The sequence below is a fragment of the Ctenopharyngodon idella genome, chromosome 9 (genome assembly GCF_019924925.1).
Source record: "Ctenopharyngodon idella isolate HZGC_01 chromosome 9, HZGC01, whole genome shotgun sequence".
Classification (NCBI taxonomy): Eukaryota; Metazoa; Chordata; class Actinopteri; order Cypriniformes; family Xenocyprididae; genus Ctenopharyngodon; species Ctenopharyngodon idella.
Window position 1 is genome coordinate 10,545,641 of NC_067228.1, and position 71,520 is coordinate 10,617,160.

General features: G+C 37.5%; 2 protein-coding genes across 4 annotated transcripts; both read right to left on the reverse strand.

The window, feature by feature from the left end:
* Positions 1–4,800: 4,800 nt before the first annotated feature.
* On the reverse strand, positions 4,801–28,454 carry tbx15 (T-box transcription factor 15). 2 transcript variants are annotated; one of them, XM_051905612.1, is made up of 8 exons: positions 27,936–28,454; positions 23,391–23,598; positions 20,586–20,687; positions 17,021–17,192; positions 12,705–12,872; positions 11,674–11,738; positions 10,428–10,525; positions 4,801–6,595 (listed from the first exon to the last, which is right to left on the reverse strand). In XM_051905612.1, exons 1-8 carry the CDS (start codon positions 28,135–28,137, stop codon positions 5,760–5,762), a joined length of 1,851 nt encoding a protein of 616 aa, XP_051761572.1. In that variant the 5' UTR covers positions 28,138–28,454; the 3' UTR covers positions 4,801–5,759. The 2 variants fall into 2 exon arrangements, with proteins under 2 accessions (XP_051761572.1, XP_051761573.1); XM_051905613.1 differs by lacking the exon at positions 27,936–28,454 and adding an exon at positions 26,903–27,082.
* A 4,156-nt stretch (positions 28,455–32,610) lies between these two features.
* Positions 32,611–50,108, reverse strand: wars2 (tryptophanyl tRNA synthetase 2, mitochondrial). Of its 2 annotated transcripts, XM_051905626.1 has the most exons (6): positions 49,967–50,108; positions 40,518–40,775; positions 35,855–35,935; positions 35,184–35,266; positions 34,972–35,090; positions 32,611–33,269 (listed from the first exon to the last, which is right to left on the reverse strand). In XM_051905626.1, exons 1-6 carry the CDS (start codon positions 50,069–50,071, stop codon positions 32,821–32,823), a joined length of 1,095 nt encoding a protein of 364 aa, XP_051761586.1. In that variant the 5' UTR covers positions 50,072–50,108; the 3' UTR covers positions 32,611–32,820. The 2 variants fall into 2 exon arrangements, with proteins under 2 accessions (XP_051761586.1, XP_051761587.1); XM_051905627.1 differs by lacking the exon at positions 35,855–35,935.
* Between the last annotated feature and the right edge of the window lie 21,412 nt (positions 50,109–71,520).

Genomic DNA, 71,520 nt, shown 5'->3' on the forward strand with positions numbered 1-71,520 from the left:
CTGGACTACGTTGGTACCAACAGAACTTGCGACCAGTTGACTAACGATGCTTTTGGGAAATGCACCCCAGAAAGCAGGTTTCTCAAGTGATGTGTTTTGACAGTTTGAAATTTCAGCCACACTCTTCGTACCTGACATATGGTTTTAGGGATGCTTAATTCAGCATCTGCTTCAGCAGGGTCAGTAGCAGGATCCATGGGACTAGGCCAGGCCGGACTTCTCTCATTAGAGGAGGAAGTGCCTCAGTGGGGTGTTTCTGTACTCCGCAGGTACTGAACCACAGGAAAAAGGGGTCTGGCCCCGGACTCAGCTGTTTCCATCTGGACTTATCGTTTCATCAGAACCACTTGCTTTGAGAGGGTGTTGGTATCTCAAACATCTCTTTTCTTCTCTCAAGAAAAAAAGGTTCAAACACTTCCTTTTGACCTGAACGTCTACATTTTATTTAAATAGAAGAAACCTATTAAAGGCACATTATGTGATTTTCGCCTCTAGAGGTCGCTTATTCAAAACAAAGGTGTAGCTTGATGATGCCGTGAATGAGCGTGGAATCATGGGAGTTGTTGTCTTCACCTCCGCTGATGGAAAGCAATCCGACAGACTCTGGCAGAAATCATGTTCATGGATGAGAAAATGCATAAAATTTTATTATCGTCACGGTGGTATGAAGCAGGGGCGCTGAGAGCCGTGGCCCGTGGGAGCGAATGCTAATGAGAGACACCTGCGATTCACACCGGTCTCGAGAACAGCGGAGCTTTTATTATGCTGCAGCCAGCCGCTTCTGATCTTTCCGTTGCATATGTGGGGCAACGCAGCACTGTTTTACATGGTCAAAACAATCATACTAAATACATTTGATTATGTTGAAAGTTGTGTTAACGTGATGTGCATTCGCTCAGTGGTTGGATGAGACACTCGTTGCACATTGCAGTAATCTAGATCGATATTAGAATATCATATTAATAAAAGATGGATGACTAAATGAGTGTTGCTAAATGACATGCAATTAATTTTTAAATGTATGATGGAGAAAGCTCTCTCTGCCATGTTAGCCACTTGACAAAATAGTGCTGTCTTTGAGGCGTGGTAAAACATTGTACTCGTAGTAAATCAAGAAAACAATTCAAATAATAAGACTGTGTTGAGCTGTATAACCATGATCAGTTTGTTGATAAATGTGTGTGTATATATATATATATATATATATATATATATATACCTTCAGAGGACGCATTTCAAGGTAGGAAGGCATCAAGGCATGTCCGAATCCAATGTTAGCTTCACTTCCTCTCTCCTGAGATACCTTCATCTGATGATTTTTGAAGGCAGCAAAGATGTATCCTATGCTTTCCATACGGTGACAGTTGAGCTAGAAAAAGAAGGATGCCATCTAAGTTGTGATTTCTGGTCAGTTTATGTGTAAATGTGTTTTTGACCAACGTTTTCCAAGCTCGTAATTACAGCTTGTAAGATAGGAGTTTTCTGAGAGCTCCTACTTGTACCACTGTACCACCTGAGCTGCAGATTCATTGAGGTGTTGATAGTGGTGCCATAGAAACGCATAATTCCCACCCTGCCTCTCAGTCAGCTCCCTAGCTCTTGAATCAGTATATCGTGTAAATGAATGTGGCCGACTACTGAACTAGGGAGCTGACTGAGATGCACGCCCAGTCTGAGAATGTGAACAGCTCCGAATACAACGTCACGTGTTGTTATATCGAGACTATGGTAATTGCGACATGGCGTGAACGCAGCATTTCTTCTTTATTGTGATGTATGTCAGAGAGAAACATGCGCATTTATTTGTCTGGTACTTAGAAACAATGCTGTGCCAAAATTTCAAATCTGCCTGTTCTCTGTGAAAATAAATTATTGTCCTCTCACACCCAGAATGGACAGGTACGTTTAGGAAATCTGAATGCAAAAGTGTACCTCTACCCTTTCTTTCTGTGTGAAATGCACTACTGCAATGCAAAGTAAACAGAAATGCACGTGTTTGTGCTGTAACTCCGACATAAAGGTAGGAGCCATTACATCAGATGATACTGGCATGATTTAATTTTGATGTGCCGTTACTGCCGTAGCATTCCGGAAGAAACTTAGAGTTATTTAGTCAAATAACAAGTTTAGTGCTGGTAGAATCATGTGGAAGAGAAACACAAGAGGGCAATAGTTTACCAGAAATCTTATTTTACATGGCCATACTTCAAACCAGCTGTGCGGATTGTCAGAAGGCAGACTTCCGATTTCCCAATTAAACATCTTTGTCTTAATTATTTCAGGACTGAAATACCTGCACTCGTTCTGATTTTGCTCAGGCTGATGAAATGTCATAACATTTGTTAAAGGTCAAAATATCTTGCCAATATGAATTATTAAAGCATAGTTCACTTCTGGATGAGAATTTCCTGATAATTTACTCACTCCCATGTCATCCAAGATGTTCATGTCTTTCTTTTTTCAGTCGAAAAGAAATGAAGGTTTTTGAGGAAAACATTCCTGGATTCTTCTCCATATAGTGGACCTAACTGGGGTTCACCGGGTTGAAGGTCCAAATTGCAGTTTCAGTGCAGCTTCAAAGCGCTCCACACAATCCCAGACAAGGAATAAGGGTCTTATCTAGTGAAACGATCTGTAATTTTCTAAAAACAAACAAAAAAAATTTATATACTTTTTAACCACAAATGCTAGTCTTGCACTGCTCTGCGATGCGCCACGCATTACGTTAAAGGTCACGCGTGACGTAGGCGGAAGTACCGCGGTAGGGCGAAAAATTTAATTTTCTCCAACTTCAAAATTGTCTGATATCGTTGTTTTACCTTTTTTTCTTTTTTCTTTTTTTTTTTTTGTGTAGACGCAGTTTAGCTTAATCTTTGCACGTTCACTTTGTAGACATTGGATCGGTACTTACGCCTACGTCATGCATGACCTTTGTAACGTGATTACAAATGCATTTGTGGTTAAAAAGTATATAAATTTCTATTTTTTTTTTTTTAAGAAAATGACCGATCGTTTCACTAGATAAGACCCTTATTCCTCGTTTGGGATATATGGAGAAGAATCCTGGAATGTTTTCTTCAAAAACCTTAATTTGTTTTCAACTGAAGAAAGAAAGACATAAACATCTTGAATGACATGGGGGTGAGTAAATTATCAGGAAATTTTCATTCAGAAGTGAACTAATCTTTAAATACTAATAGTTCAAATGTGTTAAAAGAAAGAGAATTTAAAGGGATATTTCACCCAAAAATTAAAATTCTGTCATCATTTACTAACCCTCAGGTTGTTCCAAACCTGTATAAATTTCTTTGTTCTGTTGAACACAAAGGAAAATATTTTGAAGAATGTGGGAAACTGATTAATTCTGGGGCACCATTGACTTCCATAGTATTTTTTTTTTCCTACTATGGAAGTCAATGGTGCCCCAAAGCGGCCTGGTTACAAACTTCCTTCAAAATATCTTCCTTTGTGTACAGCAGAGCAAAGAAATGTATACAGGTTTGAAACAACTTGAGGGCAAGTAAATGATGACATAATTTTCATTTTTGGGTGAACTATCCCTTTAAGCAATTCTAATTTATTTTCTGAAAACAACACAGATAGTAAATAGCTTTTTTTTTTTTTTTTTTTGTAAATATAAATGAAATCTCTCTATAGTATCTATATATTTTGCCCCTATTTACTAAATGTACCTGTCCATACTGGGTGTGAGAGACCATAGTTCGTTGTCACAGAGGACAGGCAGATTTGAAATTTTGGCACAGTGTTGTTTCTAAATACCAGACAAATAAATGCATATAATTATTGGAAATAATGTCCAGACAGATGGAGATGTGCCAAATTATGAAATCATGCACTCCTCGATTGCATATCCAGTCATTACTAGAGCTGCACTTGGAAAACAGGTGTTTCTAATACAGAGATGTCTCCACGGTCTTCTACCCCGTTTACTTTCTGATGATGATTCAGATATGATATTTCATGGCTGGAACCAAGCACATGATGGGATGTGATCTGAGAAAGAAGAAAAATAAAGAGGAACAGAGTGAAAGAGAAAAAAAAAATTACTCACTTCTGAAGACATCCATGTAATGGATGCTGATTGTGCTTTTAAATCAATGAAGTCTGTGCCGGGATAATGAGGACCAAAGCCCAGACATGAGAGAAGTGATCATAAATACTGTAAACGTATTAAGAGCAGACATATTAAAACCAGAAATGTAAAAATTACCCACATCTAGCGTCTAACATATTCTTCTCTTCCCACTCCCTCTTGCCCCCATTCGATCTCTTTAAACAGGTGGCATATTTATATGCATCACCACAGTGAAAAGGATGAATTTGAGCCACATGGTCTTCTCTTTCTTCTTTATATCAAAGAGAACAGCAGGATCAATCCTTTGTTTTTGCACATTTATTTTTACACATATTGACCTTCAAATAATCATTTTCAGTTTCTCTTTATCTCAAGCCCATGATTATAATAAAGGGGAAAATAAGAGGGCATGAGATTGATTAGTAAAAACAACTTTTTTGTAGGACTAGTAATGGTTTTCAGATTGTGAAGATGAGAACTTTCTATAGATCCTCCTGCTTTCTGTATGAAATTATGTGCATGGATTAACATTTTTAATTTATTTAAACAAATAGGCTACATAAATATTTACTTGAGTATGGTCCATATTTAGATCTGTTACGATTTCTCATTTAATATCCATCATATACTGCATGATATTATTTCAAAACCACAACCAAAAGCAACAAAATGCTTTTTTTTTTTTTTCAAGAAACATAAAGGGGTCTTATAATATGTTTATTTAATGAGCTTTATGTGCTTGGCACTTGTATTTACAGTCTTAAAAGCCTAAAACAACATTTGTTCATTCCTCCCACACTTGTTTTAATTCAACATACACTGGCCATATAATTGCTTAGCATTTAAATATATTCATTTACAAACACTCCAAAGCATATACCTTAATTACCTTGTCTTCCTATGGTTTTTACCCACACAACAATTTAAAACCTATGTGCTTTACGTGCATTCACTATTGTTTATATGTTTATGTTCCACTCAGGATATGGTTAAGCCATTTCCAAACCAATAGGCAAAGGTTCAGCATTTCAGTAACAGATTGTCAGAAACACACAGACACCCTGTTATTACAGGAGGATTTAACTTTGCCATCCTGAGAGAGTCAGTCAGTTTCCAACATTGTATCGCAACCTCTATGACAAGCATTGTATATTATCAACAACAAAAACATCATACTGACAACATTTATTCGTCACAGTTTTGAGGATATGTTTTGTTCTGGCTGATGTCTCTGTTGATGTGGGCCATTATTGCGGTTATTATTGCACCAAATATGAATCCTCAACAGAATCCATCTTCTAAAAATCGGACCTCATTTGATTTAGTTCAATTTTTGCACATTGTTGAGGACGGCAGGTCAGAAACAACAACAGTCGAGTCATTTTTAGCTTGTATATCCAATGGCTTTGATGGCATATTAAGTAAGAGATGAACACAAGTAACACTTCAACTCCATTTTAGTTTGATGAGTGATAAGGCAATGAGATGACAATAAGTCCACATTGAACAGCTGGTGTCAATGTCACAATGGCGAAATGCTCACATCAATGTATCAGACATTTTGAATAATAAAACTCTGAAAACCCTGTAACGCTGAGCAAAAAACTGCAGCAGCTGTTCGTGTTTTTATCTGTTTTTGGTTTATTTTACTTTTCCAAGCGCTTCAAACCATGTGCATGGACATCTGTGAAGAGGAGCCATACTGGCGGCCGTCACAGCTGCTGGCCCCCTGTTGGCTGCCGGCGGGGTTGCCGATCATGTGCATACTGTCCATGCCGCTGTTGGACAGGTATTGGCGTTCAGCAAATGCTCCAGCAGAGGAGGAAGAGCACAGTAAACCACCCTGAGGCTTCTCTGGGCTGGCAGCCAGGCGCGGTGATGCCGGGAAGTTGTATCCGTACAGGTTGTAGGGATTGTGAAGGGAAAAAGCATTGTATGTGCTCTGCTGCACGTGATGATGGCTCCCAGAGAACATATGGGCGGAGGACGAGGATGAGCCGGATGAAGCTGATGACCCAGAGGCGGAGCTCGCCCCTGCCTGCATGACGTACTGCAGCTGGGATGCGGGAAAAGAGGCCAGCTGACTTCCATACGCATCCATCTTACCCCCGCCGCTGCCACCGCTGCCGTTACCAGCAGCCAATGAGGCATGAGCCCCTCCCTGCATTCCTGCAGCGATGAGAGAGGAAGTCCTCTGAGGCAAGAAGGAATCGGAGGCCTGGGTGGAGGTTACAGTGCCTCCTGTGGTCTGGAGGCGGCCGTAGGAGCCGTCAGCCAGTCCTCCGTAGCCCTGCAGGGCGGCCATGTTGCTTCTAGCACATGCGGGGTACTCGGACAAGCCCAGGTTACATAGCTGGCTCTCCCTGCAGCCCACATTGAAGGTGTTGGGTGCCAGATGGAAAGTAGGAGGGGAACAGGAAGGGGAGAGAAGGTGTGTCGCACCGGAGGGAGATGGAGTGCCAGTGCTGGAGGTAGTGGGAGAGGTGCCAGTGCTCCCTCCTGAAAAACACAGTCAGCAAACATTCAGAAACATCCAAACCCCAAAGACACACTGTGGATACACGTTCCTATGCATGAAGAATAAGTACACACTCAAGAGGAGAACGGCGAGACAGAGCCAGCTCTGAAAACACACACACTGTCCAACAATCACACTGAGAGCATATCTCTTATTTCATCCCATGGACCACGAGCAGTCACTGTGGCTCCTTAGGGTGAGCATTTCATCTGGTTACAAGAGAGGCCTGTTCAAGCCTGGCAACAAGTGCCACAAATTAACCCATAATGGAGCGCTCATCTCCACAGTGCTATTCTACATAACAAAAATCATTCTTTAAAAGTTGCTGAGATTTCTTGAAGGGATAGTTCACCCAAAAATGGAAATTCTGTCATTATTTACTCACCCTCATGTCGTTCCATACCTGTATGACTTCCTTTATTCTGTGGAACACAAAAGAAGATATTTTGAATTTGAAATGTCAGTTGTTTTGTCCAGGTGTTTTGGACTACACTGACTTTCATTGTATGGACAGAAACAGTTCTTTAAAATATCCTCTTTTGTGTTCCACAGAATAAAGAAAGTCATGCAGATTTGGAAAAACATGAGGGTGAGTAAATAATGATGAATTAATTGATGAATTTTCATTTTTAGTTTTAACTATTTTTTATAGTTAAAACTGTAAACCCCAGATCATTCTAAAAACTGAACTAACATAACCCGAGTTAGCTTTCTTCTTTGCAGATTTACGTTGTCAGTATGATTGATTGGATGAACACAGTATGCAGCCTGTTTAAATAACAGCTTGTCTCGCTCTTGCATTTGGGCTCATATATGCCTGATTGTGCCATTCAGTTTGACCTCAATAGGTCTTTCAGACCATGAATATAACAATAAAACACTCCTCTTTACTCCAACAAACACATTTTTCCATCATTTTCCACCTTTTTGATTTTTCCTTCAAACACTGAAACAAAAGACAATGTGTAAAAGTTTATGATTGATTGATTGTTGCTAAACAACTGGCCATTACATTCTAACACATCATACATCTGGCACCGAAATGCACACACTGTGTGAGAAGTTGCTTTAGGGTTAAAAGCGGGGTTTAAAGAGACAATCACCAGAGGGAAGGCGCAGTGTGAAAATCCCATTACATGTCTTGTCAGCTAAAACCATCTCAGGGATACTGTGACAAATGTTGATCTCAAATGTGGCTTGAGTTTGAGAATATGCATGTCTGTTCAACAGCACACTGGCCGTTTTCTCTCAGTATGACATGCAGCATTTGGGCATATGTTCATAGAGGGGGAAAAATTCACTGGCACATATGCACAGTGAATAAGTCAAACACATGGAACTGAATGATAGCAGTGGGATATCTACCACATATTTCTTTATTAATGAGAAATTGGCCAGCACTCAATTTGTTGTTTTGAAAATGGTATATGGCTCAGAACGGGAAAGAAACTAAATAATTCAGAACTCTCTTGGCTGAGGCTTGGGCCAGCTCCATATGCGTTCGATAATACAGCTGAGTCGAGTTCTGGTTCGCTCGACGTGGTTCTGTTCTGTTGGCTGAGGGAAAGGAGACCTCGCGGTGATGTCATGTTTTTCCCCTGTTGTCAGGCTGGGGTGAGAGAGGCTTCAGCGGTGCTTTCGAGAACAACTAATTACTCCAATAGATCTGCATGTACTTCTTGAGGGCAGTCGGTTTGGGCTGAGGGGTGGGGGCGGAGGGAGAGAACACGACGTTTTGTCAGCCGTGCGAGAACTTTAATTAACATTTAATCTGTTTCGAGAAGTTTGTGATGACAAACAGATGTCTACTCAGACAAAATACCATGCTCACATTACTCTGACCTTATGACGAGAGAAAAAAATAGTTACATCAACATTTGATCATCTGGGCCATAACTTGCTATGAGTAAGAGACTGAGCTATAGAGATGATTTTAGCAATCGGACAACTGTAAGAGCAAAATTCACTTTCAAAAAAGACGTTTACTTTTGAGTAATTAAAGGGTTAGTTCACCCAAAAATAAAAATTCTGTCATTAATTACTCACCCTCATGTCGTTCCACACCCGTAAGACCTTCGTTCATCTTCGGAACACAAATTAAGATATTTTTAATAAAAAAAATAAATCAGTGAATCAGTGGTTCGGAGTGTGTATCAAACTGCCAAAGTCATGTGATTTCAGTAAACAAGGCTTCGTTACGTTGTAAGTGTTTTGAAATTTCAATGGTTCACCACTGGGGGGCGTGACTTTGGCAGTTTGATACACACTCCGAACCACTGATTCGAAACAAAAGATTCGTAAAGCTTGAAGCTTCATGAAGCAGTGTTTTGAAATCGCCCATCACTAGATATTGTTGAATAAAGTCGTTATTTTGTTTTTTTGGCGCACAAAAAGTATTCTTGTCGCGTCATAACATTAAGGTTGAACCACTGTAGTCACATGAACTGTTTTAAATATGTCTTTAGTAGCTTTCTGGGCATCTGAAAGTGTTTAATTATCTTGCTGGCAATGGCCTTCCTGAGCCATCGGATTTTATCAAAAATATCTTAATTTGTGTTCAGAAGATGAATGAAGGTCTTACGGGTATGGAACGACATGAGGGTGAGTAATTAATGACAGAATTTTCATTTTTGGGTGAACTAACCCTTTAAACCCGTCAATATTAATTCACCCTTCTGACATTTCAAGCTTCAAAATAAACACAGAAGTACCTTAAAAGTACATTAAAAGTGGTCAAAACACCTTGTGGGCTATATTTCAAGTCTTCTGAAGTCATACAATAGCTATGTGTGAGAAACAGACTGAAATTTGTTGTTATTCACTGAATCAATATAGTCGCTTTTCCACTGTTGGGCCAAACCTTTCTCATTGCTTAACTGCTCCATTCCCTGCTGATCTGGCCCAGCTGGTATAGATATGGTTTCATTTTCCATTGTGTGAGGCTGATAACTGACTTCTTTGGAATGTAATACAAATGAGTCAGTTGTTACATTGGTAACCGTTTACAGACAATATGAGATGTAAAAAGCAACCGCGTTATGTAGGACAATCAGATATTTCTTTTAATATTTCTTTTATTATTAATTTGTGTTTACATCGCTCAAACAGTGAGTCAGCTACAGAGGAACTAGCAGCCAGGCAACAGACAAGTGACCAATCCTGAGTTGTGACGTCACTACACGCATTCTACCATCACTGTTTAGCACAGTTAGCAAACCGTACCAAGAATTCCAGGCAAAAACGGTTTGTAATCATGCTGTGCCATACCAGGCTCAAATGGAAACATAATTGGAACCGTTCCTTACCATTCTTTGAACCGTTCGGCCCAGCGGTGGAAAAGTGGCTAATGAGTTGAACTGGAGAACTAGATCAGTTTGATTAGTGAACAGATTGAAAAAGATCAGATTGATAATTATCTACAAATCGCTAGTTATGAATATTTAAATTTATATAAATATTTTTTAAAATAATGAATGCATTTTGGTCTCTTTTTCATATAAAGCTATAATATGGTTTTAGGGAGAACTGTTCTTTTAAGGGTCTGAGGAAGTGAAATAACATTTGATCTGTTGAACAGGCATATAGACAACCTCTCTCTTGGACACAAAAACCCAAGATTGTCCAACTTGTCCCACCCATTGCAGAGCTCCCTACAAGCTTACAGTCATTCATAAATCCTCTGTGGTATGTGATTATTGTGGCCACACAGTAACTTTAAAAATGATTTATGAAGCAATATTTTGAAATCCAAAGCCTCTGTTATTTAAGTAGGCATGTTATAAACATCTCCAGTCACAGGGACCATGCACATACCTTGCTGTTTCTGCATGTTCGTAAAGTCCTCAAATGTCAGCGTCCTCACTGGAGGTCTCCAGAAAGCATACGTCTCCATTATTGCCTCCAACCCAGTCCTGCACAAGGGATAGTGACAGAGAAAGCCGGAAGAAGAGATGTGAAATGGCAGAGAAAACAGGTGAGACGGTCAGATTATGCACATGAGAAAAAAGGGAGAAAAAGAGAGGGGGAGTTTGAGGAAACTAGAGCCCGTAAAAAGGAGTAGGTTTTTACTGTGCACATAAATCTTGGTGATGTTTCATCTCTGCTCTGTACATGGCTCCCCTTCCTGTGTGATTTACTCTTCTTTGCAGAGCTCCCTGCATCAGCCCTCGCCGTGCCGCTTAACAGGCAGTAATTCTCTACTCCTTTCTGCTCGTTAATGAGACGTTCTAATGACTGGCTGAGACTGAATCCAAATACTGCTCAACAAATGACAGATTTTTCCCATTAATATCACAAATAAGAATTTACATTAAAATATTGATTTATATTTTGGTTAAGCAGAATTGATTCCACCGATCATCAAAAGTTAACATTACAACTTAATCTGCAGAGTGTAAACCAGGATGAGAAAGATTCAGTGCATAAATGGAACTGTGGTTACTTTGTGAAAGAGTTTTGTTATATACAATATATATATATATATATATATATATATATATATATGTATATATATATATAAATCTTACTCCTGGATAATCTTTTCATCTCTATTTTTCTGCAATGAAAATCTAATGCTAGTTCATAAATCAGGCGGTCTATTGTTTGAAAAATGAAAAAAGATGTCTCAAATATCTGTGGCGATAATACTCTCCAGATGGAAGTGTGCTTTCATGTGCTGAGGGTCTGTCTCAGACTTTCTCGCAGTATTCTGACTCGCATCTTATAGAGACGGAGCAGTGAAGTGCATGGAAATACAGCGAGAGGGAAAGAAAGGCGAGTGAAAGGGTGGGCGAGATTGAGGGAAGGGAGTTAAAAAAGCGAGAAAAGGAAAGAGAGGCATTTTTCTTTCCGCTGCCCTCAATCAGATCGCTTTATCACAGATTGACCAGGTTTTCTTGGCAGCTGAACGAGGGAGTGATTTTAATGTAGCAGGACGTGGGATTAGGAGGGATTCTCCTGGGGTTCATATCCATATGAAAGGCCACTGCCGAGATATGTGTGTATTTGCACACACAGCATGGACAATACAGAGCAAGGGTAAGACTTCCTGAAAATCTACCTGTTTCTCCCTGAGTCCCGGAATCCTTTGGCAAATGGGTTGCGGTCGATCTTTAGACGGGTAATCTGTTATAAGAGAAGAAGTCCAAAACAGACTCATTTAATAATATTTTGACATATTCAGACACTTCAAACACATATTCATCAAAGCAATTTAATAATAAACATAACAAAAAGGCTTTTTTCAATGTTTTGTTTTTGAAACTGATGCGTAATATGGTTTTATTTTGGGATGCACAAAATATTGGCACTATATTGGTTCCTGGTCGAAATTAGAGATTTTTTTAATTTATCAGTATGTGAATATTATTGGAATATTTTATATATGTGAACCTGGACCACAAAACCAGTCATAAGTAGCATGGGTATATTTGTAACAATAGCCAACAATACATTGTATGGGTCAAAATTATCGATTTTTCTTTTATGCCAAAATTCATTCGAATATTAAGTAAAGATCATGTTCCATGAAGATATTTTGTAAATTTCCTACCTTAAATATATCAAAAATGTATTTTTGTAAGTAATATGCATTGCTAAGGACTTCGTTTGGACAACTTTAAAGGTGATTTTCTTAATATTTTGATTTTTTTGCACCGTCAGATTCCAGATTTTCAAATAGTTGTATCTCAGCCAAATATTGTCCTATCCTAACAAATTATGGATATGGTTTTGTGGTCCAGGGTCATATATAATATTGTATTTATATTTTTACACTCACTTAAGGTTAATCTTTAAAAACACTAACATTTTAATATTAACATTGTTAAACGTAATCAAAATGAATTTCCATTTTTCATACTAAAAATCATACTAAATTAACTTGTATAATATAAAACAATTGATTTTAGATTTGTCATTTAGACAAAACAGTATAGAATTTTAATATCGAACATAATAATAATTATTGGCAAGAATTTTAATTTTTATTTTAATGCATCTCTAGTTGTCAAGTTGTATTATGCCAATTAAGACCTGAACTATGCATTTCATAGCCACAGTGGTGCTGTACACTGACAGTCAGTAATGGACCTGTTGGTTCTGGTAGGCTGTGACCGTAGTGAACACAGTCTCTGGGAAGCTGAATGTCTTAACTCCTTCCCCAGTAGGAACAGGTTTAGTTGGAGAAAGCTCGCTGCTGAAGTCTTTCCGGATCACGTGGACACGGGGCTGATACTTGTGCATCGAGTGCAGGATGATCTAGAAATAAAGAGAGTTATATCATCAACTACACTGCCACAACCACAAGAGCGCACTTGCACAGCTGTATGGATTAAATGTCTGTGGCATAATGAGGCTGTGAATATCAAAGCTGCCTGGACCAATATGAGAACATGCTGTATCACAGTGTGTACACATGTTGATGAGATATGAATCAGGGCAGCTCGAGGGTGAGTATCTCACACCGATGTGTTGGCGTCAGAGCATGGAGGCTGTAGCCTTCCCTCCGGCCCTTGGTCTGTTTCTAATTACTCCCAGTGTCAGTGTGCGTCTCCTGGGTCCACCGCAACCGAGGAGGTCAGGCAAGAGAAGAGAGGCCTTTGCAAAACAGCTTGATGACAGTAAATTTAATATTCCAGCTCCCCCATTCCTATCCAATCCAAATGCACAGCCCAGGAGAGCCCGATGCTGCCCAAGGCCAGACAACACCAGCTCAATGAAGACCGACTGCATAGAGGAAGTGTTCAAAGCACACTGCTGTAATTCCACAGATCGGAGATATTCAGGATTGAGAATATTGCCTGGGGCCTAAAAAGAATTTACAGGTGATATCTGAGCACAAAAAATTAAACATTATGAGTTAAAGTATGTTTCAAAAGATGTGTATATAAAAAAAAAGAAGCTTATACCAAAATCTAAAATACATTTATTTCATACTAACTACTTCAAATCCATTAACATATTTATTGACATATCACGTAAGACTTCATGATATAAAATTATAAATAAACTATATTTGGAGTATTTCTTTATTGCACAATGCACATTTCTTAATATTACACCTAAAATGTGTTTTGAGGTCACTATTAATAAGGATTGTATGATCTTTGTATAATATCAGTCTTTAAATGCAAGATATTTAAGTGTACCTAAAGTATACTTGCAATACTTCCACTTTAGCACAATCAAATATACTTAAGTATATCTTTAGTTGGACCTCAGCACTACTTCTGCACATTTAAAGTGCATTAATACAAAATTAGCTGTTCCAATTCAGCAGACTTTAAGTATACCAGTTTAGTATACCAAAAGTACAATTGCAGGGTATTTTATTAAGCATTTAAATACATTTTAGTATATTTCTTTTCACTAGGGCATATATTTACATATATATATTTACACACACCATTTAGATAGTGTGTGTGTGTGATTATGTATATATATATATATTCATTCTGAAAGTATAAGTTTCAAAAGTTATGTACATATATATATATATATATATATATATATACACACATATACATACATGCATACATACACAAACACACACACATATATATTATATATATATATATATATATATATATATATAAATTAATTCTGATATTGAAGTAGAGGATGCACCTTATTCTACACCAGTAATATTTAAATCCACTTTGCGATGAAACTGCAATCGAAATGATTTTTGGTCAGGAGGAGGAACGTGAGGTTCATATATTCCATGGCGGCGCGGTCCCACACAGGACGTTCCAGGGTTAACTTCAATTCCGGCCCTCGCTCGCCCTCCAGGCGAACAAAAAATAAAGTCTCTTTTTACGAGTTTGTGGTATAAGAAAAGTCCCCTCTCCTCTTCCTGAAAAAACACCAGCCTGCTGCAGTTGTAACACCCATATGTTATTACATTTGTCAGAATACTCAAGTGATAGCATCAGTGACTCGAGTCAAAACAGCCCCATATGCAGAGGAGATGCCAGTAGAGCGGCGAACTGTGCAGACGTGGCCTAAGGCAACTATTCTACCCACATCAACCCTGCATCTAAAATACTGATACACTGTATCTTTTGGTAAGGAATACGCAGCCTGTCAGGTGCAATTATTCTATACTTCCTTTCCGTGCTCTGACTTTACAACACCATTATACTGCTCATGGGCAGATGCATACGTCGGCTACATAATTGATCACATGAATCAAAACAATGTTATTGATCTGGTTCAAGAAAAATAAATAATAGATATAAATAGATAAAATAATGCGCTTTATTTATTTAAATCAGCACTTTATTTATTCTTCGGGGGAAACGGGGGTTGTTATCCATCAACTAATGTATGTTATGAATACAGTGATGTGGATGAGCAGCTGTATGCAACTCAAAAACATACATTTAATGTGCAGATATTGCATTTGTTGTAGTATGATGAGTTGATGGCTTTAATAATCATATGCATGGGTCAGTAAGATTTTTAAGTAGCCTATATTATGCACATCAAGGCTACATTTATTTGATCAAATGTTGTAAGGAATACGCAGCCTGTCAGGTGCAATTATTCTATACTTCCTTTCCGTGCTCTGACTTTACAACACCATTATACTGCTCATGGGCAGATGCATACGTCGGCTACATAAATGATCACATGAATCAAAACAATGTTATTGATCTGGTTCAAGAAAAATAAATAATAGATATAAATAGATAAAATAATGCGCTTTATTTATTTAAATCAGCACTTTATTTATGTTAACTTTAACAAACTTTCTGTTTGTTTTTTGTTAAAAATTTGCTATTGATTGTATAGAAAGCTATGAGGGCGACATCTCGCACACACAGATTTTTCAAAACAGGATTTTCTAACTAATGCACTCTTACAGATGTGTCCAGCTAACATCACGACACATAACTCAATGGGGCAACCAACACAACAGCACAAATACAAATAACGCAATAAACATTAAATTATTAATTAGTGAGAATTATTTATGCTACAGTGCATGATGGGAACTAGCCATCACATCTGGTTATGACCAACAAAAAGTGAATTAATGTAATCTCAATAAAATTGGATTAAGTAAATTTTCATTTTACACATTTAAACTGTTTGCTCATTCCAAAATTACTAATATTGTTTTAATACACACGCAGGGTTCTCTTGGACCCCAAACACAATCAATCTCAAAACAGGAAACATTCAAACAAAACATGAGGGCTAAGCCTTTAAAACCATACTGAGCAACTTAAGCACATTTTTCTTGTGGGTCTCATTATTCTGGATAGAGTTGGATATATCACCTCATTTCTCAAAGTCACTGTCACTGCAATGATACATAACCAAGACAACCTAAGAAAACATGCTGGGGATGAGTGTCATCTGATGGTCTGATAATAAAATCATTCCTGTGCACTCACTGCCTCAGGACAATGCCACAGACCAGAGCCAGGCACAACACAGTGCGAAACAGTGAGAAAAGACGCACTGGACACAAAAACCAAAAGATCTGGAGGACATACCTGAAAACAATTCATATATGTTGGGGGGAGGGGTGAATACATTTCCAAACAATAGCATGCGCTTACATTTCATTTGTATTCAGCTGTTGTTCAGCAGAGTCGCATGGGGAATATCAGTCAAGTACATTCAAATCATTCTTTTTCCAGTTTTGCCAGTTCTTCAGAGACTACACTGAATAATGGTTTTCTTGCTTGAGAGAATATACAGATGTCTTCGGGGGAAACGGGGGTTGTTATCCATCAACTAATGTATGTTATGAATACAGTGATGTGGATGAGCAGCTGTATGCAACTCAAAAACATACATTTAATGTGCAGATATTGCATTTGTTGTAGTATGATGAGTTGATGGCTTTAATAATCATATGCATGGGTCAGTAAGATTTTTAAGTAGCCTATATTATGCACATCAAGGCTACATTTATTTGATCAAATGTTGTGAAATATTATTACAGTTTTCTATTTGAATATATTTTAAGATGTAATTTATTCCTGTGATGACAAAGCTGAATTTTCAGCATCATTACTCCAGTCTTGGGTGTCACATGATCCTTCAGAAATCATTCTAATATGCTGCTTTGATGCTTAAGAAACATTTTTTATCAATGTTGAAAACTGTTGTGCTGCTTAATATTATTCTGGAACCATGATAATTTCTTTCATAATTCTTTAATAAATAGAAAGTTAAACAGAACAGCATTTTTTTTAAACGGATGTCTTAATAAATGTCTTTACCGTCACATTTGATCAATTTAATGCGCACTTGCTGAAGAGAAGTATTAATTTCTTTTTTTTTTTTTTTTCTTCCAAATCTTTTGAACGGTAGTATGTAACATATAAACACTGACATCATTCATTACCTGACATCATTACATTAACAGTAATCAAATGTGCACTCACATGGCCTTGATCATCCAGCTCATTGTTGGTGAGCTTGAGTTTGTCAAAGCTGACCACTTGTCTCATCCAGGTGTCTCCTGAAGCCAGTGAATCCGGGTGGATATAAACTCTGGGTGGCACTGGGGAATCTGCGTTTCCCGCCACCATCCACTTTGAGCTGTGATACACATACCTGCAAAAATACATGCATAACATGATACTCTGTTTATGAGTCAGTGATAATAATACCAAAAATTACTCATGTGCTCTCACATCCAAATTCTGATTGTTCAAAATACTTCTAACAGACCATACAAATTCAAGATGAACATAATATCCTATTGAACCTGATTTGGACTGAAAATAATAACCTGTACTAAATGGTATGTAAAAGTATGTTAACATTAACATAATTAATGGAAAGCATTAAAAAGATACATGTGTTTTTAGGCATTCCTAAAGTGTTGTTTGCAGGGCATTCCCTCAGCTGGATGCCTTTAGTTCTGGCCATGCAGTTGAAAGTGCTTAACTGCGACGCCTCTGCCAAAGGCATCACCCAGCTCTAAAATATGGACAAAACTCTCATTTGGCCCCTTATTGTTATTGCTTGGCAGCATTAAACATCCTCTATGTCTGTCTTATTCTCTCCCAAAGCACCCCACTACTACAGACATGAACACACATGCACGCCACGCACATTCACAGGCATTAATCGGTTAGATCTAAAGTTATATTAATAAAGGGCATATATATTTGTACAAAAACGTGTGCTTTAACACAAACACTAACACGTTGTCTGTCCCTCGCACACATACGCATATAAAGCCAGGCGTTTTTGTAATTTCCTGTTTGGAGTGCTGTTTAGGGTTATGCTCTATGTAGCAGGGAAAGTGTTAAAGCAAAGGGAAACCTAAGACCAAAAAGGACTGGAAATTTGATTAGCCCTCTTTCATCTTTCATAAATCTGCCATCTGGCACTAGCACAATCAATAAAGATCCAACTTTATGTGACACCTTTTTGGACAGATGGTGGAGCGACTGCCCATTAGAGTCCAGCAATATTTAACACATGCAGTACACTGTACACATGCAGAAGGCAGCATTTACATAGATTTAGATGATGGGGGGAAAAAAGCAAAAATGGCTTTATTATTAATGTAAGGACCCTTCAGTAAAGTACAGAAACAAAATAACAGGGTTAAAAACTAGCCTACGCATACAATACCATTTTTTCTAGTAGTTTATTATCAGTGTTGGGGGTTAAGTAACTTGAGTTACGTAATCAGATTACTTTTTCAATTTACAACAAAATATCTAAGTTACTTTTTCAAATAAGTTACTTTTTCACATTTATTGGCTGACAGCTCTCCTGTCCCCATGTTGAGAGAAATGAAGTGCAGAGGTGTTGTGTGTGCTGTGTGAACATGATGGCTTATTGTAGTTCTAGACTAAATGTGAACATGCATTTACTCATCTCACTTGCACAAAAACATTCAGTATTCCTCAAAATGAATAAAAACTGTGAAATGCAATCTTAGAATTTTACACAAACATGTAATAATTAACTATATTAAATTACACAAATATACTTTATGTATTAATCTCACTTTATTAACCAATGTCTTTGATGCTGACCCTTAATAATCTAATTCAACCATACTAATAAGCAAAAATTACTTTAGATTAAATTTAGAAATAAGAGTGTTGAACTTCCTTCTCCAGTATCCTATTCTTCTTCAATCCAGAATGGCAGCACAGCTGAAAGGTTTGTTTGAGCTGCGCCCTCTATTGTACAGGTGTAAATTTGCATTTCCTTCAGCCTGAGGCTTATTCATTTCACTTTAGGTGTGAAAGGGCCTTAACATTTGCCAAAAATAGAACTTTTTTTGTTGTTATTAAAAAACAAAAAAGCAAGCCCAGCCCAAGTGAGAAAAAGTAACGCAAAAGTGACGTAACGCATTACTTCTCATAAAAAGTAATTAAGTAACGCAATTAGTTACTTTTTTAGGGAGTAACGCAATATTGTAATGCATTACTTTTAAAAGTAATTTTCCCCAACACTGTTATATGCCTGTGCTTTCTCATACACACAACACAGCAGCAAAGAGATCAAGTCATATATTGGGTTACTTTACTGACAGAGTAAGTGATACTCTGAAGTGTGGACCAGAGCATGTGCTCTGCGTTTACATCAAGTTAAGTCTGCACCATGTGCGTTTATTGTGTGTATTAGTATGCATATATAAAATAAGAGGACAGGCATGAATGAAGTAGACAGCTGTACAAAGGAAAAAAATAAAGAAGACAAACAGGCCAGCACCTACGATTAACATAGGATATTTGTGAATAATTTAGCTAGAGAGAGCCTCCGTCAAGGATCCGAAAACCTGGGCCGCTTCGCATTTTCCTACTTCTTCTCTCAAACATAAGCCATACCAAATGCCCACATTAAAGAGTAAAGTAATTCAAGTTACATGTAAAGAAAGATTTAACAAGTCTAATATAAACTCTATGTCCCTTAAAAAGGGCAGTGCGCCTAAGTAAAGTGAGTAAATTCCAATAAAGCCTGCGTTTCCAGACCCGAGCCCTCGAGACACATGAGGCATTCCAGTGACAGCTCTTTGCTCCGTTTGCAAAGCCTTGTGGTAAATTCCCCAGCCAGGAAGAAAATCCTATTTAATTTTACAAGATCTTTTGGCTTCTAAAATCCTCCATGATATTTGGGGGCTCTAAATGGCTCTCTTCAAGGCCGGTCCTCGAATGGCTGTGGTTTTATTTTCAGTAAATGATTACATTAAGTTTAATTGAACTGGAAGATTATTGTGTTGTCCACTTAAGTGTCAAAATGTAATTAACATAGTAACATCCACAATGTTCAGCATCGTTTATTTTAAAATAAAAAAAAAAAACCCTTTCTAAAGAATAAAATACATAAAATGAGAAAATATTGGGTTTTGCTCTATTAATTGTAGACATGTAAAGTCTTGAAAAACATTTTATCTAACATATCTGTCTCCTTTTGCCTCTAATCAATGTCCTGATTTCAGTTGTTTCAGTACTGCTCTCAGAGATCAGTTTGTGGGACTAAAGCATGAACACAGCTCAAATAGTTTCACTGAATATAAACAAAAATCAGATGCGTTTATGAAAACAAGGAGATCTAACCTAGTGTATGCTGATCATTATGCCTCTATTATTTACTGTTAAATAAAAATTGACTTAATTTGGGAAGACTTAACAAACTTGTAATGAAACACGGCACATGTAATTATGGAAAGGACAAGTGCACTACAAGCCGTACATGCAGGCTTTAGTTGTATTCAAGTAAAGCTTGTCTGTAAGCATGTGTGATGGAAAGTTGTCATGGTGAGAGCAAAATCACAGGGACACACTACACCACCTTCGATGCTGATACGGCAACTCTGTCAGGGTTGCCGTCAGCATTGCATATTCATGTAAATCTCCAACTCCATTTCAAGAGGGCTCAATTTTCCAGTTTACAGACAAATATCCAGTCAAATTTGTCATTTTCCTCTTTACTCATTGCATTCTAACAGAGCTTCACACTCTCTGCAGTTGTGCTTACCTGTATCTCTTGTTGTCCACTGGTACAATGTCCATGGCAATGTAATACTGCTGATGTGGATCCAGTCCAACGATTTTAACTCTCATAGCAGGGAACATTCTCCTGAAACAGAAAATAATTAATATTATTGCATGTGTTCATCGAACAATTGCATTAACTGTGATGCCACTGACAAATAAAAAAATAAAAAAATAGTGAAATAAAAAAAAAAACTGATAAACAAAGTTAGTGTAAATAAGACAGGAAATGAATTAAATGACTAAAAAAAAAATAGCATGTGTTTCAGTCATGTCTATTATATTGAAATATACCACTGTCTGACACCAACAAAAGCATAAAACAATAATAATTATTTTAATCATTCTTATCTTTGAAAGTATCAAGTCTCACTGAGCATTGGCAAATAATAGGATTCAGATTGGTAAATTAAAAATATGTCTAAAATAAAGAACAGCAGACAAATGAAAGAACTCAGAAATGTCTATAAAAAGTTCAAACAAACTAAACTGAACAAAGGGACCATGTCTAAAAAGACATTTTTGGCTAATTCCTCATTTTACACTTCAAAAGCAACTTCTTTGTCTTTTCATTTTAACGTCATAAATCTCTTAGTTCATAATGAGAGAAAAGTGTCTGGTCGCTCACTTCCACCCCCTACACCTCGAAATTTATAGGGTTATTATTAGCACGGGCATAAAATACACGGGGCTATTCATGAAGTCGTGTTACACGCGTTCATATCAGAGTAATTATTATTTCAGGCTCCATTTTTGACTAAACATACAAACGAGGAGCCTATAGTAGGCAATAACATGTTAAATAGTTTGGACACGAGTTACTTTGTTTGATAAAGGGTTCTTCTGGTACAAACAAGATTGTTTACTGTTTCAACGAAAAATGCTACACTCGGGATTAGCAGTGCAAAGCATCAGAAGAAAGGGTCTATTGATGATGAAAAAAACAGTGTAGGCCCAAGCAATATATCAAAAGTTATTGGGTGAGAAATATTCAGTAGTTTAACAAACCTTTATTATGCTATAGATTCTAAAAAAAAATGTTAGAAATTTTTTTAGTGTTGTTTTTTTTCTTTAGGCTATCTTAATTAGCATATACGTTGTCGTTACCGAAACACATTAAAACGATTTATTCTCCGTAAATTAGGCACACACACAAAAAAAAAAACAAAAAAAAAACACGATTTTTACACAATTATGCAAAAAAAAATTAAAATAAGAAGTCTAATAATTTGTCATTGGCATTATGGGTTCGTTTAACGAGGTCAATTTTTTTCTTACTTGTGTAGCTAAGCCACAACATAGAGTTCTATTAATAAACTCTACTTTACAGCTTTCCAGTGCAGTCAGGAAGTATTCTTAAGTACAAGTTTACCCTGTGTTTTAAAACAAGGAATTACACCAATAAATGGAGACATGTTATCATGTTGGTTTGATCGTAAAGTGTAAAAATGGCACGGAAATACCTGGCAATCCCCCCGAGAACAAAGGGGCGAAAGGTCTTACTGTGAACTGTGCAGGTTAAGTTATATGCTCGGTTTGGGCTGTAATTGACGCTCAAAAGAGGAAGAAAACGAAAAACATATTTCAAATATATTAATTAGAAACAGTTGTTGTTGTGCCGTTTGCCTACCGTTATAGGGTTGACTAAGTAGTGGAATAGCCCCGTAGCTCGCCATGTATAGGTTGTGGTTTGTGATTTGTGACTGCTGCCCCCATGTGTAACACATTAGCGCCCCAAAACAGTGTTTTCATGTTTTCAGTCCCCGCGCGCGGTCACATCCCTTTGCCAAACAATGGTATTTTACCTTGAGCTTATTTGCGCGTGCGTGTGTCAAAACAGAAAAAAGAGAGTAGTGTTTGTAGGCCTATGACAGATGTCCGAGATGATAAAAAGAGAATTTTAATAAATAAAATGATTATAATTGAAATGTAATCGTTTTAAAATCGTTAAAATCATTTTTGAATTTTTTTAGAAGCAACTGAAAAATACGTCAAGACGTTTATTTACTTCTTTTAATGAACTTAAAAATGTCAAGCTGTGTAGGCCTAACCATCAAGTAAAATTATTTAAATACTTTCCTTGCATGTTGAAACCACGTGAGTGCACACAACTTCAATGTAGGCTATATTTTCAAACTTTTTTATCAAGATAAAAAAGCCTTTCCTTTTAAAGTGTAAAATGAAGAATTAGCCAAAAATATCATGACTTTTTAAAACATAATGAAATCTTTAACTCATTTTAAAAAAAAAAAATGTAAAAACATGTAATTAAATATAATAATAATAATAATAATAAACTTAATGACCCTTTTGTTTCATGGTTTTCTTTTGGCTCATGGCATCGCTTGCTGCATGTTGGTTACGCCACACTGATTTTAGTCTTTTTATTTTTCATAATATTTAAAAAAAAAATAGTAATTGACTGCCTATTTTAAAAAGAAATACTAATAAAATATTATGCAAAACAATTTTCCCAACAATTCTGCCAAGAATTTCAGTCTGTTAATAAGAGTTTTTTTTTCTATATTACAAACTTTAAATTCAGAATCTGAAAACATGTTACTCACAGAAGAGAAGGTATAAGTAGTTCCATTTATATCGTATTTTAATGTACAAAAGTCAAAACTACAAAAGGGATTATAGGCCTATCTCTAAATTTGGTTACATATGAATAAAATATAGTCATATTTAAAAAAAAAAAATAATAATGCTGGCTATTGTCTGGTCCAATATGTTGAAATTCTAACATGAGATAAATTCGATATTTTACATTTCATAAAAGGTTTACCTTCCTGCTTTTGTGATGATCATTTCTGTACCAATGTCGTGGAAGCGTTTCCAAAGGTCAGCGCACTGCAGCTCCACCTGGATCTCCTCCATAGAGGCTGAGGGTGAAGGGTCGCAGGCGGCAGGGGTCAGGTCCGCCGGGGAGCCGAACGAGCAGGACGTCCTCTCCGCCAGACCCTCGCCGTCAGAGCCCGGACTGGCCTCCGAATCTACAGCGAGCAAATAAAATCATTATAAACGCCAGCAGCAGAAAGGAGGCCTCGAGAGGCTTGTTTACAATATTGAGCGGTAGAACCAGGTCACCTGCAGCCGTAAAGGATAACGACTTGGATTCACTCAGACCATCATGGCCTGCGGCCTTTGAATGTTAAATTAAAAATATACAGCGAAAATAAAATAAAGTGGAAAATCTGATTCAGCACATTGGCTGCAGAATATTTCTTTTTGTTTTCTGAAAATACATCGTATGATGATTTTGGACACGCGTGGGGTTAAACCAACTGACTAAAGACATTTTCCCCAGTGACAGATCTATAGGCCTATTCTAAATAATAATAATTATAATAATAATCAAGGAACGAACAGAAGATAGTTTATTCAAAATTAGATTTATGAGCGAAATTCCCGATAAAGTAAAAGTTATTTCGATGCGCAAGATATTTATGCCCACGTTCTTTGCTGTTTAGCCTAATGTTTTGGAGGAAAAGCTGCCAGTCTTACGCAGAATCTAAATTAGCTAGTCTAACTTAAGCATTTAAAATGGTTAGCATTAGCACTACCACATCAAAAAGCGTGCACTTAAAAAAAAAAAACTCATTTGAATTACCAAATGTGCGCGCACGTTAGTGATAGTTTAAAGATAAACGAAAAGCAGAGAAATTCAGGCCTTAACTCTGATGCAAAGCAAAATATGTGAGTGTGAATGAGTTAAACAGAAAATTCACAAGAAATCCATGTATTATGTTTTAGGCTAATTATTTACAGATTTTATTATTGACGTGCTTACGCAACCTAAGGCTTTTTGAAATGAGGTGGATTGCTTTGGCTGTACATTTCATGCAAATGAGGCTGTGCAACCGTAAGCTGCAGAGAGACTGGCCAGCAGCCCGGGCCAAACCGCCATCACCCCGTGCACAGAACCCTCTGAGGCCACGGGGAAGAGGTTAGAGAGCCCCAGAGCCCGAGTCAGGAGGAGTCAGACTTTTCATCAACCTCATGAGAGATTCAATCAGCGTAATTACAGTAATGAACCCCATCGTCTCTTTCATGCGATCTCTCAGGCATGTCCTCAACTCCATCCAAACCAGTCAATGTGCTGTCGTTCCTGAGCTGCTGTCTGTCAATGAGCCATTCCTCAGGACTAATACCCTCTGCCAGAATTACGTACAACATAACACAACAAACTGTAGACTAGCTACCAGCGTCAGCTTCACACAAACGATAACCGGTAAGACAGATAACAAAGCTTCACCTTAACCTGGACATGATAACACTGCTGACAAATCAGTCAACAGTCATCAGTCAGTTTAATTAGGTTACTCCGAATAATTTAAGTGTTCTGTAGCCTAATTATGATGACTAGTGAATGCGTAAAATGGAATGGAAACGACACTAAAGTCTCTGAGATGACGCAAGGAAATACAAAAACATAATTTAGTATTATAGCATACTAATATTAGCAGATTCATATTTTCTTCTGCCCGTTGATAACGCAGCACTCCACTTTCACATAAAAAATTCACTGTGTCTTCTTTTATAGACTTGACTTACTTGTGAATGACCTAATTTTTTTTCTTGGGACAGAGGCGAACTAAGCATGAAATTGCAGAGTAACCCAATCCATCAGGAACAGAACCACCTGTTTCTGCTGGACTTCATTCAGTCTCATGTAAGAAGGAGGTAATAAAAATAAAGATTAAGACTCCTTTTAAATGTCGTCTTTCATTTTTACTTTGTCTCTCTGGGAATTATGCAAGCGAAGGGTGAAAAAAAAATGTTTGAATGACATCGAACGTCATTTAGAACAGCTGACAATGGCAGACTTTAGCAATATTCATTATGCTATTTATTGAAGAATGTCAAGAGTTTTTGAAGTACTGAACCAAACAGAATGCAAATCATCCAAGATTTTGACATTAAAACCAATTAACTGCACAATGGTCCAAGCTGAAAGTAGTTTTCATTAAATATTATAGACGTTTAACTTTTAATATTTAGTTGATATCACACACAAGATCCTCTCTTCGTTTTACCTATATGATTCATGAAAGGAAATATCGCGTTATTTTATTTGTTTATTTATTTATTGCAAACGTTGTCTTTGGTTGTGAAAAGCAGAATAAGCAAGGTAGGTTAAACTCATAACATCACATTAATTTTTCAATGATGTGCTAATTAGAAAGCCTAATATATATCTAAAATATGATGTGAAAATATATAAGGGTAGCATAAATCTATATCAAAACAGATCGTAATAAAAAACAAAAACAAACATGAAATCCAAAATGTGACCAAGATGGAAACAGCTAAAGCACGTACGGTAAAATAATTATTTGGTGTAAAAAAAACCTGATTGGTTAATTATATCTTTAAAATTATATTTCTAATTGATAACGCTTTATTAAAAACATAAAAGCTTGTTGTTGATTCGCGCCTTAGGCGAACTGCTCCACTAACAAGTCTTCACTCCAATGTCTAAAAAGATTTTGAAATGCATAAAAACGTATTTTTTCCTCTGTAATTAAATCAAGATGGATTCTTCCTGGAACTGTAGATATTGTTGTTCAAATACGTAGAAATGTTGCCATTTGTGTTCACTTGAAACTGACTCAAATACAGAATCATGTCTTCCGTGTCTGTTTAGGACATCAGCTTGGAACAGATGAGAAATTCATCTGTATGCATGCGCGTGGGCAAGATAATATCAAGACCAATGTATTTAGATGAACTGAAATTATTGTGCCACGTAATTAAATTAAACAATCTATTGCTGTCCTTATTATAATCCGCGTTGTATCACAGCTGAACCAAGGCCTATTCCCATTGGTCGTGTAGCAACAAAGATGTTCTATTCTATTCATGAACTCTCTGGTTAAATAAGTACATGAAGCGCAGTTAAGTTAGAGAGAAAATGCTTTAAATATGTTATATCATTTGAATCTGAATGAAAAAAATAATAAAAAATTACCATGTACAATGTACATGCCATTATATTATAGGTCCATGCTTAAAGGTATAAGCAAACGCATGTTTTGGAATTTCCGTGTAATGTGCATCAATGGTTTACAATTCGACATGAAATAAATAATGTTTAATTCTTGTTGCGTTAATTGACAACATTTTTTAAATAGAATTCAATCCGTTATGGACACGTGCAGGCCTTCCGTGACCTGTTGACCTGAACGCGTAATCTAATAGAAATCAAGTTCATCTTAAAAACAACAACAACAACAAAACCTACAAAAAAGCTGTCTGACAGTTTAATAAAATGAAAATTATATGGATGCTACTCACCTGTTGCAATTGTTTTCTTCCTCTGAAATAAAGCTGCTCTTTTTGTTTCAGTATAGCCTAACTAACTTTTGTTTGTGCCCACCATTATTTTTAAAATGTGGAGAACAGTCATATTTATCCGGCGTCAATATCAGAATATGTACAGAATGATCAGTCAGCAGCCTGTTGTGCGGAACTTAATGGTCTGCCTAATGGCAAATGTTCCTGAAGCGAGACTAATGAAGTGATGACTAACGTTGCAACAGTTGAACTACAGCGATGAAACCGAGAAACACACACACACACACACACACACACACACACACAGTTACAGTACGTGCATGAGCGCCTGCTCGCGTGAACTCACAATAAGAGCACTTATCTTTTGAGACGACCTGGAGACGGGTTAGTATGTACAAACTGACATCTACAGGGAGTAGTGTTAAACTCTACGTTCATTTTTCCAATTAATTTGTATAATATATATTCTTCTGTTAATAAAACATAAGCCTTAATAAAACATAAGACCGTGATTTGACAATTGTTAGGCCCTCGTGGATACACCGTCTCTCATTTACTTCTTAGTCTGAATTAAAACACCAATCCTTTTCTTAATCGGAAAAAATCACAAGTTACAAAAGTTCTATTCTAGACTCCAATTTTGTAGTTTAAAATAATAAAAGCAGTGGTATTTCTACACTGTTGTATTCATTTGTCTAGTATGAATTACTGTTCTAGAGACTTTCTTTTGGATTGGTAAAATTTCCCTGACAGAAACAACGTCATATTTAACTATTTTGTGCAAAGTAATTTAAGAAAACACGATTATCTGTTGTTTCGTTATAAAACATTTAAAATGCTATTATAAAAAAATATCGCTTTGTAGAATTAAAGTGATGTTTGGGCCAAATGCATTGGCCTGTAATTAGGCTATATGAAACATTTTAGTCCAGTGCAAAACGTTAGTTTGTAAATGCGGTCAAGAGTTATAGCTATGGTATGTTTACGTAGTGCATGGCAATTCAGTTTGCCATGTCATCATTCATTCACTAACCCGGATCAATATCCAGACAATTAGCAGGGTCCTCGCCGTCTCCCAATTGTCCGTTGCTCGCGAGGCTCTCCATAGACAGCTCCAGTTCCTTTTCTTCCCAGCCCCGGAGCTTCCGCTTCTTGTTTGTCCCGATCAGGGCTTCAACCGAAAAGGCGTGCGCTCGTGAACTCAGCGCTGCAGCGGATCGTCTCCTGTCACTCATCTCTCCCACTGCAAATCCAACGGAGGACAAATAGAAACTCCGTCCGGGCGGCAGGCGCAGGAATGCCGCACGCGCAAAATGTTTATATCGGGTGGATTTAGGTCTCCGCTGACGACGGTAATCCAAACCCAAGTCTAATTTATGCCCTTTAAAAGCTTCAAAATAAAAGAACCCATTCCCAACGAAGAGGCTTTGGCTGAATACCTTTTCCGAGAAGATAGTTTGTTAATATATCTCGATGTTTTGCGTCTCCGTCCAACTTCTCTACGTCTCTTTTTCTGTCGTTGAGTCCTCTCTGATTGATATTCACTTCTGGAAAACTTTTTTTCGAAGCGTTAAGGGCAACCCTCTTACTGTTTGTCAAACCCAGCGCCACCAATGGGAAACGCAGGAAGGGAAAGAGCCAAAATATGTTGTCCAATGAAAGAGGAGGGAAATAAGCATGGTGGAGAAACTCTGAGCTGGAATTTGGAGATGGCCATCTTACAGTGAATTAACCTCAATCGATTTAACAAGCAGATAAATGTTCTGAAAACGTTTGTTTTTGTTCCATTAGCGAATGGAAAAATCATTACTTTCTTTTTGTAGTAAATTAAGTCTACAATAAATAATTTTAACAAGATTTCTTTCTAAAGTTTTTGTCATTCGTCCGGGTGGGTCATCGTGAAATGTCTTGTTGATTAAGTAACCTATTTGACCTTTAAAATGTTAGGTTGCTTATTATTAAAAGAAATTAGTCAGCATAAAATTATCTTTTTCTTTCTTTTGTCAGTGACATGTCTATTTAATCTTGATTGCATGTGGATGCACTTCATTCGATTATTCACTAAGATTAATGTTAAACTTGATAAATACCACATAGTAGAAGACTGGTCTCATAGATTTCCTCTGAAGTTTAGGCCTTAGACTCCGCGAAATATTGTTTTTTTTTTTTTTTTATAAATACAGATTTCATCTCCTGCTGTTCATAATCAAATATCATCACAGTGCGTAGCTTAAATGTTCCACACAGCACCAACACCTTACCTTCATAGTGCAAAAACAAAATGCGATCAAGGCTATGGCACGTTAAAATGACAGTTTAAATTAAAAAAAAAAAGCTTGGCTACATTAAATCATGCTTTTTATTGTTCTCATGTTTAACGTTTTCATCAAGATTGTTCCAAACAATTACATTACATTATTAAAATTAAATATTACTCTTATTGATAAGTGTTCAAAGAATAATACATGCATTAACGTGTAGCTTAGGCTATTTATGTTTTGCTTACAAAAAAAAAAAAGAATAAATAATTAAAGCTTTACAGCCGGCAAGTAGCCAAATAATAAAATTAAAATAATAATAATAATAAAATAAACGAGAAATTAGTAATGAACTAAAGTCGTTGGATAAATAAAAATAAATAGATAAACTCGAAACAAATTCAATAAATAGTCTAAATAAAATTAAATTTCACATTAAGACGGATATAGAAGAAATAGATACATTTAGAAAGGCTAAATAAACTTACAAAAAGACTCACAAAGTTTATGATTCTTTACCGCTATGCATACTAGCGGTAAAGAATCATAAACTTTAAGAGTCTTTTTCCTATAGCAAATTACGCAGGTAACTTTCTACATGCACAACATCATTGACATTTAACTGCGAATTTATTTGATCAAAACAGATAGACAGCACATAGACCGCGCTGCATCCAAATGAATTGCTAATTTACACTGTATTACATGAATAGCTAATTTACACTTTAACCCTAAGATCCAGCTGCCTGTACGATGTTACTTCGAAACAAACCGGTTCAACTGTTTCATTTTAAACAATAGCAATTAGGCTGACGGGTGTGGATAGGATCCGGTAATATCATGGCGTTGATAAATGGTTATTTCCGTGCGTTATTCTGAATACTAAACCAATATTTTCCTTTTATCTGCTCCAATTAATTGTTAACTAATTTATTAGTGCATGATGATGCAATGCTCTTAATTAAAGTGTGGATTAAACAGTTTAATTATAATTAAATATAATTTAATTAATTTAATTTGTATACACGCAGTCCTGTTTTGAATGTCACAAAAAATAAATTGACTAAGAAACCATTATTATTATTTTTATTAAGAAATGGACAGACCGTTTGTTTTGGGGAGAGAGAGGGAAAGCTATTGGTGCGGTAAGTCTCATTAGAGGGACTCTTTATTCTCGCTGGATGAAACGTTCCCAAAATACACGGGATCCTTTTTAAGAAAATGCTAATAATCAGGTTTGAAGCAGAATTCAATTGTTTCGTCATTGAATGCAGTAGGCCTATATTTTGATAATTGTTAACGCTTAATTAAAGAAAAAAGGCTGACCCCTATCTTTCAGAAACAGAGCTTATCTGTATGCGCATCACATGAGCCATTACCCAACTAACTCAACACATACTGCGCATCGCTTGGTATCAGGAGCGCTGCATCCGATTAGCACACTGTCCACTGATTATGATAAAACACGTACTAAATGTCTTACACGTTTTGTTGTCATTTTACTGGTTATTTAACTCCAGCAATTCAATACTGGCAAATGAGCATGCTTGCACTTTGCGTATTATTTCTATTTAGCTGCGCATATGGAGTCTATACCAACGCTGGCACAAAACTCACCAGCTAAAAATAGCGTATTTGAACAAGGCGAAAATGAATGACACTTCAAAGCAAAGAGTAACGTGAAATACTGTCAAACGAGCGACTGTTGTTCGCCATTCCGTCAGCTATTATAGAGAACGGAAAAAAACAGCTCTAAACAAACGAATCATTTTGCTGGACTGATCATTAATTGCCCTGTGGAACGAATAAACTCCCCACCTAATCCTCCCATATATCCTTGAATTCAGAAGACAGCTTGGAGAATAATACATGTTTGTGCAGTAGGCTACATGACGATGGAAACGTTTCCAATTGCAATTTAAAAGAATCAGAGAAAATGCGGGTACAGTTAATAATGTTTTCTCATTTCATGATTTATGATGACTTCTTTTAGGATTATTTCATCGAAAAGTAGGCAAAACCGGCTGAAGTCATTATAATCGAGGAAATGTTATTTTTGACTGAATTAAAATACCTCGGATTTGAAATTGTTCCCTATTTAAAATTACAAGCATAACTCATTATTTTAAAGTACACTCATTTATACCATAACAAATCCACTCTTGGGTTATGAATCTGAATATCAGCCTGTGCATATTTCATGCATGCACATTTATTTATTTATTTTTTGAGGGGAGAAATTTCTTTAATACACTCCTGGCTACTTATTTTCTTTAAATGTAGACAGGAGCATATTAAATGCATGTATCTGTTACAAGATTTTATACCCATTTATCCCTGAAAAAATAGTATGATCATTTTAGGTTCATCATAGACCAAGTGCATGAAGACACTGAAACATGAAACACTTCCAATTTTATCAATTGCCCTGCCTTAAAACGGATAATTTTGCTTTGGACAGACAATCTTGATGCCTCTTCAAGGATACATTCCTACACTGTAAACCCGAATAAGTTGGCAAAACTCAAAAAATTGAGGTAATCAGTTGCCTCAAAATTTTTAAGTTAAGAAATCCAAAGTTTAAGTAAGCGGAGATTTTTATTTTGTACTCTAATTTATACATTTAACTTAAAATGTAAAATCGCTGTAAACATTTTTTATTAGTGTAAACTTCGCTAACAAGCTAATTCAGAAAATACTAACTTGCTGATTTGCTAACATGTTAACAATAGCATGGTATACCACTTGCTGAATGAGTCCGGCAATATAAAGCATTTAACATGCTTGCTCTCAAACCAAGCCGCATACACCACTTGTCACCATGATGGTAACTCTCCAAAAACCCACATTAGCAGAAACTCTTCTAAATTAGCATAAAAAAAACATTAATCGCTACTAAATCTCCTTCTTAACATTAATCTTGCATAAAAAAACCTTATATAACACTTAATTTTAGCATTTACTCTCCCTTTCGAGTGCCATGGGCAAAGCATGCAGGGAAATAGAAATCCCAGCCCACTTTCAGTTAAACTTAAGTTCATCTAAATTAAAAGAAATGTTCATAAAACTCAAAACAATGAAACAGTTCAGTTTACTTAAAATATATCAGTTCTGTGAACTTGAAAGAAAAAGAAAGTGCTAAATACTCATAAAAGATAATTTGACTGAACTAATTTGTTTTATTTAAGTTTGTCCTACTCAAACCAATTAATTATTTTGAGCGTTAAGGGTTTACAGTGTATAGGAGAAAAATTATTATTAAATTATTATTCTTACACAAGCATGCATAGTGCGTGTGTGAGGTGCCATGTCAACTAGCGGCCCTGAGCAGACTTTGCCAAGTCTTCCATTACAACAGGACTGGCATTTTCTCCTGCTCAGTGTTTGTGTGTTGGGGCACGGGTGAGATTGAAATTGATTTTGAACGCAAGTTATTCATATACCAATAAATAAAAAAGAAGATTATTTATTTTTCTTTTAAATAAATACAAAATGGACAAAAATACAAGATGTAATCAAACAAAACTGAGCATTTGGACAGACATGGGCAATTTATGATGACAGTGTAATTTACTTACCAATTTTTTTTTCACAAGTAAACTAAAAGAATCTTAGACAGACAAAGAAGAGTTTGTTGCATTTCACAGTTTATGAATTGCCTTAATAAAAGCCCACCAGTTTCCTGACTTCCGTCATCACAGGAGCTGCGAGGCTGCGAGCCTTCTCTGCTCCTTTGGCTAACAGACTCTCAAGATGGCCTCTGTCGGCCCTCAGTCTTTGGATCTCCAGCCGGATGGGTTGCAGCTTCTGTACAATAGCCTCAGCCACCACATTCTTGTACTGTCCAGTGTCCATACCCTCAGCCAGCCTGACCACCTCCTCCACGCTCTGTCCAGACACAGCCGCATGCATGGAGACTAGGTTTGAGACACCTGGCCGACTCTCAGGCTCATAGGTCACTTCAGAAGTGAAGTCAGTCACAGCTCTGCGAATCTTAAAGACAATGTCATCAGGGGTATCGGTCAGGAAGACTGTAGATAACTTCTGGGGGTCTGACTTGGACATCTTAGAAGAAGGATCCCTCAGAGATTTCACCTTTCGAGTGACACCTGAGAGTTAAAAGGCAGGAATAGTTAAACATTTCATCTGCATTGCAATCAGGTTTTGCAATCAACAGGTACAAAATCTGTTACTGGGGTGGTACCCTTTCAAAAGGTACACCTTTGTACCAAAAGTGTACATATTAGTAACTAAATGGTATATATTAGAAACCATCCCTTTTTGTACCATTTTTTTTTTCTGAGAGTGTAGACTTTCCTATCCACTACTGTTCAAAAGTTTGGGGTCAGTAATATTATATTTTTAAGCATTTTAAATATTGCTTTTATTAAACAAGGACACGATAAGGATCAACTTAATGTGTCCTTGTTTAATAAAATTATAAGCGATAGTAATGTAACAGTAAAGACATTTATAATGTTACAGAAGTTTTCAAATAAAATCCCACAAAAATATTAAGCAGCCAAAATGTTTTCAGCATTGATAATAATAAGAATGATAATATAATAATAAAGAGAAAGAATAATAAATAATAGAATGATTTCTGAAGGATCATGTGACACTGAAGACTGCTGAAAATTCAGCTTTGCCATCATAGGAATAAATTATATTTTAAAATATATTCAAATAGAAAATAGTTTATTTAAAGTGCAATAATATTTCCCAATATTATTGTATTTTTACAGTATTTTTATTGTATTTTTTTATCAAATAAATGCAGACTTGGAGCATAAGGGACTTCTTTTAAAAACCATACAATATAATATAGCATATAACTTAATAAAAGTAAGTCACTGACACAAAATGTGAGTCAGATATTGAATTTAGTAACTGCTACAATAGATTTAGTTCAGTAAAGAATTTGCCTTATTCAAACTACTTACTTTAACTATTCATTAAATGAACTGGCTTGTAGTTGAAGCAAAAAGCGATGCCGAAAATGGCACAGGAAACATGCTAGTTAATACAGATTTCTCTGAAATGCTTCCTTTACAATACTACCTAATCATTTCAATACAAAAGCAAACATAGAATGCAATTTTCCACTTTTTATAAAATCAAGTTCAGTAAATTAGCATTAAACAGTAACCACAAACCTCAAACACTCATCAGATTGAAATTAAAAAGAATCTCAGGAAAGAAAGCAACTGGGTTGTGTAAATATTATTTCTTTGTGAGATCACAACACAGATGGGCTCTAATGGTCGGATCTTTCATTTGGTTTCAGTGCAACAGATATTGTTTGGCTTCTTTAGCTTTGGCTCTAGGATGCAGGCACAGTCTTCCTTCACATGTAAGAGGAGCGACGTGAACCGGTCCTTTGTGAAGTCACTATAGGGAAACCCCCCAAATCCATTATCACCCCATCACTCAGATAGAGGAGGAAGAGAACGTTCCTTTAATCAAAGCGCCATTGCACACATGACTGGTTTCATATTGTGCTTTTATGATGGTGATAATTATAGAAAATGAAAGACTGTAGTTCAAACTGATGGTCCAACATGCCTGCCATGTGTGCGCGTGACTTATTATGCGAGGGTACGCTGTTGTGTGAACGTGTAACATACTGAGAGGAAGGCAGGGAGCTTAAGCAGACACTTGAGAGCACTGACTCATCTGTGTTCGCTGAATGACCGAGTAATTTGTCTTACTTTTCAGAGTTTGTGCACAGGTGAATCTTTATGAGAAAAACAGGCTGATTAAAACGGGAAGTTAATGTCATGAGATAAATACAAGAACTTCCAAACATACTGAGCAGGGCACGAGGCTCGGGGAAGAACTCTCCATACTGGTTGTTAAAGATGCGGGCCAAGTCCTGGGCGAGCTCCAAGTGCTGGATCTGGTCCTCCCCTACTGGCACATGTGTAGATCTGCACAACAATAACATCACACTCTCTCAAACAAAAAGCTGGGAATATAACCGCACTAAGAACAAAACACATCAAGAGCAGAGCCGGTCATACTTGTAGAGCAGAATGTCCGCTGCTTGTAACACTGGGTACGTATAAAGCCCCACACTGCCTTCATTCTTCTGCTTGCTCTTCATCTGCAAGAAAAAGAAATGGAGGATTTACCAGTGGAAGAACAGAGGGGAAAGTTTGAAATAAATCTAAAGCACCTTTCATTACATTTGGCTGCAACTGTCTGTTTTCTTATTACAACGAGGTCTAACATCAAGCGCTGTCTCAGTGTCCCAGGTCGGGCTGAATGAAGGAGTTTTGCCACATTAACACACACAGGCAGCATCCAAAGGCCACTTTCCGCCACGTTTCACATGCACTCAGCTGTTGAGTAAACAGCTAGGTGTTTTCCCTGCAGCGGTGGGAGGCTTCTGGCCGGGCGCTCCGTCAGCAGCAATATAAAAGGGTTGTCCTCTCTGGGTGAATCACAGTCATTATCAAGCCCTGTCTCTGCCTGCCAGGTCCGCCCACCCTCACGACCGGCACAGGGAAACCCTGTCGCCGTGCCACATGGACAACAAACAGAGGAGGGAGGCTTGAACATTTAAGTTGGCAAGTTACCATCTTCTAGAGGGCTTCAACATATCATGTGTCTTTTTATTTAACATGATCACGTGCAGATAAAACTGTTTTTCAGCTGATAAATGCAGCAAAAACAAGCGTGCTGTCATTACCTTCCATTGAGGCAGGTGCCGTAAACGTGGCATGCTGGTAAGGCAACCTAGGATCCATGAGAGCTCAGCATGTTCAGAGACCTGCACAGATCAATTGTATAATTACATTTTAACAACAAAAAAGACATGGCATGCATTTCTTTGTACTATCAATTTATTAAAGGCACAATATGTAATTTTTCGCCACTAGAGGTCACCTATTCAAAACAAAGGCGTAGCTTGATGACGCCGAGATTGAGCGCGGAATCTTGGGAGTTGTCGTCTTCACCTCGCAGCCAGGGAAAAAGAATCTGATGGGACTCGGGCAGAAATCATGTTCATGGATGAGATTATTAACGTTACTGTAGGATGAAGCAGAGCAGGACCGAGTGCTGTGCAAACAGAAACAAGGCCGCTGGAGCGATTGCTAATGAGAGACGAGCGTGACACGTGGCTCGAAAGCAGTGGAGCTTTTATTATGCCGCAGTTGCCGCTTCCGCTTCTTCCGGTCAAGCACATGTGGGGTAACGCAGAGCAGTTTATCATATTAGATAGATCTGAGGGTGTTGAAGATGTTATGATGTATCTCTGAGCATTTGCTCTGCAGCTGCTATGAGACATTTGTTGCACACTGCAGTAAGCTAGGTTGATATTAGAATATCATATTAATAGAAATCAAGAAAACAAGACTCAAACAATAAGACTAAACATCTTGAGCTATATAGCAATGATTAGTTTTCTGTCTATAAATGTATCTCAACAGTTGTTCCCTTGTCTAATAAAACATGTAATATATTAAAGCGCCTTTGGTGTTTTCATGGTTTCTACAAAGTAAAACTGGAAATCGAGGATAAAACAGGTATGATGTCAATGATAGGCAATGCAAGGACATGGTCCGTGTCCTGGTTAAAATTGCTTATTTCTCTGGATTTAAACATTCTTGGAAACATTTGGGATAATGTAAGTACACAAGTCAACAAACTATATAACATTGTTCTAGTAAGTTTTTAATTTCTCAATTTTATTTTGACAAAATCAGGGTGACAACTGTCCCGATATTATGATGTAGAAAAAGTCTCATTAAAAGAATGAATTTCTCCATTTCTGAGTTAGAAAACCAAACATGAAAGGCTATCGTATACTGTAGAGTGTGTGTCGAGGTCAATAAGACTTTTAAAATAGACAATTTGATGTTTTCATGACATGGCAAAGGTTAATTCAAGTTGTAAAATTTAGTGTAACTCCACATTGAATTATATACAGTATGGTCACACTTTAGATTAGGGTCTGTTGTGGCAAAAATCAACACAATCTTACTGCATAAGAGATAAACACATCCAATTGTCTTTCAAGAAAGGTCAAACAGTCAACAGAAACACAAGCAGCTGCAGAGTGTAAGACAAAGAACGAAAGCTTCCCCTCACTTTTATATCTCTGACCTTCAAGGTTGAAGCCTCTGTCCTTTTACCATATTAGGAACATTTCTTAGCGGCTGTAACTTTCCACACATTGTTAGCACAGACATGTTTTTAACATACATCTTGCATGTTCCCATACCATATCTTGCTCTTTCTATTTCTAACATCTACGTTAAACACTATGTTAAACATCACCCCTTAAGCAAACATCATACCATGTTCCATAAGCATTATATTTCATACGAATACAGGTAAAAATCATATGAAAAATTAAAATTTCCACAGGTCCAATTCTCACTATTAACTAACTGTTACCTACGGCTCTTGCCTCAAACTCCTAATTACTGCTTATTAATAGTTAGTAATGTAGATCTTAAGTTTAGGTATTGGGTAGATTTAAGGGATGTAGAATAAGTTCAAGCAGAAAAAGGCATTAATATGTGATTTATAAGAACTAATAAACAGCCAAAATCCTAGTAATATTCAAGCTAATAAGCAACTAGTTAATAGTGAGAATTGGACCCTAAACTAAAGTGTTACCAAATGCGTGTATTTTTGTGTGTGTGTGTGTGTGTCAAATTAATACATTACTCTTAATATGCACAGTGACAGTACATTATGCATAATTATGCATAAACTAGGCATCTTCGTGGCGCCCCTGTGTGGTAGTGAAGAGAACAAGATGTTCCCCACCTTCCAACAGGTGCACAGTAACACAGTATGGCCTCTCTGCATCCAAACTTTATCACAAGTACTCAAACTATTCTTTCTCTCATTACAAAATCATGAAAGAGTTTATTTGACTGCTGTTGTGAAATCTGCACAGTTCCCAAAAGAGCTCCAGATTCAAAAGAAAAACACTCAAAATCGTTCTGCTTCAGAGAATTAAATTTTATGGGTGCTGGCGACACAGCCATCACTTCTCATACTCACAAAAGGATTCTGAGGTATCTGACGTAAACCCTGAGAGGAACGAACATAAAACGTGATTTTATGGCACAGTGTTGAAAGAGATATTTATTACAGTTAGCTAATCTACGTGTGAGGGTGAGACAGCGGATATGAAGATGACTGAGGGATCATGGCAGAAAATCTGATATAGTGGTAGTGGACATCTCAGATGACTTCATTTGTCAGATTTGTGCAATCAATTGAGACTAGGAAAGAGTAAGTGAAACAATAAAGCCCTAAATATAAGCTGTTTATTCCTCAGACACATCAGTGAAAAGAAATTTAAAAAGAAACATGAAGGTCCAGAGTGTAAAAAAGAGTAATATTTGTTTAGATTTATGCCCGAGTTCAATTACGCGAGTCTGCCAGAAACACACACATAAATCTCTCTGTTGTGTGGATGTTATTCTGGTAAAAGGGTTTCTAGTGCAATTTATCCCAAACACACATACAGCTATAACACGAAGCCCTGTACTTAAGATCCGATTGATTTTAGCTTGTCACCATTTTTTCAATGAAGTCAAGTGTTTTCCTTGGGCCAGGGTATTATTTTCACATGTGGAATAGTCTTGTGCTCATATGTTCTATGGGAGGTCTTCAGTCCTGCCAAGATATGTGGCATGAAGTTAAAATGGAATAAAATCAGGAGGAGTGCGAGTGTGTGCGTTTTCACGTGCTCGCTGCAAAGTTCCAGTGAGAAAACACACAAAAACCCGACACACTTTCACTCTGCTGCACAACACACACAAACACACACACAGTTGAAAGCATATCAGGTGGCTGAGAGGAAGAACATGTCCACACTTATTATAGTTACCCTTCAAAAGTTGCTCAATTCGAGAGAAAACTTGCTGGACAGCTAGTGAGTTGCTGCGTACAGTAAAATCTATTATTATCCTCCTCTTTCTGCTTCATGTGGTCACTTTGAAGTGGGCTGTGAAAACGAATCTGTGTGTTTTCCCCATCCCAAAAATTTTTAGAGATAGGAATCAGTTTGGTAGAATAAGCATTTAAAGCTAGCCTCTATTAAATAAATATTTGTAATGGAAAATATGTTTTAGCTGACTGCCAGTAGTTCAGCCCAATAAAACGACCAGACTCCTTTTTAGAATGAGACTTCTGAAGTTATTTGAAAGGTGCTTTTGACGTTATTTGACATTGTTAAGGCAGCAGGGATGAACAAAGATCTGAACGGTTCAAAAATATAATATTAGCAGTTATGCATGGTTTAAAGGGATAGTTTAAACTCTGTCATCAATTACCCTCATGTTGTCCCAAACCTGCATTACTTACTTTCTTCTGTGGGACACAAAAGTAGATTTTGAAAGAGCTGCTTTGGATTCCATTGTCGGTCACTGTGTGAATAAAAACATCAAAATATCTTCTTTTGTGTTCAGCACAAGAAAGAAAGCCATACAGGTTTGAAACAACTTGAAGGTGAGTAAATGATGACAGAATATTCACGTCTGGAAGAACTATCCCTTTAATGTGAATTAAAGGATTACTTCAGAATTAAAATTTCCCAATAATTGACTCACCCCCATGTCATCCAAGATGTTTATGTCTTTCTCTTTTCAGTCCAAAAGAAATTAAGGTTTTTGAGGAAAACATTCCAGGATTTTTCTCCATATAGTGGACTTCAGTGGGGTACAACGGGTTGAAGGTCCAAATTGCAGTTTCAGTGCAGCTTCAAAGTGTTCTACACGATCCCAGCCGAGGAATAAGGGTCTTATCTAGCGAAACGATTGTTTTTTTTGTTTTTTTTAGAAAATGACCTAAGTACCTCGGTATCATCTCATTTTCTCCTCCAACTTCAAAATTGTCCGACATTGTTGTTTTACCTTTTTTTTGTAAAGAGCGTTTGACGTAGTCTTTGCACGTTCGCTTTGTAGACACTGGATCGGTATTTCCGCCGACACGTGTGACCTTTTCAGCACAATTATGTAATGCGTGCCACATCACAGAGCAGTGCAAGATGAGCATTTGTGGTTAAAAAGTATATGTTTTTTTTTTTTTTTTGAAAAATGGCCGATCGTTTCGCTAGACAAGACCCTCGGCTGGGATCATGTAAAGCCCTTTGAAGCTGCACTGAAATTGCAATTTGGACCTTCAACCCGTCCAAACCTGGTGAAGTCCACTATATGGAGAAAAATCCTGGAATGTTTTCCTCAAAAACCTTAATTTTTCGACTGAAGAAAGAAACATCTTGGACGACATGGTGGTGAGTAAATTATCAGGAAATTTTAATCCTGAAGTGAACTAATCCTTTAATACATGTTGTTTACTTGGAAGCAAGTCTTCAAAGCAAGACTCACTTGAGACTGCTGAAAGAGGATGGAGCGAGTTGGGTTAATGCCACAGGCCAACAGACTGGCGGCCATGTCCAGGATGTTGTCTCGCAGCATCTGAGGGTCCTGAGGCTGGGTGATGGAATGAAGGTCTACGATGCTGTACATGACTGTACTGTACTCATCCTGCAGGGCCACCCAGCTCTCTAGAGCTCCCAGATAGTTCCCCAAGTGAGGAACACCTGTGGGCTGGATTCCTGAGAAAACCTGCCCTTTAGGGAGGCTCTGTAGGGAAAAAAAAGAGGAGGAGACAAAATCCATTTAGAAGAAAGACAAACAGTAATAGGAGAAACAAAAGACAGCATAAAAGTGAATGTATTGAAAGTTGGTAGTGCGCCTACAGGAAGAAAGGGGACGCCTTACACAGTTTTATGAATGTTATCAAAGCGATAAATCCAAAGTATGTCTCACACTAACAGAGCACCCTACCGGGTGAGAGAGTGCTAGAGCGGAACTGCTCCACAGCCAATGAAAACACTCCACAGTTCACAGCCAGCCAATAGCAGCTTTTAAGAGTGACATAGTTGTGGAATAACAATCACAGTAGTGGTCCTACCCGAAACAGCAATAGAAGAAAGCAGTGCGATGTTGTAAACCCATAAAGTATATTAAAGATTGGGAAGAATAAAACAAAGAGCTCATTTTAAGATGCTTTAACTGAGAAGGAAGCCCCTACTCCTTAGTCTTTATGGGAAAAAGAGAGAGAGAGAGAGAGAGAGAGAGAGAGAGAGAGAGAGAGTTCTTGCCCACTGACCTCTGGGCAAATATTGTGTTAATAGCAGGGCTAGATGAGCCAGGTTCTGACAGTGGTTGGTGGCAGTAAGCTCAGGCAAGTTGAGGATATACCTAATTAGCTGTAGTTGATGCTCTTAAAAATACTTTATATTCATATTCAAGTCATAGTTTAGTTTAGGGTCCAATTCTCACTACTAACTATTAACTACGACTTTTGCCTCAATAAACTCCTAATTGCTGCTTAATAATAGTTAGTAAGGTAGTTGTTAAATTTATGTATTGGGTAGGATTAAGGGATGTAGAATATGGTCATGCAGAATAAGGTATTAATAAGTGCTTTATAAGAACCAATAAACAGCCAATATCCTAGTAATATTCATGCTAATAAGCATCTAGTTGATAGTGAGAATTGGATCCAAAACTAAAGTGTTACCAAAAAAACTAAATTCAAACTCCAACTTCCAAAACTCCCAAATAATCTAGTAGTCTTTAAGAAAGGATTAACGTTACAACATAAGAACATCCAAATGGGGAAAGCACACTTGCATGAAAATAGTCGTTAACACCTGCATCATATGTATGAGGTAACTTACTTTGGGGCCCATTTACAATCTGAGATCTATGGCTGATCTGAAATCAGTTTGGCTTGAGGGAAGCCTATAGCCAAGGGAATACAATCACTGATCCAGTATCATTAGCTAGTTAGCCTATACGTAGAGAAGGAGTATGCTATTTATGCCATTACTTGGTGAGTAATTGCAGTGCAGTGGCCCGAATGCACAGGGCCTCTCTGAGGTGTCAGAAGTGATTTGGGGCAGAACGGAGTCTGGTTCATGTGTGTTCTCACCTTGCGCCATTCCCCTCTTCCCCTCCGGCCGATCATTAACCATCCAGACGTGGTAATGGTGTCATTTGAGACAATCACACATAAGCTGAAACAACACTAGTCCCAAATACCGAAGGAATAATCAGCCTATCGTACCTCCCATCTACCGACAAGAAGGAATGTCTGAAAAATCAGATTTTTTTATATAAATTTTTTTGGCAGGTGGTGTGATGATGGGGGAACTGTATTCAATGGGTACATTACATAGTAACATGAAAAATGCATATTTTCAATGTCATTCTTCATTATTTATTATGGGTGTAGGTATGGTTTTAACAATGATAGTGACATCAATTAATAAATACAAAAAAAAAAAATTTTTATTTATATGTTTATTTACATTTGGCTGTGTTGACGCCATAAAAAACAACAAAAATACTACAGTATTTTTAAAATTTCCCTGTCTAGTCTAAAATCAAACAAAAAGCCTTATTTATTTTATACAGTGTAAAATACATGCATCAGACCATGCATTTATGCTATTTGATTTCACACTGAAATGATTAATCTGAGGTCTTGAGGCTCTATTGTCATTTGTAAATGAGTCAGACATAAACAACGCTTAAGTCAAACACAGATGTTGGACAGCATCACTGTTAATTCAAAGTATAATGTGAAATAAAATACTTTCATTTTACAACTAAAATCATGACACACGATACTATTCCCATGCTCACCTACCATAATTTCACCCATTCACTCAAATTTACTGGACTTGCTCTCTCTCCTCAGCTGTCCCACCAGCACAAACCCCTTCTTGATGACACCTGGCAGGAGCAGGAACTTCTCTCCTAATGTTTTACACTGACAAACACAACACTGTTGTACCACAGTGCAGCAAAGTAGCAAAAAAAAATCTTACAGGTCTACCATATGGAGTACACATTAAACCGTATAAGTGTGTGCGTAAGCCGATAGGGTTACATAGTACACCTACGATCCCTGTTCTTACACTCATGTAGGCACTTTGTAGGAGTATTTAATTGTAAGAACGTCTGTGTGTGTTCCAATGTAAGTCAAGAACCTCCATTTGACCACTTGAGAAGGACTGACCCTTCTGTTTCAACAAAGTAAAAAAGTATTGCAGGACAGTTAGAGTGACTGAAAAACAGATTCAGGCCACCATTAGACACCATTAGTTTTCAAATAGGTCATTGAACAGAAAAAAACAAAACAAAAAAACAATGATAAATGCAAAAAAAATCCACCAAATTTAAAAACTAAGTTCAGCTGCTGCCTTAAAGTAATTTCAACTCATTAAAAAAAACCCTTGTCTAGTTGTATCTCACATAACTTAAAAATACAGTTGAAATTAGTTCAATTATTTTGATGAGTTTATGTAAAAACTAGTGCTGTCAACGTTAACGCATGCGATGATTTTTTTCCCAGTTTAACAAGTTAAAAAATATTTAACGCAATTAACGCAGCATCCGTTTTTTCTGTCATTCTTTGTCTAGCATTACAATATATGATCACGCTCTTATTCATGCAAATGCTTTTAAACCATTTAAACGCGCCAAAAGAGAAAAAGAGAACGCGCTGTCTGTTAATGTCCTGTCACACACACACGACGCACTGAAAGACGCGCGCCAGTATCGTGCGCGTGGACGGCGCGCCAGAATCGAGTTCTCTGTCACGCTTGAACGAACAATAACACATACAATAATGCCAAAAATGTCCGTTTTGTCTAGTATCCTCATAAAAGCAGCCTTAAATGAGTTAAGTAAAGTCTTAAACGAAAGTAAAGAGTTGTGAGAAAGTGGGACGCGTTTGAGATCATGTGCAGCAGAGGCAGCTCTTAAAGTGACAGCAACCTAGGTAATGAAAGAACAAAGGTAACAGAAAATTACTCACTGCTCTTGACTAAAGAACTTTTGTAGCTTTAATAATGATTAATCTATATTTAATTTAGGCTATAAATTATGCAGTGCAGACTGTTTGGTAACTTTTTTCAATTTCTGTATTTTTCCTATCTGTTAGACAGGTAGGAAGGGCACAGGTAAATATGACATTTATTATTGGTTTATGTGAGAATTGAAGTTCACTTCAATTAAAAGTTATATTTCTGAAGCCTAATAAATGTAAAAAATGATAGCTTTCAATTACACTGTAATGTTGAATGGCTATAATTCATGTTTAAAATTGGGGGGAAAAAATCAAGGCATCAGTAGCAGTATTAGTATCAGTGATACTGGCCTTCATTCATAAAAAGATGCCATTAAACAAGTAGGCTATTTAAAATATACTGTCTTTATGTTGTTTCTTTATGTTGTTTTAATTTGGAGATTAACTGTGAAATTATTACATTATAAAATATATTAAAAACATATAAAAACTTAAGTGTTTTTAATTGCGATTAATCAGAGAAAAAATGTGTGATTAATCGAGTTAATTTTTTTAATCAATTGATAGCACTAAAACATATGTTGCATGAATTATGGATCATATCATTTTTTTTTACAGTGAAGCGACATTCACCAAGAAATGATAAGAACCTTAAAGAGCCATCAAGACCTTGACGAAACAGACAGCCTAGCTGGACTCTGACATCCCGGCAAAGACGGCCATCTTTGCATGCCAATTCCAACACTACCTTTCACCACCCTTTATGGTTCTGCAGGAAAGCATCAGCAGCTCAGTAAATGTGGAGAAGCTCTCCACAGGAGCTGATATCAGAGAGGGAGCGTGAGGCCGGTTCTGAACGGCACCTCTGACCCTCCCGCCCCAGTCCATTTGTCCCCCACTAAGCTTCAGACACACAGAACCTACTGTTACAGTGTCTATCAGCATCGCCTCACTCACCCTATTAAAACAGACATCACGCTGAACAGCAGAAACACATGCCTTAATCCTGCCACTCTCCGCTGGGCTACCTAACAAAGCCCGGCTTTGGTGAAGTATAGAGCAGAAAATCATTTTTATGCACCTTCCTGTGCCCGAAACGGTGGGGAATGTATGCTTTTGCCGTACTGAAACACACTCAGCTTGAAGCGAAGTGCGAACGACCGAAAATAAAACAGGAACGAGACCCGTTTTGGGGGGAAAACACATTAGAGAAAGCATGAGTGACAAAGCCAAAAAAGCAGCGAAAGAATGAGCAGGAGACAGACCAAAAGAAGAGGTATTTTGTGGGGAGGAGTGTGGCGTACAGGAGGTGGCAGGGGGGCAGGAGACGGAGCGTTTGATTAAATCTGCGGTTGACGTTTCGGACAGGTGAGATTGATGAGGTTCCTCTACGCTTCACACTGTGCGGAGAGCGCAGGGAGAGGAACAGAAACTCGCAGTGTGGAGAGCCAGGGCTGGGGGCCCTCTCACACCGTGGGGTCCCCGGCCTGATTAATGGGGCTGGAGTCCCTTCAAAAACAGCGCTCCCAGCAGAAAGGGCCGCACCGTGCTCCAAAAATAACCAGGACGGGACAGGCGCTCCACTACGGACCGCGGCTCGGAGGCCAAACCCTGAACCGTTTAGGACCAATCGCTTTTGTTTCACTACAATCCTCCCTCTGCTGATCGCATTACATATTAAAAGATAGGTTACGCTTAGTCTGACATGAAATATAATCATTTGCAAGCTACACAGAAAAGGCTGCCGAAATCTCAATCCAAAACCCAACGCCTGGCATGGAGAATGATAAATGTCTTGCATGGATTATATTGCGATATTTGGACTCTCTTTATAAACTACACTATGCTAATAAAGGACAAATCCACTTTGACCTTTTTTCCCCTTTGAGCCTTGACAGGAAAAACGCAGAGGCGCTAGCCTACTAATGACAAATTAAACACATAAAAGTCACAACGAAGCAGAAATAACCTGCACACACCTCATAAATTTATCAATGTGTAATTATGGTAACACTCAGGAACTCATAAGCCAGGTTTTTTTTTTTTTTTTTCCTTGTTCCCTCTAATTTCCTGCAGAGCTGACTGTTGGTTTGAGCACTGCCCAGAAGCTTGATACCAGATAGTGGGTGCAATTCAATTAACTACGTCAGATTTTCTGTTACCATAAGTCTACAGGGTATGGCACAAAACTCCAGTATTACTCTACAGGAATTTAGAGCCAAAATACACTAAATTATCAAAAATATTATGAGCGCTAGAGGGGTCTGGAGGATTTATTCAGCACATATTGCGTTCATCCTTCAGAATGATTAACCGAATTACGCAGCGGAGTGTGAAATAAAGTGCTTAGCTGACATGTAAAAACAAATCGTGTAATTAATAAATATAATCAGGCCCAGCTCATGTGCGCCTCCTTTCCTACGGTTTCCTCTCCGGGCGGCTCTGGGAGTGCGTGTAATGGTTTTAGCTGACATGAGAGTTAGAGCATTTAGACCTGAAGAAGAATTAAGAGCCGTTTCCTTTTTGTGCAACACAAGGCTGAGATGACTGATATCAGCTATTAAGACCACAGGCGATTAAGGGCCGGATAGGGAGCGTCATGTTTTATAACACAGCTTGGAGCGAAGGCCCACTGCATCCTGCTGCCTCATGCTGCAACGTATGGAAGGATAATCAGGGACGTTTCAGGATGTGATTGGAACAAAAGCTTAAAACTGACATCAGTTTTATTGTCTAAATAAGTGCATAAAACATTTACACAACAGGGGTATTTCAGCAGCTCCAGAAACAAAACAAAAAAAAGTTTTCAACACAGAGCGAAAGGTTAATACTGAATTTAATTAGCATTTGTTAGTCGAAACTTGCGGATTTTGGTGGTAGAAAATCTAAGCGACTAATCCCCGTATTAAAGTGCTCCTTTTTTTGCTTAACTAGTTGATTGAGACCCTTTTTGATATTTTATAAACAACATTTATTTAGAGGCATAAGGTTAAATTCCCTTCTCACTTACACTTGGAAAGAAAAATCTGTGCTCATCTCTGGCTTTTAACACCATATTTAAATGACTTTTCATAACCCTTCCTTTGCCAGGAATACACTCCATGTTTTGACGCACATCACACCTAGCAGCATTGTGAACATCCGCATTAGCACGCGGTCCCCGACATTTGGAGAAAATTAAAACAAATGAAAACCAACACCTCATTTCAAATGTTGTTGCTGGTAATAAAGGACTGCTGGGATGGTTTTGACGTCTTTCTGTAACCTCACTCCCACAGTCACAGCACTCCGCACTTTAGTGTCCCAAACGACACACTGCCTGTAGTTAACAAAACAGAGACTGGCTGCCAGCGGTGGACGCACATTCCTACACGGCAAGTGTGCAGAAGTCATCAAATAAAACCTGGTTGTCAATCAAATCAAGGCAGTGAGGGCTTCATATGCTCAGTAAAAGGCTCACCAGTTATAATTTACTGTGTTTAGGTCCAGTTAGGGTTACATACTCTTAGGGAATTGCACTGTTTAATTAACAGTTCCTTAACATACTCCAGTTCACTTTGAGTACCGGGATTCCCATATAGAAGAAAAGGCTGTGATGGCTGTTATAATCAGTGTTATTTTAGGATGGTTTCTAACAGTGAGACATGGCTAATTGAGCAAGAATGAGCAAGTGAGTTTTGCAACGAGGGTCAAGATAATCTAAATATAAAAGTGGTGTAGGTTTAATTATTAATAAATAATCATATTAATAATAAAAAGTAGTTCATGGATATTTTCTGTCAAAACTGACGATTCTTATTTTTTATTATTGCAGTAATCATTGTAAATGAATTACCCATGCACATCATTGTTTTTTTAATGTGCCCCCGACATCTCTTCTCTTCTCTGATGATGTGTTTACTAGCGCGAGGGCGGGATCAACCTGTCACTCACATGAGATCACAGCAGTAGCAAACCACAACCATCTAACCAATTTCTGATGGACAAAATCAAGTCCCGCCCTACATTTTTTTCTTGTTCAAGAAGTCTGCACTCTTTTTCTTTAAATCGGATATACATCACAATAGACCTTAGCCTTAGGCTAGGCATTGAATTTAACATGAATGAAAACAAGGATGTAAGGGACAGACTTACAGTAATGGCAAGCACTGCATAAAGGTCTAGATCCCGTCATTTTCAGAACTCATAACTTTCAAAACTGTTTTAAGAATTTTTTTTTATTTTTTTTAACTTTTTTCCCGGAAAGACGTTTTATCAGCAGAACAATGTATGTTGTTAAATCAACTGTACAATCCACTGAATGCACTGTACTTCTATCTCTCACAGCCTCATTTTCATTCCTGATATGGCACTACCATAAGGTCTATAGGAAAGAAAAGACTATCACAACTTGCATTTCATACAGGACTTAAAAATATTTGGTAACACTGTAGTATAGGGAACACATATAAACTATTAACTATGACTTTTCCCTCAATAAACTCCTAATTTACTTCTTATTAATAGTTAGTAAGGTAGTTGTTAAGTTTAGGTATTGGGTAGGATTAGGAATGTAGAATAAGGTCATGCAGAATAAGGCATTAATATGTGCTTAATAAGTACTAATAAAGAGCCAATATTCTATTAATATGCAAGCTAATAAGCAACTTGTTAAAAGACCCTAAAATAAAGTGTTACCAAATATTTCAAGAAAGTTTCTGTCTTTTGACAAAGTGCGCAAATCTATACAATAAAATTCAAAGATCTACAAATGCTTAAACAGTATTGAAAATTTTATTTAGTAAAAATGAGAATATTTGTTGTGCACTAATCATACAAGGTAAATATATCTTTCATGATTTCATAGTTAAGCAAGAGTAAGAAAAAAATAAGATTCTCCACAACTCATATGCCAAGCCACAGCAAGGAAACGCCGCAACTCAACAACTCTTTTTTTTTTCTTTTTTTTTTTTACTGTTTTCTTTCACTATTTTCATAGTTAAAAAATGTAATTCAGCACAAGGGAATAGGCAAAATTTCAACATTTTGTTCTACTCTTCTGCGCACTTGATTTACAAAAACAAGTCTACAGACTGCTGTAATCCACAACTCTATTTAAATGATAAATGAGTGGAATAAAGGACGTCATGAAATTATAACCTCTCAGCAGAGTTGCACAACACAACAAAACATTTCCCAATGTACGTTTGAAATAAAAAGAAATTCACAAATCACAATATGATGTAGTTCTTCCAAACTCTGCTGCAAAACATGTTGTCTTTTACAGAATCATGAGATCATCTCAATGTTGTTATTGTTACCACACAAGAAGTGAAAGATTTTTAGACATGAGAGAGAAAAAAAAGTTTTTGAAGGCTCTTATGCTCACCAAGGCTGCATTTATTTAATAAAAAAAAATACAGTAAAAACAGTTATATTATGATATAGCCATTAATCGAGTCTTCAGCGCCACATGATCCTAAAGAAATCATTTTAATATCCTAATAATAAAAAATCTTAATTATTTCAAACCTTTGACCAGTAGTATGTGTGAGTATTTGTGCATATAAGCTACAATTCTGCAGCACTGCAGAACCTAATTTACTCCCTGCAGATAACAACCATGTCAAAATGCTTAACTGCATGTTACTGTACATGTAATGCTGCATAAATAAATGTTTACTGCCACTAATATCAAACCATTCTAGACATTTAAAAGCTTTAGCAACTTGGTACCTACAACTAATAACTGACAAAGGCGCTTTCTAAACACTGCAGTTATTTACACATTAGCCTATATTTGAAAAGACTATACAGGCTACTGTAATGTGTTTAGACTGACAATTACACTCGTCGGATACATTCAATGTATTGCAGAATGTTTCCACTGAAGGTGAACCATGTAACAGATCCTCCGTAAAGCCGCCAGACTGCCAAATAACAAAATGGCAAAAAGAGAAGACCTTCTTACCGTCGTTCCCGTCGCTTTCCCAGCTTTAAATAATCTTCGATAGGAATTACTCTTGTGAATAAAACGAAAGACAGATTTCACGTTACACTTCATGGACAGCGCCATCTTGAATTATTCATAAACACACACGTACGGGGTCCAATAAGGGACATACGGGCAAAACCGGCCGGTAACTCACTCATATTTCAGAAGGAGCTGCTCATGAAATTCCCACCTCAGCAAAAATATTTGGCGAATTCCTATCAAAGTGAACATAAATGCCTGCATGTACTTATAAGCCTATATTTATATGCCATACTCACTCCGAAGAGCAGAGCCCTTGAAGTGGGAACTTAGTTTGGAGGGAGCTGTGCGCTTGTGTCATAATTAAGCCGTTTGCAATTCACTTGGCAAAGGGAGCAATGAAAGACAGTTTTCTCATTATCTTGGAATGTTACCACGATGACAGCACAGTAGTAGACCGTACAGGGATTCATGTGTTCACTTTTGTTTGAAACGTGCCTGCAAACGGCGTTCCCATCCCTTCCCGAAGTGCCCTTCAATTAGGGAGCAAAAAGGCTGTTCACTCATCAGTGTTTACCACATCAAAATCTCATAAACGAAGATTTAATGAATTTAAAAAATAACTTAAAGAATTTTTTTTTTTTTCAATATAATGAAAATGAATGGTAACCGAATGGTTCCTTCACATTGTAAATGTTTATTATAGACACACTCTATGCCCAAATATGTCACCTACTGTAGGCAAGTAACTCAGACAGTCTAACTCTAGCATTTCATTTTATGTAATTATCGACCCCCTGGTTTTTCTAACAGATGTTTTTCAAACTGCTCTGTGTTTTGCAGTATTTCAGACTTCTGCATCCCCTTCAAGCACATCTGCTGCTGATTAATCTCACCTTTGCATCTGGTTGTATTCACACACATATTCTATATTCAAGACCGTCTCCTGCGGCACTGTGCGCTGTAACACATAGACCGTGATCAAGCAGCGTGTCTATACCAAAACCTCACTTTGTGTTTGCATCACGCTTTGTGATTCCCGCTCTCTCTGTTGGCTGTTAGTGCCTTTGGCATCTATTTCCTGGCCACCCAGTTGCATTGCCTTGTTCTGCACCTCTCTAAAGAGGAATTTCTCATGATATGATGATGATGATGATATTTCTCTTTCTGTTCTTCTAGAAAAGGTGGTTTTACTACAACATCTTGTTATAGCCCCCACTTCATTTCTTCTTTTAATGTGCTGCAGCAAAATAAAAAGTTTGTGGTGCTTGGACAAACCACTTATGCTTACAGTTGACATTTTGTGTGATTGAGTATGTGAGACAGAAATAAAGGGATAGAGAGACAGATGCAGAGACAGAACTGGCAGCACCCTACTGTGATAGACTTCAGGAAAATAATATGTGGCTAATCCCTGTGTTTGAGTGTGTGTGGTCCATGAATAACATCTCCAACTTTACTCAGGTTCCTTTGTTTTACAAAAGAAAAAAAAAAGTTTATTTATATTTTTAAGCAAATGAAAATCCAAATAAATGTAACTTCAATAGAGTGTGGCAAAAAAAAAAAGCACAATATTTATGTATTTTTGGTTTATTCAAAATCAATATTTTATGCATTTTTTAAAAAAAAAAATAATGGCCCAAAACAGCTAAAGATCTCATACAACATAACTTTTTTTGTGTGTGACAGTTTAGCTTTCAAACAAAGTTCATAATTCAGAACTTTAGTCCTTTTTAATTGATAAATGGGAACATTAATTGAATTAGCTATGCCAAACAAGAAGTTGAATTGGAAACACAGAAAGAGAAATTTACTTGTAAATTTTACTCGTAATTCAACACAGCTAAATAATATTGGAAATGAAGTGTTCTCCACCCTGGTCCAAAAAGTACCTTTTTTAATGTTGTGATGTAATGCATGTAGTGTCAGATCTTTTCTTCTTCTATTCTTCATATGGTGATGTACATCCGAGTGAAGCGGATTATCAAAAAAAGAAAAAAAAAAATGTTGACTTGGACTTGATTCTATCCATCTGTTAGGGATACACGATATATCAGCCACAATATCAGTATCGGCTGATATATACTAATTTTTAATGTTATCGTTATTGGCCCGATAGAAAATTTGGCCGATATATCAGAGCCGATAAATAATGGATTATCTTCTTCAGCTGAGACACTTCAGATGCGCACTGTTCACAGTGATGGTTTTGAATTGCTTGAAATATGATTGGAGTCACTTCAAAAAGGAAAATACAGTTAAGTGCAACATGTACAGCGCAAGTCTGTCATATAGGCTACATAATATTATAATGAGAACATTATAATTGTGTGCTTGGGACATGGCTTTTAATTGTGAGACTTTTGTTTTTGCAACCAGGCTCTCAAAAATTATATAAAAATTTGGATTCAGATTTATCGGCCAATATATCGGTTATCGGCTTTCAAATATAAAGAATTATCGGTTATCGGTATCGGCCAATATTTTCATATCGGTGCATCCCTACCATCTGTTGTTGATTGGATGGAGACACATCTAAATGCAAGCTTGCAGTCAATTGTTAGTAAGAGATAATAGGGTTATGTGGACAAAATGATTGGAGAAGTGTGACATACGTCACAAGAAGGAAGTCCACCGTTTTACCAGAGGATTGAGTTATGACATTTTAATGAAAATTTACGAGCTCCAAAAAATTGTTCAAAAATGAAACGCATACATGGATGAATCGTTCACAATAAGATAAAATGCATTTAGAAAATAGACAGGGTGAATTTTCATTTCATGTTGACTTTAAAAATGATAAAATAAACCCATAAACCTTTCAAATCTTCAAAAGACTTTTTTTTTTTTTACTTTTTTTTTTTTTTTAAGATTTCTCATACCAACATTCAAAGTTGGCTTTTGCTTTTCTTGTTAAAAATTTTTAATTCTGCTTTCTTGCATCCAAATTCACATTGCAATACTGCATCTTGTCGGCTATCTCAGTTAAAATACAGGAATTTAAATCTGAATTCAGTTCTGAATGAAGCATAACCCTGCTATCAACTGTCCAAAAGTTTTTGTGCCCGTTACTGCATGCTGAAAGACTGCCTGTCTGCTGCGTGAATGTCGACCTCTTTCATCGCCCTCCCTGATCACTAATTGTTCATCTCCTCACCGCAGATCTATCTGCCCAACCACCCTCATAGATCTGTTCTAAAAATCCTGGCCAAGTTTCAAGTAATAGAACCAGGGCCTATTGACCGCCCCTGATGTGCTGTGGAGAGAATGGGCAGGGTGGCTGTAACCAACAGCCCACCTGTGATAATATATAGAGGCAGGGGGCCATGGCCCACCACGGGGCAAGGCTAGGAGGGCACGGGCCTGGGGAGTGCAGGGACCTCAGCCTGCATCAACAGCTCCCTGACTCACCAGCATCCTGACACTGACAGACAGGCTTTCCCCTCTGACACTGCAGCCCACGGGGCGCCTGCCACCCAAGTCGATGGATGGATGGATGAATTGATGAGAAGATGGATAGGTAGATGGATGGCTTGGCTAGTTGAATGAACAGTTCCATTTTATTGAAGAGCTTTTGGAAATTTCCACATATTTTAATTATTTTTTCCCCCTCCTACTTCGGTCCATTAAGGAAAATAAGCAGCTGGTGAGAAGTATTTTGTGTAAAGCAATGTTTGCTCCTGAGAGGAGAGTCTGGTTTCCATTACAGCTATGGCTGACTAGCCTGCAGCACCGAAAGACACAGTAGTCCAAGACAAGTACACAAGGCCGGGCTTTGGGTGGGCTATAGTGGAGTTATCTCTTTCAGTGTTCTTACTTCAGAACGGCACACTTCTGCTCCTTTCGCTGGGACCTGAGGCTTCACGGCGAGCACAGGCCACCAGACGTCCCTCTCAGCTGTGGGGAACATGTGCTGTGGTCCTCCTGCCTGTCAGAGGCAAATGCGTGACTGTTTTCAAACAGGCAGGGAAGCAGCAAGCCGTGTGTGTCTGTGTGGTGCTGAGGTGGGAGGGGGTCGTCCCTCAGGAGGGATGTGTTTCAGCACCTTGTCTCCTTCTCTGTTTTAGCGCTGACAGAACAGGAGGGAAGGAGTGACGGGGGTGGAGAAAGGGTCTCTGCTCTCTCACTCCCATCTGCTGTCTTCACTCTCCGGCTATCATACAGTAGAGCACGAGTGGGGTTAAAGATCATGTTTAAGGTCATGAGCTTGGAGAAGTTAAACTACATATAATTCAGTAGCATTTTGATCTCGGCCAGTAGAGACTCACGCACACCACTGGACATCTTACACTACTGTTCAAAAGTTTGGGGTTTGTAAGATTTTTTAATCTGTAAGGTTTTAAAAAGAAGTCTCTTATCCTCATCAAGGCTGCATATATTTGATCAAATACAAAGTACAAACAGTAATATTGTGAAATATTATTACAATTTAAATATATTTTAAAATGTGATTTATTCTTATTTTCAGTGTCATGTGATCCTTCAGAAATAATTCTAATTTGCTGATTTGGTGCTCAAAAAACATTTCTTATTATTATCAATGTTGAAAACAGTCGTGCTGCTTAATATTTTTATGGAAACCGTGATATACTTTTTCATGATTCTCTGATTATAAATGTCTTTGAACGTTATAAATGTCTTTTTGATCAATTTAATGCATCCTTGCTTAACGTATTTCTTCAAAAAAAATCTTACTGAGCACAAACATTTGAATGTTAGTGTACATTTGAAATTATATGAAGGTATATGAAGGTAATAAAAAATACTTTAAAACCTTGACCATCTGCCTACATGAAGACAAGTTGTGCACATTAGAAGATATCAGGTGGCTGCCCTAACGGAGATTGCAAAGAAAGAAAATTGCATGCTTTTGATTAGATGTCACAATCAATAAATTGACAAGCTGCATTTATGATTTTCTTTTATTCTTTTTACTTTCTAACTTCTTTTTCTTTGTTTTTTAGGTTTGATGATTACATGTCAATTATTGGAATAATGATTTCCAGGTCTCTGAATCCATAATGATGTGTATTAGAGCGATACTGGAAAAATGAGACTTTTCCTAATTTGACCACAGAAAACACTGGTTGTAAGTGGATGGACATTATTACCATGGTCTCCTTTTGATGGAAAAAACAATAATTGCTCATTTAGATGGAAATTTCACCCCAGCATATCCAAAATGACCTTCTTATTCCAAAACCATATATATATATTTTTTTTTCATGATAGATTCAGGATGTAGGAAAACAATTGCTTTAGACAGAGACACTTTCTTTCTTTCACACATAATAACCTGATGGGTTTACTGGTTTCTGCACTTCGTGACTCAGCAGCATGAACTGGTAGCAGATTCTGGACAGACCAGCGAGGTTTGGTTTATTTTGGCCGTGTGTGCATGCTTTGATGATTAAATCATTTATTGGTTCAGGCATCATTACATTAGGCATTGCTAATAGCCCCATCACACTTCACGCTTACCAAACTGATGACTGATAGACTACCACTACACAGTTACACATCAAAATCCAGCAACAGTTGGGTTTTCCTCTTTTGTGAGGAATCCAATCATAGCTACATATGTACAGTTACAAACATATCTAAATTCATGAAGAAGTCAAATGCAATATCATACTTACAATTATGCTGTAGTCTGAACATCAGGATTTTCAGTATCACAGCACTTGTTTCATGCATGTTGTATTGCTTTTGTACATTGCATTACATTTCACATACTTTCTCATGTATGTTGCGTCTGCACAAGTCATTGGCCCAGTCAAGATTTTATTGTATTCCATTATAAAATTGAGGAAAACATGAGGAAACATGCAAATGTGCTATTTCATAAGATGATAAAAGGTATATTTATAGTCACTATAAAAGCAAAATGGATATTTCTTATTTTTTATGGAATATTGCAGTTTATACAATAGTTCTTTCTGGTTCGCGAATCTGATTGGTTAAGAGTTATTTAGACCTCAAATATATAACTCATATATAAACATAGCGCTTATTTTACTATTTGTTTTGACGCTTTCGCAGATGCGAGCTCCAGGCCGTCAGCGGCCGTTCAGCACTCATGTACCCGCAAAGAACAGTTTCATCTCGGCCAATCCTTCGGGTATTTGCCGCTTTTTTTTTTAATTAACATACCCTTGTAATCTTTAATAAAAAATAACTTCCCCTCCCTCTTGCAGGGACATCTCTTCTTTTCTCTGATGATGTGTTTCTGGCATGAGGGCGGGATCAACCTGTCACTCACATGACATCACAGCAGTTGCAAACCACAACCATCCAATGACCCAATCAATTCCCAATTGACAAAATCAAGGGTTACACTTTATTTTATTTACATTGTACTTAAATAAGTACTGAATAATATTAATTAACTACATGAACTTACTACAGAGTTAGGGTTTGGTTTAGTTGTAATTATGCATAATTTACCATTATTACTATAGTAAGTACACGTAGTAATGTGTAACTATGTCACCTTAAAATAAAGTGTTACCAAATCAAGTCCCGTCCTACATTATTTCTTGTTCAAAAAGCCGTTTCACTCAGATAAACTTCACAATATGGAAGAAAAGACTCGCAACTTCCATTTTATGCCAACTTTAAAAGGGAAGGAGTAACAGCTGTCATTATAGGTGTTGCTGCTGTGAAGCAAAAGAAAGAAGGGGAGAGAAAAACAGACGGAGGAAAGGAGGCACCGTAACATTGGAACAGGACTCTGATTATATCCAGACAGCCTGGTTTCACCACCGTGCATCATTACAAATGTGCCCCCTCTTTTGAATCTTCTCACACACAGACTGCTCTACGCAGTGCATTATAAAGCATGCATCAGTATGTGTGTGTGTGCCCTTTTTAGGCCCTACTGCTGTCAGCAGGCTACTCTTCAGAGTATGTAAAGGGTATCACTTTACAGTGAAGTCACAGGCCTGGAACCTCCTCCCTCTAGCTGCAGCAAACCCTGTAATTTCTATTTGCATCTTATTTCAGCGTAATCTCTTTACATTCTTCACGGGAAACACAAAGCTGCTGTTGTTGTTAAGTGGGGGGAGACCTTGGCATCCTCTAGAAGAGGGTACAAAGATAGTTAAATGGTACAGTATGTCTCAGTTTAAGGAGGATTTACAGTGTACAGCCATGTATGAACAGAATCAAGGAAACAGATACACAGTAGCTACCATCCACCTTGGCTTGTGGTAACAAGTGTACATTAGCTACTGAAATTCAGAGAAGACATTGTCCGCATTTGCTGCTAAACTGTCATAATTCCAAATGTACAGGAAATGCCATGACTGCAGGCTACACAAAATCACTAAGCCCAAAATAGAAGCGTCAATATTCTTTGGGTTCGTGACTCTTGACTTGAAAATTAGCTGGTTCAGTGACACACAAAGGCGACGACAAAAACCTCTTTGAGTGTATGTATGTAATTAGAAACATAATTAAAATGTACAATATGTGGCTCTGAGAAAAAGCAGAATCTGCTAGCTGGTTTACAGCCTGTTGGTTTACAGCTGTTTTCCTGAATAATTAAGTGGGGAGAAAGCAGCCATACCCAACACAGCTGGAATCTTTTTTTCATATCCTAAAGACGGCTGTCCAAAGATTAACACTAATTTAATAGAAACCATAAACATCTCAGATGGATAAGTAAATAGTCATTTGACGAGCAGTGACAGATATAGCAACACCAATCATTTTCAGTAGCTTGTTCTATCTGTGTTCATTTTTACACAGATTTCACTATAATGATGATAAATAAATTTGAAATAAGCTTTGGTTTATCGCTGTATCTGCTTATTCAAAATTGATATAAAATACATACGTTTCTTTGGAGTGACATAGGCCTATACACAAAATAAAGTTAAAAAAATTCCAAAAACAAAGATTAATAATAATATTTTTGTAAAACAAATACAGAAGAGAGACATTATCCCACTCATACCTGAGAAAGACTTGCAGTGTGCTAGTCAACAGCCGTTCTATGCCGGCAATTTTTACTGCAAAATGTAAATCTTAAAGCATAAAAACTAAATTTACATTTCCAAACAACTATTTCGTATTACCTGCTCATTTTTACAGCTGGTTTTTAATTTTGTCTAAAGATCATGTGAGCTTGTGCCCAGAACCAGCTGGTTATGATAGCTCAGACCATTAACTGAAAATATGAGGCCAACATTTCCGTGCCAATCTGAATATGTACATTTTTCCCCATTAATGAAATCACTATGTGTATTCAACTTTTAAACATTTCTAGCTGCTTGTCCAAGGCCTGCATTTTACATGAAGGTTAAAGATGTGTGTTACAAAATGAAGGTGTGAGCTACTGTGGTCTTAGGAACAAATACTAACAACTTTCAATGTGTCAAATTTTCTGACACATTTGTAGTTTCTTTCTTGGACACTAATACTTCCCAGCATTAGGAAGCATGCAGAGTAGTAAAAGAAAAGGTAATAAAAATAAAAGGCCTTGGTACATTCAGTTTGGTTGAGAGAACATAAGCTGTAACGATATATATTTTATACATATTTATCATTACCATTCATACACATTCATGTTTACACATTCTGTTCCGTAAGATATAGACTTACTAAACAAAAGCAACACAAATATATGCCAGTTATGTAAACGCATGTTTTTGAGATACCAGAGATCATAAGATTCACGAGCAGCGCTTAAAGCCTAATAGCCTACTTTATAACCTTTAATTCACATCCCATATTAGTGTTTTTTTGCGTTTAAAATTCTTAACCACCTTACAACCAATTTTGTAAACAGACGTCCCTCTTCCCCTTGGTCACAGCTCAGAGGTCGCGGGTCAGTTGCGTGATCATAGGTCACCCTCTAGTGGAGACACCGCAGAGCGTCTCGAAGAACGCTCAATCAGTCATTCAATACAGAGCAAACACAGAGGATCTAGCAATTAGGATCTTGCTCTAAGTTAATTAACCGTAGGAGCACTGATAGGGACGGGGACATATAATGAAGCACATCTAGACCGCATTGCACGGGTGAATGAGCCGGCAGCGCACTGCGCTAATGGAAATGATAGACATGATTAGCCTTTAATGTGGGCAGAATGAGGGTATCGAGTATCATAGGCAATGCAAAGACAGCACGGAGAAGGTGCATTTATGGGGCACTACATCTGTGCATCAGCATCCTAATGAAAACGATCTTCATTCCTGAGCAATCAGGACCCGCAAGGCAGAAAACAGGCCGCGCACTGCGGAGGCGCGCGCGAAAGTGGCCAGCGTTGCCGTGGAAACCGAATACTCAGCATGTAAATAATGTGATCTATCGATGCCATCTGGAAAAGATTGGGCCTGGGTGCCGTAACTGCCTCTCTACCGATATGTGAGGGGGATCCATTACCATATTTATTTGTACTGCTAAACTTAGTCGGTGAATGGGATTATGTAGTGGCGGATTGAGAGTATATCCTAAACAAACACATATATTAAAGCAGGATTTGGAGTATAACCTGAACAATAATGGATTTACAAGACAAGAGGGGTTTTCTCCCTTTTTCACAAGCTCTCCATTTTTCAAAAATTGAATCCAGACTTTTTGGGGGTGAGTCTTTTTGCTTTGAGAGCGCAGTGAGGGGGTGGGATCTGGCCAAGGTATTTATCATATTTGAAAAATCTAGTTTGATGGGGAGGAGGGGGATACTACTCCATCAAACTCACAGTCTTGGACAGAGAATCATGCACGATTTGCTTGTGGCACAAACATGAGGTCCCTCCAGCTCTGTAAAAATGGTAACTGGTGTCATCCAGCTTACTTTTCCCGATGGATGAATGCAAGACTCTTCTTTTGCTCTTTCAGTCATATCCCGATGAAGCAGCAGTCCATGTGTTCAGAGTAAGGACTGGTGAAATGGTCTGGCCCACAGACTGACAGCAGCCTTGAAAGTGAGTTTACAGTGAGCTCTCTTTATCTACTGCTCAGACTGCTTTTCCCATTTAGATTCCCTCCAGAAATCCTCATCTCCTTCCAATGTCACAAAATAACAGATTCTCCATCCCTTGACCTCTGTTTTTATCTAGTTTTCTACCCTCTCTGTGCAGATAAACTTAATGTACTTGTTATGAAGTCAAGAGTGATGAGTGGTCACACAACAGAGGTGAACAAATGTCCTCTGAAACACTTCTCAAATTATAACTTTCACATTTGGCTCTAAAATACATGTGAAACACAATACTTAGTTTCTCTTTATGAGGTTAAAATAAAACACACATACATATATATGGGTCATTGACGATTAAGGTTTTTAAAAGTGTAAAAAAAAAAAAAAAACCCTAATGGAGATGTAATTAATTTTGAATATTTATTAAGTGTTAACAATGAGATTATGTGGTTTTTATAATCAATTAACACTGCTTTTGTCATTTTTTACAAGACAGACAAAATTTGTCTCCAAAAAAGTCATTCGGTTTAACCAAAATTTCGGTTTTACCGAATGGCGCTTTTGGTTATACCGAATGACAATATTTTAAAACAATGCTAACAGGCTGATATCTAGCTAGCTAGTAAAAGGACAATCAAACATTTTATATTTAGTACAAGTTTTTTAAATATTACAACATTTTTCATGTTTTATAGCGGTTGTACTGAATGATCTGATGTTTCGGGACATGCGTATGAACAAGTGAAAACATGAATTTTTCAAATAGTTAAGAGAGAGTTATGCCCTGTCCAAATACCCACGCTTTCAGTCTTTGCACTTGACCACTTGTCTACTTACATGATATATTTCCTGTATAAGTGTTCAAGTAGGCGTAAGGACTGCAAGTGTGTATAGAACTTTTTATTACCCGATGGGACACACTTATAGTCTTGCAAAAAATGCAAGCGTTTACAGCTTTTTTAAAAATTATTATTTTCAATACATTGCATTTTAAAATACACTTCTGAAATGCCTGTTCAGTGGTCACTATGTAACTAACAGAAGACACAATTTTAAAATTGTGATGAAAAGCAGTTGCAAATTAGCAGTTGCTTTAGATTTTACTACCAAATTATATGTAATATATCATTAATTTAACTTACAGTCGAATGTTTTCCTTGACATCTCGCGATTTCGGGGCATGTGAGTTCCTGAACATAATGCATGATGGGATACACTTAGCCTCGAATACTGCTCCGAAGCGGTATTCAAGTGTGGGTTTAGTGTGCATTAAGGGTACTGCTTTTGGGCATTTTTAAGACATGGGACAGTCTTACCCACTTACTTCCTGTCGCGTGCATGCACTCTCAAGTGGCCAAGACCGCAGGGGGTTATTTTGACAGGGCAACAACCATGTGGTCCTTTGCAGGTGTCTGAATGATGTCACATCCTGTCACATTTTATTGAATGCATGACTCTATCCAAAATGGTCCCTTTATATTGGTTACTCCGAATAACATCAATGAAATTCAGTTTTCCGGACATTCTTTCTCATAACAAAGCAATGACTTCTACACATAATTTTAATACCATTTTGCACTATGTTGATATATGATGTTATAAAATCATGCCAGAATAAAAAATATATACATTTATTACATTTTAAGATATTTTAATCACAAGTGAAATGGCTGTATTGGCCTTTGGACGGTTAAACCGAATGACCTTTTGACACTTCAAAATCTTTAAAATACCTTTATATATTGCAAAATATAATTAAAACCTTTTGGATTCAATAAAAGTGATCCAGTTGTACTACCTTACATACTTTGGATGTCATATCTTTGTTTTTTATTATTATTAAGGCCTTTGGACAAAAAAAGGCCTGTCACATCATTGACCCATATATATATATAGAGAGAGAGAGAGAGAGAGAGAGAGCACAACTGTTTTCAACATTGATAATAATAGAAATGTTTCTTGAGCACCAAATCAACATATTACAATGATTTCTGAAGGATCATGTGACACTAAGAAGTAATGATGCTGAAAATTCAGCTTTGCATCACAGGAATGAATTACATTTTAAAATAGGCCTTAATAAAATAGAAAAAACTTTTTAATATGGTAATAATTTTTCACAATATTACAGTTTTACTGTATTTTTAATCAAGTAATGTAAATACAGTCTTGAGCATAAGAGACTTCTTTGAATGCTGTGCATTTTCAGTGCTTTGGCTAGTAATTAAGGCAGTACTTCCTTATCATGGCATGCTTGTTATTCACAGACGTCTGTCCAGTAAGTCCCTACATATATCTAAGCCAATTAGGACCAAGTAGGAATGGGAAAACCACAGAGAGGATCCGGAGATCCTGCAGACATGCTGACAAAAAACAGAGATTGCTGAAGAGAGATAAGAAAATGATGGATGGTAGTAGACAGACACCTGCTCCTGTCATCATTAAAACAAACATCTCCCTTTGAGGGCTTTTTTTTTTGGGGGGGGGGGGGGGGGGGGGGGGGTAATTTCGTAGCTTAACTGTCATATCATCCTTTTTCACATCATTCCTTCTCTCTTCTTCTTTGTATTTCCCTCCCTCTTTCTCCCATCATCTGGTATTGATATTTCTTTCTCTGTCCTCAACTTACCTATCAGATGTGAGCAGTGGGGATCGCAGAACAGTTTTTTTAAACTGTGTGTCTGCTTTAGGATATTAAGTCCTTTATCCTTATTTGATTAGAAGGATGTTGCATATAAAACTGCAAAAAAAAAAAAAAAAAGAGAGTAGTTTTGTTTGAATAATATTTCATTCAGATATCTGTACTGATAATGGAAGAGTATGCAGAAGAGCAGTATGTTCTGAATTGGGAAAGTAGTGCTAATTAGGGCCTCTTGCGGGCCAAGAGGAAGTGGGGCTGCCAGGTCTCCTTTCCTCTGCGATCCTTCACCCTGAAATGGCTGGCCGGGACTGCCCGGGGCTGGGCCACCTCCCCTGGAGCTCCCAGGGTATGAGATGCCAAGTCCAATCTCTCCGATTTCTATTAATCATTTTTTGAGTCTCTGTCCTATAGCCAGGGGACAGTAGAGAAGATAGGGGTGTCATGCTGCTGTTTCTTCTGTATTAATTTACATGAAAACCTGTTCATTTGGCATCCTTTTGTAGAGCCATAAGGTAGGCTGGGGAAATTATCAAAAGTTAGATGTGTAAAGTCATCTGGGGGTTGCAACCATATATGGTAACTGCAAAGTGAAAATAAATACAACAATTGATTATGTATTATTAAGTTAATTATTAATTTACAACGGAACTGAATCAACAGGATTAGGCCAGGATTAGACCTTAGCTCAATTAGGACATTTAAGTAACTTTTATAAATGTTCCTTGGGGAAAAAAACATTACTGGTGTGCACCTTGAGACAAAACAATGGCACTGACATGTTTTAAGATATGTCAGTGCAAGTTGCTTTCAGGTAAAACAGCTCAAACATGCATTTTAGTCTAGGACTTGGCTTAAGTCTTGTCTGTGAAAACCGGGGGTTAATCTTTTAATACTCCTGGCCCAGTTTAATATGCAGAAACAACTATGAGAAAGCCAGGCATATGTAGGCATAGGCATGGTAGGGTGTATTCATGCAAAAAAAAAAAACGCAGAAATCATGATCATTAATGATGCACTACAATTTATGGTAAATTCGTGCTAAAATTTAGAACCAACTTAAACCACACCTAAGTAAAAATGACGTAACCAAGTAGCCTCAGAAACAATCTATTAGTTAAGCCAATTTATGTATAACAACTATTCATTCATTCATTCATTCATTCAGGTTTAGGGAAGGCTACACACCAGAAAATCTTGCTGCGCATGCTCACAGATGAGGACGCGTGCGCAAGAGCGAATAGTCGTGTACGAAAGTGAGCGAATGTGTGGTTGTACGGTGAAACCCTTATGTGGATGGATTGTTTTAACAGTTTGTTTTAAACAAATGAATTGTTGTCGGCCACAAGTTTAGTTCCTTCAGGGTAATATGGATTCATGAACATTAGAACTGGTAAGAACAAATTTATACCTGTACGCACCTGTTGAATTAGGGCCTACTGAAGTTGTACTAAATTATTAGTAAATGTGGACTATTAGTTTTTGCAATTTAGTTTTTTTGGAGCTATGGCTCAGAAATTACACTTAGCGTAAGTCTTTCTGCTTGTGCTTGACATGAATCATATACTAAGAAAAAAAATCATATATGGAAAGGAAAATGATTGGGTTCAATATGCCTTTTATTGTTTGGCAAAGAAATTGTAATTTGATCACAAAGCCTGCACACATGCTGGACAGGCTGCTGTCCATCTACTTCACAGCACCTATTTGCTCTGCCCAATCTGCCACACAGATGTGGAGCTGAGCCACAGTTGCTGCATTCATTTTTTTTATCTAAAGACCTTAAAACAGATAAAAGCCACAGTATGATTTTACTATCCAAGCTCAAGGGTGATGGGTTTGCAAGGTTTACCATAAAGCGCTCAGCTGGACATGGAGGATAAGACACAGGGAGTGATGAAGTTATCACCTCTGAGGCCTGCTGATCTTTCTTTAAGCTGTCTAGTGAGAATAGACTTCATGGGAAAGCAGAGCTGACTGTAAACAGGTTATGTTTATTGCATATATCTTTGTCTTCATCCATCATGTTCCATTTTGTAAACTGTCTGAGGGTGAATTATGTTAAAAATGTAGCACCATTAGTAATTGCACCTCTGCCTTACCGGGACTGAAGGGTGTGTGGGAAAAGGATATCGGTCAAACCATTGAAGAGAATGACTGGGTTGTTATATGCAAGAATGTATACCCAAAATGTACTTCCCTGGGGATCCATGAGCTCAACTTTAATTTTTTTAACAGGATATATCTTACACCGATGCGTATTTAGAAGATGTTTAGCAATGCTACAGGCCTGTGCTTCAAATGTAAAAAAGATAAAGGTACATTCATTCGTTGTTTTTGGTATTGCGACAAAATTTTGCCATATTGGAAGAAAATACATAGTGTAATGAAAGATCTTCTTGGACTAAACTTTGATATTTCCTATGTAAAGTTTGTGTAAATGTTTGTGTTCATCTTACGTCATCACAGACGTGCACGGCGCATGACAGAAAACAGAACGCGGGTCAATAAATTGTGTTTTTTATTAATTTGGTGCTATTATGTGCAGCAGAGTAAACGACACTTGTGTTTACTGTATGTGCGTCGCATGTAGTTGTTTTTCCGCTGCTTGTAAGCAGCCTATTTTGAGGAGACAGCTGATTACCATTCATTTGCCGCTCTGATTGCACTCCTGCTCGAATCCAAGGTAAATCATCAACACTATCATCTCTTACATGTGTTTTATTGAAGTAAATATATATTAATCGGCGAAAACGCATGCGCAGGTTACTTCACTTCCTGAACAAGTGCGCACCCGAGTCCGTGTTGCTTTTATATTCACGCGAACCGCGGCACAGTTCGAGTGCAACCGAACTCAGACCACCTCCTTCAGGTAGTCTCGGGTTCAGTACCCCGGTGCGCACCCCAGGTCCACATGACAGCTTTCACATTAGCGATTTTTCATGCGAACCGTGCCCCGTTTCGAACTAAACTGCCAGTGTGAAAGCCCCCTCATTCTGATTGATTAAACATGACTAATAAACACACGACTGCCTTATTCTGTGTAAGAAGCCACATCATTTCACAGAAGGACGCTCAACTGTCGTTATGAAGTGAGTTTTCAGATGGATTAGCATTTGGAGCCATAGTTCATTGACAAGCCGCGCATAAAAAAATAATCGCAGCTTTGCGATTTAATCATTTTCATAATATTTTTTTTTTTATAATCATCCAATTAATCGTGCAGCCCTAATATTAATAAATATCCTGACGCATCAGTTTTATAATGGCAGTGAATGGGGACAACGAGTATGAAGCTCAAGAAAGTGCATCCATCCATCATAAACTTACTCCACACAGCTCCAGGGGTTAATAAAGGCCTTCTGAAGCGAAGCGATGCGTTTGTGTAAGAAAAATATCCATATTTAACAAGTTATAAAGTAAAATATCTAGCTTCCGCCAGAACGCCCTCTTTATTAAACTTACAAAAAAGTTTTGTAAGTTGAATAGGGAAGGCGTAGGACATAGCGTAAGTGTTTATTAAATGAGAGAGGCATTACACTTTCTTCATAAGTTGAATACGGAAGGCGGTCTGGTGGAAGCTGGATATATTACTTTATATTTTACTTTTTTCTTACACAAACCCATCGCTTCACTTCAGAAGGCCTTTATTAACCTCCGGAGCCGTGTGGAGTACGTTTATAATGGATGGATGCACTTTCTTGAGCTTCAAACTCGTTGCCCCCATTCACTGTTATTATAAAGCTTGGATGCATCAGGATATTTATTAATATAACTCCGATTGTGTTCATCAGAAAGAAGAAAGTCATATACACCTAGGATGGCTTGAGGGTGAGTAAATCTTGGGGTAATTTTTATGTTAAAGTGAACTAATCCTTTAAGAGATCAGGATATTACTGTCTCATACAGTATGTAGCTGTTTGGAGAACACTACAAAGCCATAACATACATCACTGCTGATATATTATGAATCAGAATATTATTTATTTCAATAAAATAGCAGCAAAATATATCTTAGCTGGTCTTCTGTAATTGTCTTCTGTCTCTGTTTGTGACAAAAATGAAAATATATAAGTTAACTCATATTTAGTACTTTTTCTTTGAAAACTTTTTTTTCGGTTGCATGAATAAAAACGAGCATTTTAAAATGACCGCTTAGCTATATGCCAGCCAAATCCTGCAGTGCCATTTATGTACACAAAAATGGCATTTTGAAATTCAACCTCAGTGTGCAAATTTATCTCTGCTTCTCTTTCGGCTTCGATGGCTATTTCTGTTTGAATCTCTCATGCTCTAAAAGTGTCAAATAAATAGTGTGCATTGATTATGAGCCCTTAAGCTTTTCCTGTTTCTGTTCTGACAGGAAAGCCCAGAAGAATACCAGCAGTCCTGAGCTACAGCACCAGACTCTCATCAGCGTAAGTACGAGACTCAACAATTCTGGCACGTGCATAGATTGGTAAGTCAGTTGACCTTTTTCCTAAATTTATGTACGCCACTATTACCCAATCTCTCTGTCACTTTTTAACATAATATAGAGTGAATGGGAAAAGGCTGGACACTAGGGAGATATGCAGATGGGTGGGAGCAAAGGAGAGTGGAGGGTTCCAGGAACACGAGTATATGTGGTAGAGAGGAGCAGAGCAGAGTTTTTCTATCAAAGACCTTTTCCTTCCTCTCATAAATACCACATCGATGAATAATAGCCCTCCCTCTGCACCATGGGCACTGACTCCAGCTCACAGATCTGGACAACATATGAAATCAGTACGCATCGGTCCATGGCTCCAGCTGAAATCTCCTCGCCTTTCACTCATCAAGCAGTTCATCTGGTGTTTAGCATTCACACTGAGAGGCAATGTGTGTATACAGCATATGCATGAAGCGTAACCATCTGTAGGGGATCTCACACGCACAACACATACAAACAGGAACTGCTATATCATTCTTGCCATTGAACGTGTGGGTCAAGAAATTAATGAATTTTTCACACAGTTTTGAAATCATAGATTGTTGTGCTATTCTTAAAGAGATTGTTCATCCCAAACTAAAAATTCTGTTATTAGTTTCTCAACCACATATGGAAGCCCATTTCTCAGAGTAAAAAAATTTAACTGTGAGATACAGTTTAAAATAAGAAATAAAGTCACATTATGAGAAACACAAGATATATAAGAAATATGGTATAAAGTGTGATAAACTGTGAGCTATAGAGTCAAAAAATTGAGAAAATATGAAAAATAAGGTTGCAGTTGTCAGAAATTGTGAGGCAGTTGTAATTGTGACATAGGAAAACGTCATTGAAACATGGTGAAAAATGCACCGAATGAATTTGAGAGCTGCAAAAAAGTGAAGTTTTCAGTAAATGATGGTAACGGTAGTTGATGAGGGTGAGCAAATAATCACTGAATGTTCATATTTGGGTGAAATATCCATTTAATGCTACACTAAAACAGTAAATGTTTCTTATCGGAAGAGTGCTGATTTCCATGCTGATTGCATAACTTGAGTTTCGCCAGACTGAAGCTGAGGTCTGCCTGTCTCATTATCCAGAAAGACTCAATGTATCTCAGTGCAGCCTTCTAAGAATTCCTAAAAAAAATTTTCAACTGGACATCCCTGACCATAAACAGCTCATCGGAGAATAAAGTGCTTTGTAGACGAGTGTGGTATGCGTGTCTTTGTGCTTTAGTTTTTATGTCTCTATCAGCTCCCCCTCAGAAGCAAAGCTGTAGGAGTGGGACGGGATGAGGGAGAAAAGAGGGAAGTTGGCGAATGAGCTAAGCTTTGAAAGTGAAACATAAGAGTGGCAGATCATAAGAGCTAGGAAAACTGATATTCTCCTTGTTAAGGACCTTGCTAGCTTCATTCTCTGTTGTGGAGAGTTCAGCTTTTAACAGGAAACAGGTCTGAAGGAACCTGTTTGTAACAGACATGCAAGAATTGTGCATTCACACAGATGCAGCCGTGATGTGTGTTATATGCCGCTCCACTTTCATTCTTAAATACTCAGATCGACCGATGCCGCCGGTGTATTCTGTCACATTATGGTGTGCGTTGTGAGGATAAGATCCCTTAAGGCTGTCATTTTGCAAACATGGACATATGAAAGCATGGCAGAGATGTGTTATCAGCTCTGGTTACAGTAATAACTGCCACGTTTACTGCTGAATCTTCATTGGCTAAGCAGAGCGCTAGTAAGCTCAAAGCGCATTTGCTATCATTTGCTCTCATAGGATGCCTCAGGAGGTCCGTATAAAAACGTCATTTCCCCCATCTACGTGGCATACTCTTCTTCCTCTCCTTCTTTTTTTCTACCGCTTTCTTATTTTTCTTTGTCATCCCAGTTCCTTCCTTCCTTTAAAAAATCTCATAGATCATGAAAGACATTAAGATTTTACTCTACATCATTAATATCTGTGTTAGAGAGTAAACATAATATCAAGCTGCGTTTTTATTAGTAACTGATTTTCCTCTAGCTATTTTTTTGCCAACAAGATGTAAATATCTGTTCATATTTTCAGCATGGTTATATAAATTAGTATATTCAAAGTGTATTCTATTTTTTTATTTTATTTTATTTATTTTTTTGTTTGACATCAATATTGACATCAATATTAAGTCTTTTCTAAAAAGTTATCAAGTTTATGCTTATAAAAAAAATGTAAAGGATTTTTTTTTTTTTTTTTTTTTTTTTTTGCTGTGTAACCTTTGATATAATTTACAATTTAGTCAAAGACATAACAAAAACAGAGAGTTTTTGAGTGAATTAAATTAATTACAGCATTATTTTAAATACTGATTAACATGTAGCTTAGAAAGCAAAAGTTTCAAAGTAACTTCCCCAATGCTGGTGTGTATACTTTACTAAAGATCTTCTGCAGTGGCTTGCAATGTAAAAAAAAAAAAAACACAACTCCCTCACACAGATGCAAAACTGGTGTCTTAGCAGGTTTGCTCCTTTGAGCCCTGCCAAGGCGTTTGTTTTCCATTTGTCATATGATAGTGCTGATTTTTAGAAGATTTCATGCTTTGTTTAATAAAACAAAACTTGTGTAAAGCTAATGTGGCGCCACTTTTCATTCAAGCAAATATGCTTTTGTCTCTGTCACCCTGAGACTGTTTTTCTAACGTCAGTGCAGTGTGTGCTGAGGCATCTGTCTTGGACAGCAAATCTGGTGTGTGGAGCTGAACGGACAATCATTTTTTAGCATTGAAGCTAATCGGGTGATTGACATTTCTGGGTGGCATAAGCTTATGTCAGTTTGAGCAATGGTTTGGACATGCAAAGCCATACAGATGCTCACATAAACACACCTTGATGTTTAATCATATTTAACATTCCACTGAGTCCACCACAGAGCCAATAAAAAGCATGCTTTAGTCATCTGTTACTGTAGTTGTAAATAATTTGGTTATCATGTGCTTTGTTGGCATAATTTGGCCAACGTTCCAGTGAACTGCAGTGGTCACTCTCTGATGGACAGCTTTACATCTCTCTGTGAAGTTTTTTTTTCTTTTTCTTCCTCTCTAAAACGAACACACTCACATGCAAACATCTGCTCTGTATCATTAAAAATAAAACCCAATGAAAACATTCACATGCCTCTGCTCTGCTGTGCATTTATATAGACTTCTAGAGACTCTAGAGTGATTGGTGTCCTGAAAAATGGTCTTTCTCTCTTTCTTTTGTCCAGCTGTAACAAATTGAATGTCTGACTCTCATCATCAGCTTTTCCCGCAGCCCTGTGATGAATTAATGTCACACAGCATCCCCGCGTGAACGCGGTGAACACAAGGGACATGGCCTTCGTGACTTGGCGTTACTGTTCTCTACACAGAGTAAAAACAAAAAGACAACCATCAAAACAAACAGCACAAACTTGACATCATGTAGAAGTGCATGATATATGATATCTTTATTGTGTTTAATTATAGAGGGTAGGTATCTAATGCAAGAGTTTACAGAAAAAGAAGTTAAAATAAACTGATTTACTGATTTATTATGAGGAATGAGATAATGGACCCATTTCTGTGATGTGTTTACACAGATAGGCTTGTAATAAATTTTACGCTGTGTCGTAATTACCGTAGTCTCGAGATGACAACAACATGTGACGTTCAGTTCGGAGCTGTTCACGTCCTTGGACTGGGAATTATGGCTTAAATGAATCTGTTGCGGTCACATGGTAAGTAAGAGCTCTCAGAAAAAAGTGAACGCTTTTTACAAGTTGAATTCTCGTAATTACAACATGGCATGAACGCACCTTGTTTCCTAATATTTGCTGTCGTCCATGCCAACGCTGTCTATCAGTCTGCTCCTCCGTGTTTATCTGAAAACGACGCTACTTTAATTTCCATCATATCACACCACTGTGCCCGAAATCAGCCCCATGCCCTTATATAGTGCACTATTTTGAGAAAACCGCCATTGTAGTGGTGTCCAAAACCAGCTGCGTCTCATTTCGAAGGCTGCGTCCTACGGAGGTCGCATTTGAAGGCTGCATACGTCATCGAGGCGGGCTCATTTAAGAAAAGTAACCGTTAGATTGCAAAGTAAGAAAGAAATTACACTATTTTACACCTCACGAGGAATAACAGTCAATTTTATTATGGTTACTTTTCTTAAATAAGACATCCTTGATGATGTATGCAGCCTTCAAATGTGACATCCGTAGGACGCAGCCTATAGTGGACATTATTGAGTGCACTCATTCAGTCCCATAATGTACCACAATAACCAGTGTGAAATAATTTAAACTCAATTAATATTTCAAGCCATATTCACGTGATACAAGAACTCCATGTCAGTGGTTATTTTGTGATAATGACCAGCCAACTGCATTATCCGGTGATGTCCAAACTCTGTCCTCCTGGAAGGCCACTGTTCTGCAGAGTTTAGCTCTAATTTGTTTCAACACGTTTCTAGTATGCCTAGTAAGACCTTGATTAGCTGGTTCAGGTGTGTTAATTGGGGTTGGAGC

What these genes read in the sequence shown, in the direction of transcription:
- tbx15 (XM_051905612.1), bottom strand. Translation starts at nt 28,137, where the DNA reads ATGAGTGACAGGAGACGATCCGCTGCAGCGCTGAGTTCACGAGCGCAC. An exon ending in TTGTCTGGATATTGATCCGG is followed by an intron (nt 23,599 to 27,935) that starts GTTAGTGAATGA and finishes TGCTCGCTGTAG; the next exon opens with ATTCGGAGGCCAGTCCGGGC. An exon ending in GTGGACAACAAGAGATACAG is followed by an intron (nt 17,193 to 20,585) that starts GTAAGCACAACT and finishes GTATTTTTGCAG; the next exon opens with GTATGTGTATCACAGCTCAA.
- wars2 (XM_051905626.1), bottom strand. Translation starts at nt 50,071, where the DNA reads ATGGCGCTGTCCATGAAGTGTAACGTGAAATCTGTCTTTCGTTTTATT. An exon ending in GCGGACATTCTGCTCTACAA is followed by an intron (nt 35,091 to 35,183) that starts GTATGACCGGCT and finishes ATTGTTGTGCAG; the next exon opens with ATCTACACATGTGCCAGTAG. An exon ending in CGAGCCTCGTGCCCTGCTCA is followed by an intron (nt 33,270 to 34,971) that starts GTATGTTTGGAA and finishes TTTAACTCTCAG; the next exon opens with GTGTCACTCGAAAGGTGAAA.